The sequence below is a fragment of the Eptesicus fuscus genome, chromosome 4, assembly GCF_027574615.1.
Source record: "Eptesicus fuscus isolate TK198812 chromosome 4, DD_ASM_mEF_20220401, whole genome shotgun sequence".
NCBI classification, from domain to species: domain Eukaryota; kingdom Metazoa; phylum Chordata; class Mammalia; order Chiroptera; family Vespertilionidae; genus Eptesicus; species Eptesicus fuscus.
Window position 1 is genome coordinate 7,343,206 of NC_072476.1, and position 70,210 is coordinate 7,413,415.

The 70,210-nt window shown below is 48.1% G+C and overlaps 3 protein-coding genes across 4 annotated transcripts in view; 1 reads left to right on the forward strand and 2 right to left on the reverse strand.

The window, feature by feature from the left end:
• Positions 1-15,820: 15,820 nt before the first annotated feature.
• Positions 15,821-27,834, reverse strand: FBRS (fibrosin). The gene is made up of 18 exons (XM_054714475.1): positions 26,613-27,834; positions 26,115-26,294; positions 25,351-25,386; positions 25,206-25,235; positions 24,074-24,122; positions 23,690-23,984; positions 22,055-22,356; positions 21,664-21,851; positions 21,506-21,550; positions 21,209-21,304; positions 20,908-20,976; positions 20,089-20,118; positions 19,635-19,706; positions 19,227-19,347; positions 19,042-19,122; positions 18,026-18,109; positions 17,692-17,899; positions 15,821-17,589 (listed from the first exon to the last, which is right to left on the reverse strand). Exons 1-18 carry the CDS (start codon positions 27,057-27,059, stop codon positions 17,046-17,048), a joined length of 2,877 nt encoding a protein of 958 aa, XP_054570450.1. The 5' UTR covers positions 27,060-27,834; the 3' UTR covers positions 15,821-17,045.
• A 1,566-nt stretch (positions 27,835-29,400) lies between these two features.
• Positions 29,401-34,587, reverse strand: PRR14 (proline rich 14). 2 transcript variants are annotated; one of them, XM_008152819.3, is made up of 12 exons: positions 34,510-34,587; positions 33,630-33,701; positions 33,337-33,505; positions 32,363-32,481; positions 32,105-32,291; positions 31,795-31,838; positions 31,483-31,592; positions 30,624-31,212; positions 30,421-30,490; positions 30,248-30,339; positions 29,925-29,996; positions 29,401-29,835 (listed from the first exon to the last, which is right to left on the reverse strand). In XM_008152819.3, exons 2-12 carry the CDS (start codon positions 33,650-33,652, stop codon positions 29,577-29,579), a joined length of 1,734 nt encoding a protein of 577 aa, XP_008151041.1. In that variant the 5' UTR covers positions 33,653-33,701; positions 34,510-34,587; the 3' UTR covers positions 29,401-29,576. The 2 variants fall into 2 exon arrangements, with proteins under 2 accessions (XP_008151041.1, XP_027983289.1); XM_028127488.2 differs by having other exon boundaries at positions 32,090-32,291.
• A 32,791-nt stretch (positions 34,588-67,378) lies between these two features.
• The window catches only part of ZNF689 (zinc finger protein 689), a 5,801-nt gene continuing 2,969 nt past the window's right edge, over positions 67,379-70,210 (forward strand). The window contains exons 1-2 of the mRNA XM_008152821.3: positions 67,379-67,908; positions 68,126-68,239. Of these exons, the coding sequence (XP_008151043.2) occupies positions 67,704-67,908; positions 68,126-68,239 (319 nt within the window). The 5' untranslated portion in view covers positions 67,379-67,703. The remainder of the gene's footprint in view (positions 67,909-68,125; positions 68,240-70,210) is intronic.

Here is a 70,210-nt window from a genome sequence, read left to right on the forward strand (position 1 = left end):
TAAGGGGCACGTGGCCTCACCCGGATCTAGGGACACATGGTCTCACCCGTACCCAGGGACGCTTGGGCTCTCTAAAATATATTTTTATTGATTTCAGAGAGGAAGGGAGAGGGAGAGAGAGATAGAAACATAATGATGAGAGAGAACCATTGATCGCCTGCCTCCTGCATGCCCCCTACTGGGGATTGAGCCAGCAAACCCCGTCATTTGCCCTTGACCGGAATTTACCCGGGACCCTTCAGTCCACAGGTTGATGCTCTATCCACTGAGCCAAACCGGCTAGCGCATTGTGTTGTTGTTGTTTTTTTTTTAAATGAGATGATACGGTACATATTGTTCTACAATTTGCATTTCTTATTCAGCAATAGCTATAGAAATATAGTATTTTCGTTGTGAATCACACTTGTATAATCAGAAAAAAAGTACAATTCTTTATAGTTTTGGAAACAAATGATGCCATATACATATATATATATATATATATATATATATATATATATTTTTATTTTTTATTGATTTCATGAGGAAGGGAAAGGGAGAGAGAGAGAGAGAGAGAGAGAGAGAGAGAGAGAGAGAGAGAGAGGGAGAGAGAAACATCAATGATGAGAGAGAATCATTAATTGGCTGCCTCCTGCATGCCCCCCACTGGGGATGGAGCCCTAAACCCGGGCATGTGCCCTGACCGGGATTCAAACCACGACCTCCTGGTTCATGAGTCAATGCTCAGCCACTGAGCCACACTGGCTGGGCTAGATATATATTATTGACATGATATGTAAAAAAAACTAACAATTGTAATGCTATTCTATTTAAAACAATAAGTATATCTAAATAAGCAAGCTAAAAAATAGACAAAAAGATTAAAAGAATATACCCCAAACTGTCAAATGTGATCATCTTGTTGAGGATGAGAAGACAACACTGTGATCTTTTCTTTTTTATTTTCTTCTATATATTTTTTAAGTTTTTATTTATTGAATTTGAGAGAGAGAGAGGAGAGAGGGAGAGAGGGAGAGAGAGAGAGAGAGAGAGAGAGATTATTTGTTGTTCCACTTCTTTATGCACTCATTGGTTGTTTCTTGTATGTGCCCTGAGAGAGAGAGAGAGAGAGAGAGAGAGAGAGAGAGAGAGAGAGAGATTATTTGTTGTTCCACTTCTTTATGCACTCATTGGTTGTTTCTTGTATGTGCCCTGACCGGGGATCGAACCTGCAACCTTGGCGTATCAGGGCCATGCTGCTATCAACTGAGCTACCCGGCCAGGGCCACTTCCATGCTTTTTTAAAACATGTTTTTTTGCAGTGAGCATACATTGCTTTTCTAATTTTTGAACTTTACCCGCAGATTTATTGGTATATAATTGACATATGGCATTGTGTTTGAACTTCTAAAATAGACTTTTAATTATAGAGGCACTCTGTTTTCTCTTCGTAAAAAATGAAACCCAATATTGTAAAGTGTAAACCAAAAAGTATGTCCTTCACTTTGCCTTCTCAATTCTACTCCCAGAAGTAACCAGTGTTAACAGCTGATTATGTGTCCTTTATGCCTACCAATGGTATACTATATATTGCTCTACATCTTGCCTTTTTACATTTAATATATGTGTAAAATGGCTCCAGGTCAATACATATGGATTTATGTCTTACTTTTAAATAGCTGCCGAGTAGTCGGTTGTGTGGCTCTGCCATGATGTGTAGCTAACTTGGTACCACGCTGTGATGAACACCCTTGTACATTTACTAGTGTATCTTGAGTTGTGCAAGCAAATCTCTGAGGTAAATTCTGGAAGCGGGAGAGAATTGCTGGGTCAAAGAATGTGTGCATTTAAGATTTCAGAGGTGCTACTAACATTGCCCTCCAAAGGGGCTCAGCAATTTCTAGTGCCATCTACAAGGTGTGAAGAGTGCCCGTTTGCCACTCCTTTGTCAAAATTAGCAAGTTCTTAAAACACCTGCTGTAAAAATCAACTGTACTGAGTTAAAGTTTTATTTTATTTTACCTTGACACAAACTCATATTGAAGAGATATTCTATCTATGCAGGAGGTCAAACCAAATAAGATAAAAATTTCAAGCAGTGCACAACGGTATACAGTAAAAGCAATGTCTCCCTATTCATGATGTCCCATCCCATCCAGCCCCCAGTGAAAAGCTGTTTTATATAGAGAGAATTTTATATGTGTGGGTAAGGGGTATTTCCTCCACGAATGTTTCCTCTTTGTTTTGTTTAATCCTCACCCAATGATATGTTTTTTTATTGATTTGAGAGAGAGAAAGAGAGAGGCAGAGAGAGAGAGAGAGAGAGAGAGAGAGACATCAATTAGTTGCCCCCGAGCCCTGCCTGGGGATTGGACCCACAACCTGAGTATGTGCCCTGACTGGAATCAAACCTGCTACCTTCCTTTCAGTGTGTGGGACGACGCTCCAACCCACTGAGCCACACTGCCAGGAGTCCTCCGCTAATATTTTTTTACCCCAATAGTAGCATATGGTAGGTGCTCTTTTTTTTCCCCAGATGGAACCTCCAGTACAAAGACCTGGATTAATTAAAATCCTTACTCTGTGACATATTGCTATTTTCTGTTCATGGCCCCCTTTTATTTACTTGTTCTTTTATGCTTTTATTTATTTACATATTTACTTACTAATATTATAATACTGTTGGTTATATTCACATCCATCCATTCAAGCTGTTTCCTTCCTCCCCAAACCAGGAAACCCACTATCTTCAACTTTGTGTTTATTATTTTCCTGCCTTTAGTTTCGTGGTCTTCGTCTCCGTAAGATGATTAAGCAGCATATTGTTCAGTGTCAGTGCTTTCTGAATTTGAGAAAAAGGGCGTTAGGATGCAGGTCGTCCTTGGGTCCTTGCTTTCTTTTTGACACTCGATATTATATTAATCAAAGTCACCCATTCTGTAAGTACGGCTATGGTTCATTCAAGTTTCACCCTGTGAAATATTTCATTTTGTCAAGGTGCCCCAGGGGGGTTATCCAGTCTCCTGTTCCAGGGCAGTCCAGGCTCTTTCTGTTTCGTTTTGTGTGTTTTTTTCACTTGTTGTTTTGGTTGTTTTGGTTGTTTTTGTTTTGCCAGTTGTTGACCGCTGTGATGAAGACTCATGTCCGTGTCTCCTAGAGCTCTTGTGCAAGACTTGCTCCCGAAGCCCTGACTGCTAGCTCAGTTAGAGATCATCCCATACGCCAAGGTCGCAGGTTTGATCCCAGGTCAGGACACACACAAGAAGCAACCAATGAATGTATAAATAAGTGGAACAACAAATCGATGTTTCTCTCTCTCTCCCCCCCTTCCTTCTCCCTCTAAAATTAACAAATATTAAAAAATACTTGCTCCTGGGTATTTGCCCAACAGCCGAACTGTTGGATTTTAATGTCAGTAAATGTTCAATTTTACAGGAAAATGATATATTATTTTCAAAAATGCTGTACGGCCCTAACCGGTTTGGCTCAGTGGATAGAGCATTGGCCTGAGGAGCAAAGGGTCTTGGGTTCAATTGGTTGCAGGCTCCTCCCCTGCCCGGGCCCTGGTCAGGGCGCACGCAGGAGGCAACCAGTTGATGTGTTTCTCTCACATCGATGTTTCTCTCTGTCTTTTTCTCTCTTTCCCACTGTCCCTAAAAATCAATAGAAAAATATCCTCGGGCGAGGATGGACAAAAAAGAATAAAAACAGTGGCTGTATGGATATATTCTTTTCCACCGGCCGTGTGTAGAAGACATTTGCTCTTCTTCAATACTTGGCATTATTTGACTTCTTAATTTTTGCATTAGACTTTGTATAAACCGGAATCTTATTGTGATCTTGATTTGTATTTCCTTGATTACTAATGACGTTGAGTATTCCTTCATGAGCTTTTTAACCATGTTTCCTCTTCTTTGAAACGCATGTTCAAGTCTTTTGCCCATTTTTTACTGGTTTATTGTCCTTCATTGATTTGTAGGTCTTTAGATGATCTCGATATATATCCTTAAATGGTTACATGTGTTTGCACATATCTTCAAATTTGTAGCTTACAATTTAATTTTAATATAGTTTCATTTATTAATATTTTCTTTTATAATTAACCGTTTGTGTTAAGAGATTCTTTTTTAAAAAATATTTTTATTGATTTCAGAGAGGAAGGGAGAGGGAGAGAGAGATAGAAACATCAATGATGAGAGAGAATCACCGATTGGCTGCCTCCTGTATGCCCCACACTGGGCATGTGCCCTTGACCGGAATTGAACTTGGGACCCTTCAGTCTGCAGGCCAACGCTCTATCCACTGAGCCAAACCAGCTAGAGCAAAAGATTCTTTGTTACCCCGAGTTCAGGAAGAAATACCCTTATATTTTCTCCTAAAAGTTTTAAAGTTTTGCTTTTGATAATTAAGTCCTTACATATCTGAAGTTGATTTGTGTGTATAATGTGAAGCAATGATCTAATTTCATTCCCCCCCATATGGATGATCATTTCCCCCCCCCAGCTCCATTGATTGAATAGTCCCCACTTGACTATTTGCCATGCCACCTGTCATTTATCAATGCCCGGTCGGTGTGGCTCAGTGGTTGAGCATTGACCCATGAACCAGGAGGTCATGATTCAATTCCCTGCCAGGGCACATGCCAGGGTTGCAGGCTCGATCCCCAGTGGGGGGCTTTCTCTCTCTATGAAATCAATAAAAAAGTATTTAAAAAAAGATTTATAATTCCTCTTGCTACCAACACCACCTTCCTTTTGTTGCTCTAGTTTGTTAACAATTCTGGTAGAGCAAGTCTTCTCTTTTCCTGTTCTTAGCCCTTTAGTTCTCCCTAGTTACTTTTTTTTATTTTAAAAAATATATTTTATTGATTTATTACAGAGAGGAAAGGAGAGGGAGAGAGAGTCAGAAACATCGATGAGAGAGAAACATCGATCAGCTGCCTCCTGCACACCCCCTCCTGGGGATGTGCCCGCAACCAAGGTACATGCCCTTGACGGGAATCGAACCTGGGACCCTTGAGTCTGCAGGCCGACGCTCTACCCACTGAGCCAAACCGGTCAGGGTCCTAGTTACTTTTTAAAAAAATATATATTTTATTGATTTATTACAGAGAGGAAAGGAGAGGGAGAGAGAGAGTCAGAAACATCGATCAGCTGCCTCTTGCACACCCCCTACTGGGGATGCGCCCTCAACCAAGGCACATGCCCTTGACCGGAATCGAACCCGGGACCCTTGAGTCCGCAGGCCGACGCTTTATCCACTGAGCCAAACCGGTTCCGGCGCCCTAGTTACTTTTTTTTTTTTTTTAAATATATTTTATTGATTTTTCACAGAGAGGAAGGGAGAGGGATAGAGAGCTAGAAACATCGATGAGAGAGAGACATCGACCAGCTGCCTCTGCACACTTCCCACTGGGGGATGTGCCCGCAACCAATGTACATGCCCTTGACCGGAATCGAACCCGGGACCTTCCAGTCCGCAGACCGACGCTCTATCCACTGAGCCAAACCGGTTTCGGCCCTAGTTACTTTTTAATTGGCTTGTTGAGTTTCATGAAAAACCGCATTGGTAAGTTTTATTAGCATTGCATTGACTCTTACAGATCAATATGGAGAGAGTTATCTTTACAATATTGAGTCTTCCTATATCCATGCACACAAGCTATCTCCACTTACGTATTAATAATAAATTTTAAAGATCTGAACATTGGGTTCTACCTCATATTTTTAAAGGCCCTAGTATTCCATTGTGTGAATGTCAAACCCCTATTTTGGACACTTGAATTGTTCCTGTTCTCTAGCTCAGAAACAATACTTTGGTGGCTACACACACAGTGTATATGAAAAATAATCGTTTTTTAAAGAAGATTTTTCTTAACAATTTTATTGATCTTGAGAGAGAGCGAAACATCAGTTTGTTGTTCCACTTATTTATGCATTCATTGCTTGATTCTTGCATGTGCCCTGACCAGGGATCGAACCCACAACCTTAGCATATCAGCATATTGGTACAACACTCTAACCAACTGAGCTCCTGGGCCAGGGCCAGTTTTGCTTTGTTTTCCCGTTGTTGTTGGTTTTTTTTCCCCAAACAATCTCTCTACTGCTCACTTAACTAGCTGTTCTGCACCCAGTACCATGGCCTCAGGCCTGGGCCTCTGTATTCCTCACCCCCTCCACTCGAGCTGGCAGGAGCTCTGTGATACCCCATGCTGGGGTCAGGGTCTCCTAGGGAGTCTACAATCGCTTCTCTTGGAAGTAGGAGTGGAGAGGTTTGCGCTAAAATAAACTGATCGCCTTAGATAAGAAAATCTGCTTTGTTCTAAGGGAGCCAAGCTCTTCATAGACATTGCATCAAAGCCACCACCAGCCCTAAGAGGTTAGTTAGCATCTTTACCTGACTATTATTCCCGCTTTGGCTGGAGACACTGTGAGGCCCTCGTTCACACAGCCTTTTAGAGACCTCGGCTGGCTTCCTGCAGGTTGTCCCAGCAGGCTTTAGGAAATGTTTATTGGTAAGTAGAGTGGGGGTGTGTGTATATCAACAAACACTTGCTAGCTGATTTTTCTCCTTTCCAAGTTCTAAACGGGCTCATTGTTTTGTTAATGAAAGTCAACATTCATTTGCATCACGGAGGGCCGCCTCTCCTCTGCCCCAAGCGAGGGCAAAAGCTGGGACTGGGGAGCGAGTGAAGTGGCCAGGAGACGAGAAAACCGGGTTCTTGTCCATCTGCTCTCCGTGCCCAACAAAGGGTCTGACACCTCATTCTATAAATGTGATTATCTTCAGTACAATTGCCCTAATAGGTGCTACCTCCTGGACATCTACCGTGCTCCAAGCACTGCGGGAGGCCTTTTTCTGTCGCAGCCGCTTTTAATCCCCAACGTCCAGTGAAGTCCAAGGCCTGTCCCTTTTCCTTAGGTGTGATTAACGCTCAAGCTCACACAGGCAACTCGCCTAACGTCACAAAACAGTTAGCTGGCAAAGCAGGGATTCAAACCCCTATTTGTCTGACCCTTCACTCTGCCCATCTTGAATTTTTCACCAAGTTTGGATGAGCCCTGCTCTCTTTGTGCCTGGGTTTGCTTATGTATAAAATGGGGATAGTCCTACCGGTTTCTCCAGTCTCGCTGTATAATTGTATTGTGTTTTCATTAGTAGTGCTGAAGGCAAACTAATATTAGTAATAATTCTAACCATTTTTAGAACATCAATAATTCTCATAATAACTCCATTGAGATAAGTTTTGTTTTTATGCTCGTTTTGCAGATGAGGAAAGTAAGGTTCAGAAAAGCGAAGTCATGTGCCCATGGTCCATTGCCTACTCTGGATTTGATAGGTCCTGGCAATAAGCTGGGAGTGGGCGAAGAAAGGCAGGAGAGGACTCCCTCCAAGACTCAGGGCGGGGCCTCCCACCTGGAGGAGGAGTTGGGAGGAACTTAGAGCTTTGGGTCAGCCTTATCCACCAGTGTCACCAACCACGCCAGAGCCTAACAAAATGCCTGGCATTTAGAAAGTGCTCCACAAGCACTCTTCATAGTCTGTTTCCCACGCAATAGCCAGCAGCAGCCACGTGGACCTCCTGTCCTGGCTGGTCCCCCAGCTCCCCCAGCACTGCTGATGCTTCTGCCTAAAGCATCCCTCTCCCCGATATTTTTATTTTTGTTATGATAATTAAACATTATGTTTTAATAAAAATTATACCTATAAATATTTGTGTTTTAAAAGTATGTCCACTCCATAGAAGTTCCTGTTAAGAAAATTTCAGATATATTTCTAGACATATTCTATGTGCATGTATATATTCCTTCAATACAAATGGTGGCACACTCTACACACACAGTTCTGCACCGTAACTTTTTAACTTAACACTGCATCGCAGAGCTTCTTCTGGCTTCACATCTGCAAATGCAGATGCACCTCATTCTTTTAAACGGCTCCATGTGTTTAGGCATTGATGATTGTACAAAGTTTATTTAATGGATCCCTGTGGATAGACATTTGGGTTCTCCCCAGTTTTGTGCTATGACAAACAGGGTTTCTGGAGACATTCATTATTATTGTTACTATTATTATTGATTTATGATTAATGTTCCAAAATTCACACTTCTAATAAATATAATTCAGGGCGTTCAAGTGTATTCACAAAGTTGTACAACTATTACCACTATTAATTCTGGGAACATGCTTTTTAAAAAATATATTTTTATTGATTTTAGAGAGGAAGGGAGAGATAGAAACATCAATGATGAGAATCATTGATCAGTTGCCTCCTGCATGCCTCCCACTGGGGATTGAGCCCACAACCTGGGCATGTGCCCCCGACTGAAATCGAACCCAGGACCCTTCGGTCTGCAGGCTGATGCTCTACCCACTGAGCAAACTGGCTAGGGCCTGGGAACATTCTTGAACACACATTTTCTGGCCTTGTATGGCTTTGGCAACAGGTGGCACTCCCAGAGGTGTGGTGGATAAGCTTTGGGGAGATGATTCTTTCCATCGCCCACAGCCCAAAGCCCTGACCTAGAGGCTGGAGTCACCACATTCCTCATGCTACACTGAGCACATGCCCATGGCACTGACTGTCCCCCAGAGAAAATTAGATCCATCTGGATTTTCACACATTTAGATTTGCTTAAATCGGGCCAAGCCCCTAACTATTCCAATTAGAACATGCTAAAGGGGGGGAATGCCCCAACAACGGGTACTGTAACGTCTCACTCCACAGATCGTGCTGTTGTGTGGTCCTTTACAAAACTAAATCAAGGAATGTCATTCCTCTGCTTCAAAACGCTGCAAAAAAACTGTAAAAGTACAGCCAAAATAAATAAAGTCTGCAATGGCCAGCATCTCACTCACAGTAGAAGCCAAAGTCTTTTCAAAGGCCTGCACGGCCCTATCTGATCTGGTCCCTGCTCACCTCTCCCACCCCATCTCCCATCCCTCTCCCTCTCCCTCTCTGCGCCAGCCTCATGGCCCCACTGGCTGGTCCATGGCCCACCCAGCGAGTTCCCACCTTAAGGACTGCACACTGCTCTCACTCTGCCTAAAGCATTCCTTTCCCAGGTAACTGCATGGTTCCTTTCCTCATCCCATTCCCATCTCTGCTCCCTTTCATCCATCAGAGAACCCTTCTTTAATGCCCCTATATAAAATAGCACCCCGGAACTTTCTAGCCCATACCCTATTTTCTTCAGTCGATGTATATTTATTTCTTCACTTTCTGTCTGAATTTTAATCTCTAGAGAAAAATACCATTGTCCTTTCTGTTCACTGACATGTTGTTAAAACAGTCTGGTACACAGTAGGCGATCAATAATATTTGTGGATGGAGTAAATGAATAAATAACTTTCATTGAGGCACGAAACAAAAATTATTATTATTTTTTAAATATATTTTATTGATTTTTTACAGAGAGGAAGGGAGAGGGACAGAGAGCTAGAAACATCGATGAGAGAGAAACATCGACCAGCTGCCTCCTGCACACCCCCTACCGGGGATGTGCCTGCAACCAAGGTACATGCCCTTGACCGGAATCGAACCTGGGACCTTTCAGTCCACAGATCGACGCTCTATCCATTGAGCCAAACCGGTTTCGGCAAAAACAAAAATTATTAATAAATCCAAAGACTGGGGGAAGGGCGAATGGACAAAGGATCTGCATAGACAATTCACAGAAAATGAAACACAAATGATTTGTAAAATCCGGCCAGATGTCCAGCATCACTCATTATAATAGAAGAAGTGCGAATGAGAACTCCTATGAGTAACCGTCTTTCACCCATCGCATTGGCAAACATCCCAAAGCCGTCACTTCTCCATGTCAGCAAGGACGTGGAGAAATAGGTCCTCTCCTACAACGTTGGTGAGAGTGAACATGGTGAAAGGTTTGCCGAAGACAATTGAGCAGCATCTAAATTTTATTTTATTTTTTAAAGAATAGTTTATTGATTTATTAGAGAGAAGATAGAAACATTGATGTGAGAGCGCAACATCAACCAGCTGCCTCCTGCATGCCCCCCACCGGAGATGGAGCCCAAAACCCTGGCATGTGCCCTGAACTGAAATCGAATCAACCGAGCCACACTCAAGGGCTAGCAGCACCTAAATTTTAAAAGCATACTCTTTGGCTCAGCAATTCCATGTGTATAAATTTATCCTGCAGATTTATGTGCTCAAGTGTACAAATATGTGGGTATTCACTGCAGCACTCCTTGTTCCAGTAAAAGATGGGAAAGGCTGTGAACACCCCCTGATGAAGGTTGGTTAAATATATGATAGTATAACTTCACAGTGGAATTTTATGCAGAGGCTAGGAAGGAAGTAGATCTCTACTACTAAAATGGAATTACCCATGTCCTAGCCGGTTTGGCTCAGGGGATATAGAGTCGGCCTGCAGACTGAAAGGTCCCGAGTTCAATTCCGGTCAGGGCACATGCCCAGGTTGCAGGTTCCATCCCCAGTGGGAAGCGTGCAGGAGGCAGCCAATCAATGATTCTCTGTCATCACTGATGTTTCTGTCTCTCTCTGCCTCGCCCTTCCTCTCTGAAATCAATAAAAATATATTAAAAAAATAAAATGCTATTACCCACAAGAGATAGTGACATGAAAAAGCAATACACAGAACAGTGTGCATCATATGTAAACATTTGTTTAAAAGAAGGAAAAGAGGGAATTGCTCTGGAGAAACAAACAAGAAATCAATATGGTTTCTGGGAAGGGGGAATGCAGCAGGGGAGGCGTGATCAGGGAAAAGGAGACTTTACCTTTCTTAAGCTAGGAACTTTTTTTAAACAATATATTTTCATTGATTTCAGAGAGGAAGGGAGAGGGAGAGAGAGACAGAAACATCAATGATGACAGAGAATCAGAGAAACATTCATCAGTTGCCTCCTACACACCCCACACTAGGGATTGTGTCCACAACTCAGGCATGTGCCCTGACGGGGAATTGAACTGTGACCTCCTGGTTCATAAGCTGACACTCAACCACTGAGCCACACCAGCCAGAAAAGCTAGGAACTTTTACTGTTACTAGTAATTACATTAGCTGCTGCTTTTAACTTTTAAAAACAGCACATAAGCCCTAGCTGGTTTGGCTCATTAGATAGAGCGTTGGCCTGGGGACTGAAGGGTCCAGGTTCGATTCCGGTCAAGGGAATGTACCTTGGTTGCAGGCACATCCCCAGTAGGGGGTGGGGGTGTGCAGGAGGCAGCTGATCGATGCTTCTCTCTCATCGATGTTTCTAAATCTCTATCCCTCTCCCTTCCTCTCTGTAAAAAAAAAATCAATAAAAAAAATTAAAAACAGCACATAAGAAAAAAACCCAGAGCTATCCTATATAATAAAAGCCTAATATGCAAATTGTCCCCTCGACTGGGAGTTCAACCATTTGCTATGATATGTGCTGACCACCAGAGGGCAATGCAGAACATGGCAGGCATTGGCGACATGGTGCTGACAGTAGTGGAGGTGCTGCTGGCCCGGATAGGCCCCAATGACAGTGGGACCATGGCAGGATGGTGGAGCAGGTGAGCGGGCAGTGCCAGGCCAAGGCAGGTATGAGTGGAGCCCAATTGCCCCACTGATTGCCCAGCAGATGGCGACCAGCAGTGGCGATGGGGGGCAGGGCTACCACCCGGCTCCCAGGGGCTGAGGGAGCTGGGCGGGGGCCCGATGACTCAGGCGGAGGGGGGTGCACGGGGGGCCCGGGAGCCCAGGTGCTGCCCAGCTGGGACCTGCCCTTCCACAGCAGACTCTCACGCTTCAATCACCAGCCAGGCCTCGGGACCGCACCCGTGCACGAATTTCATGCGCTGGGCCTCTAGTAAAAGGATAAGCAGTAAAAAGTAAGTCTCTGCTAAAAAAAATAAAAAACAAAAACCAACCCACAATGATGGGGTATGTCAAAGGGACACAGGAACTACCTGAAAACAAGAGAGTAATAAAGTAGTACTGGGGTTTAACCTAAAGTATAAAATAAATATCCATGAATATTCATAACATAAATAAGTGACAGAATAAGTAAATGGAGGAGACAGATTTCTCATGCAGAAGAATTTCAAATAATTTATGCAGATACTCCGCTCTCAACAAGGTGGAGCATAATTTCCCAACTCCTGTAGTGTGGGCTGTGCATGGTGACTGCCTTCCAAAGAACAGGATATGGAAAGAAGGGGGAAAGAGCAATTCTGCGGTAGAATCTGACAAGCACTACCTCAGCCAGGTGATTGAGGTCAACATCAACAGTGATAAATTGTCTTGAAGGTACATACCCTTGATTTGATGTAATGAAAATGGCACTTTACCTTTGCTTCCTCCCCAAATCCATAACTTGTCTAATCCTAAGAAAAACATACAAATCCTAATTAAAGGATATTTTATAAAATATTTGACCAGGCACCAGAAAGAGACTTTGCTTGGGGTGATGGGCACACAAGGCAGTGAGCAGATGATGTTTCATTGAGTTGTACACTCGAAACCTGTATGATTTTGTGAACCAACGTCACCTCCAATAAATTCAATAAAAAAATATTTGACCAGTACTCCTCCAAACTGGCAAGATAATAAAAAACAAAGGAAGTCTGGAAAACTCAGTTAAAAGGAGCCTAAAGAGACATGACGATGAAATGTAATGTGGTGTCCTTGCAGGTCCTGGGACAGACAAAGGACATTAGGTAAAAACTAAGGAAGTCAAGATGAAGTATGGACTTACAGGAGTAACAATGCATAAATACTGACTCACTAGTCGTAACATATGCAAGATGTTGATGGAAAAAAACTGAGTGTGGGGCATACAGTAAATCTTATAATATCCTTGTAATTTTTCTAGAAATCTAAAACTGTTCTAAATAATAAAGCTTATTTTTAACTTCCTCCCCAATTGTCTCCTTTATTCTCCTGACTCCGTCAGTCACTTAACTTCTCTTAATCTCAATGTGCTTATTTTGAAATAGGGCGATTATTTCTAATCTTTGCAACCACAATCAATAACAACACTCCAAGTTAGTGATTTTCTCTGGGTCCTGAATTCTGTGCTAAGCACCCTTTCCATGCATTCTCCCATGTAACCATCACAATGACCCTGTGGGCTGGGATTGTCCTTTTCCCTGTTGGCCCACCATGGAAACAGGCTGCAACTAGACCCAAGTCACAGAGCTGGTTAGTGAAGGCGAAATTCAAACTCTGGCCTGTCTGATGTAAAAGGCTATAACCTCTGTTTTTCACTGGCTGAGGCTCCTCCTTCCTTCTTCTATGCCCATGGACAGATGCTGCCCACCTCAAAGTCTGTTTTGAAAGATGCACACCGCCCCGCCCCCACAACTGCTCGTAAGTAAGCATTCTCCCTAATCGAGCTCTTAAGATCTGCTCCTTCGACTTTCTGATGAGGAAGGCATCACCAGTAATGACAGCAATAATTCCATGAGCACTTAGTCTGTGCAAGGCACTGTTCTAAGAACTTTGTGCTTATTAACTTAGTGAATTCATACAGTAATACTAGGAGAAATCATTAAAACTCCATCTTCATACATTTTGGAGGGAATGCAGCCACTTTGGAAATAAGTTTGGCAGCTCCTCAAAATGTTAAACATATGACCCAGCAATTCCATTCCAAGGTACATACCTAAGAGAATTAAGAACATGCATTTGTATAAAAACTCACACATAGTCACAGTAGCATTATTCTTAATAGTCTAAACAACCCAGTGTCCATCGACTGAAGAATGGATAAACACAATGTGGTCTTATCCATACAATGGAACATTTAGCAATAAAAATAAATTAAGTACCACCCCGGCCGGTGCTGCTAAATGGTTAGAGCATTGGCCCTCACACAAAGGGTCGTGGGCTCGATTCCTGATCAAGGACATGTACCTGGGTTGCAGGTTCAACCCCTGGCCCCGGTCAGGGAGAGTACCAGAGGCAACCTATGTGTCTCTCACATCAATGTTTCTCTCACACCCTCCCTCCCTCTCACTCTCTCTAAAAACCAATGGAAAAATATCCTCAGGTGAGGATTAACAAAAATAAAACAAATAAACAAAAAAAATTAAGTACTGATACAAGCTACAACATGGATGAACCCTGAAACAAAAAGCTAAGTGAAAGAAGCCAGTCAGAAAAGATTGGGTGAATTGTATGGTATATGAATGAACGATCTCAATAAAGTTGTTTTTTAAAAACCCATTTTACAAATAAACCATGGCGCAGAAATAAGCACATCGCTTAAGATTACATAGCTACTCTGCTGAGCTCATTCAAAGCAAAGAAACACATTTCCAAATCGCAGCCTCTCGATGGTGGATGATTTGGGTTTGATTTTGCTTTCCCCAGGATGGAAGTCATTTCCAGACTTTTCTTTGACCTCTGCCTGAGGAGCTGCCTGCATTATGATCAGAACACGTGGAGATGAACCAATGGAACATACTGGCTACAAGGACAGGCCCTAAGAAGGCAGCCCTTAGGATTCTTTCCTTCTCCCTCTCCCTCTTTTTCTTCTCACAGTATGTCTTTGTTGCTCTTCTCATAGTAGCTTGTAGGCTCCAGGAAAGCTGGAATTTTGTTTTACCTCTGTATCCCAGCCACTAGTTCAGTTCCTGGCACGATGGATGAAGTGAACAATGGTTGAAATAATAAAGGGCAGTTCAGCCAGTGAATAGGTGAGTGAATAGGGAAGTTTCTGACTTGGGTGCTGGTAACACTTGCAGAGATGGAAGTGGGGTGGGGGAGCACAGTACCAGGTCTAGGGGATATCTGAGGTACGTGGGAGAGATCTAGGAGAGGGCGGGTGGGTACACACAGGCAGATGTTTCACTGAGAGTGCTTGTAGGGACCAGGGTAGTACCCTGAATAGGGACAATGGCCCATTCCTAAACAATGGAGTGGATGGGACAGTGGCCATCTGGAGAGATCATGCCCCATTAACAGGGACAGTCATAAGGAAGGCAGGCGAACTGATTTTTCAGAAACTGAAAACAAGGGTTGCCATGTGAAACCTTGTCTGAAGGCCAAGTTTCTCCTGGTCGCCTGTTTCTGGTTTCTGTTGGAACAATCTAGGCTTGAGTCAACCCTAGAAGTCGTGGGTATGTGTAGTGGATCAGAAAATGTTGCACAGATGCATCTTTTCTACGGAGAGGAGTTCACTTGGAGCAAGCCGATTCTGGGTGGCCTGAATGGGAGCCAGCCTCTCGGCTTAGTTTAGTAGTTACTTGTTTTAATGATTACATCAAAGAATAATGTTAAGAGTAAAAAGGTAGTTGCAAAACAGTACCTTTCACAGGATTCCATTTTAAGCAAATTATTAGAGAACTAGAGGAATATACCCAACAATTAACAGTGGTATCTCTGAGGGACTATGAGGCACTTTCCCTTGGTACTATGTATTTCTGGGTTTGAATTAATAATGATCATGTATAAAAAAATTTTTTAAATATAGGTATTTTCTAACATAACCATGTATGCATATGTATGTGCAGGTAAACACATAGTAAAGGTACCTAAAGAACATATACCAAATGGTTGACAGTGGTTACCGCTGCATGTGTGGGCTTGTGTGGGTTGGAAGATATATAGGAAATTGTTTTGTCTCTTTCTGTAGTGTTTGAAACTTATTTAACATGTACTCCTGGGTTGTAAAAAAAAAAAAAAGTGACAAACTCCAGTGCCCAACGCCCCCAATCCATCCATCCAGAAGTAGAACTCTCCCAGGTGGGAGGGAGGGGAAAACCTTCGTCAGGACACGGATAGTATTATCTTCACCCCTCCTCCCCCGCCCCGACTCCAGGTTCCAGCCCAATCCCCAACCCCAGGTGACACACACCGAAAGAGGAGCCAGGGGCCTCATTGTAACACTCATTTTTATATAAATATCCGCCAGTCATGTTACAGAACAAGCCCCGCCTGGGAAAAAAGTCAACATTATGTTTTTGTTAAACTGACCCCTGCCTTCCAGGCTGGGCCCCAGCCTGGGGGCACCTGCTGCTTTGGGAAGGCTGAGGCTGCTGCCCAGAGGCTGCTAAAGAAGCTGCCTGTGTGGCCCACCCCAAGCTGACCCCCTTCTTTGGTGTGTGGTACATGGTGACCTTCTCTGGCCCTCCGTAGCCTGGGGCAGGGCTCTGGGAACAGGGCTCTAGAGAGCAGGGCCCAGGAGTCCTGGGGGCACTTGGAAATGGAGTAGGGGACTGAGCCACTAAGAAAAGAAGTAGACTCTGAAGCTTAAAGGTTGAGCCTCTTGGGGCTGGGGCACACAGAGGTAACAGGAACAAGTGGGGGGAACCTGGGCTGTCAGCCAAGCAGGAAGCATTTGCACTTCTTTCCAGCCTAGGTATCCAGGTCCCTTCCCCCGTTGGTCCACTTCCTGCTGGATCCCATATTCCTAGGGATAAACCTTGGGCCTGCCTGTCCCCTCCCAGCTCTTCCCCCTGCAATCTCCCCTCCCCCCACAGAGAGGCCAGAGGCTAGGAACACAGCACCAGTCTGAGGATTTAATTAACCAGGAAGGGGGATTATTGGGAGGGGCACCCCTGTAAAAATGTACAAAAGGTCTGGGGGGCTATGTGGAAGGGGAGATAAATATGTACATGGAACTCCCCTTCCTTTAGCCCCTCCTCCCCCAACCCTGAGAGGGCATGAGGACTTGGGTGGTAGGTGAAGGGGAGGGGGGCACTTTGGCCTCTGGCTTAGTGAGCCCTTGGGGAGGCAGGCCAAGGGCCTAGGGGCCCTCAGGGGGCGATGGTGCACCTCAGGAGATCTATGAGCTATGACCTCTGAAATGACCCCCACTCTCATATATGTGTACAGACACACACACACACACACACACACACACACACACACACACACACCCCTCTCTAGAGGTTTGTGACCTCTGCCCTCCCAATGACCCCAAGGTTCATCTGATGCTTGATCTCATGGGGGTTGGGGCTCTGTTCTCAGGTTCCATGACCTCAGAGATGGCTGGTGAGGTCACGACCTTTGCCCTCCAGCCCTGGCTTAAAACCTCAGCTCTAGGATCTTATCAAAAGGAAAGGGGGATGGAGCTTTGCCCCTGCCCCTCCCCTCCCCTCACCTGTCAGCCCGGGCTGGGCCAGGGGCTCTAGGTGGGGAACTAGGCCGGGGGGCGGGCACCAGTGGAGGTGGTGCCCCCAAAAGGGCTCCTGGTGGGGTCTTGCTGAGAAGGTGAGGGGTTCCTGGGGCCGCAGTAGGTGGTGGCGGAGGGGCCAAGCGGCTGTAGAGCAGGGGATGGGCAGGCTCTAGACCATACAGGCGGGCAGCAGCCACCGCCCCTGGTCCAGTCAGCTCCTCACCCGCCTCATAGAAGCGGGGTGGCCTTGCAAGGCGAGGGGGCCCTGCCAACCAGGTTGGCTCCAGAAAGCCAGCACAGCGCTCCGGAGGACCGGGGCCCAGAAAGGGGGGTGGCCGGGGCCTCTCAAACAGCAGGTGAAGGCCCTGAGGCCCGGTGGCAGCAGCGGCGGCAGCAGCAGCCTCCTCTTTCCGCTCTTCCTTTACCCGCACCGATTCCTTGGCTGGCCTGGCCCCTTCCTCACCAGCCCGGGCCTTGGGAGTAGCAGGAGATACTCGGGGCTGGGGCCGTGAGAAGGGGAGGTCCCTGGGGGCAGGTGTGGGAGAGAATAAAGGTACTCCAGAGGTCAGATGCAGGCTGAGGGGGAGGCGCGGGGGGCGGGGGGGGGGCAGTTTGCGGAAAGCATACCTATCTTTCTCCTCCTTGGTGATAGAAGTCTCCCTCCGCTCCACAGGCCGCTCCTTGTCTGAGCCTGGTGTCCGGGCGGCCTCAGGGGGCCGGACCCAGGCAGGAAAGGCCAGAGGACTGCGATGCAGGCGACCCCATGGGTCTGGGGGGGAGACGAAGGCTGGTGGGGCCCCTGGGCTTTCTTTCTGGGCAAAGACGGCGCCGGAGTCTAGACAGAGGGCAAAGTAGAGAGTGACAGGAGCCAGGAGTGGGAGGCCCCAAACAGGCACCCCCCTCCTGCTTGAGCACATTAATCCACTGCCACAGCCTCTTACCCACCCTACCCAGGACTCACTGAATGTGGGGCTGCCCAGGCCTCCAAAGGCCCCGTTGGAGAGGGCAGCCAAGGAGGCGAAGCTTGTGGGACGCCCAAAGGGATCTGTAGGAGAAGAGGGATGGTCAGAGCATTGGGCCGCCCACTCTGAGAGGTCACCGAGAACTAACAGGGAAGAGGCAGATCGGCAAGCAGGCCCCAAAGGCCTCGGCTGCTCTGCCTTAACCTTAACAACCTGGTGCTCAGCACTTGCTTGGGCCGGGCTAGGCAGTGAGCTCTGACATGCACAGTGCTGTTTCACCTCACAAGCCCCATTAGGCCGATAGGGTCATTCCCACTTACAGATGACGAAACAAGCTCTGACAGGTGAAGTGACTTGCCAACCGTCAACCCAGGGCCTCTCTGACTCCAGAGGTCAAGCGTTTACCCCGCACTCCCCCCACCAGCCACCCACACAAGCTCTACAGCAAGCCAGTTACCTGGAAACCTCTGCTGGCTTCCTCCCACTTGACATGCAGAGCCCTTCCCAGCTTGACCCTAATGTCATGCACATGTCCCATAGCCAGTCAGAACAACTAACCTATACCACCATGGGACCTCACCATTTCCTTCCAGGAACACCTTTCCCATTGCCCTCAGCTCAAATCCTCCTTGTCCACCCAAGTCCAGGTTAAATCTCCCCCAACAGCCGGCCTGAGGTGGCTAGGAACCAGTGACCATGCGCTCTCCTGGGGCTGTGCAGCCTTCCTCCACCTTCCTCTCCCAGGTGGCACAATACCCTTTCCACTGACTATTCTTTCAGAGAATATCTGGGCTGGCAGAGATTAGCAGTCACTATGCCCTTTCCTATCCCATTTTACAGGCAATGAAATCAAGGCTCAGAGAGGGTAGAGTAATTTGCCCAAGGTCACAGAGCAAGTGGAACCAGATCTACCCCCATTTCAGCTGCCTTTCAGGTCTAACTTCCATCCCCAGCTTGAGAATTCCTAGAAGTCACAGACAAGGTCTGAGTTGCCCAACATGCCCCTGGCTCTTACCAATGTGGGTGCTGGGGCTCAGAAAGGGTCCATGGGCCCCGGGAGCTGCCGTGAAAGGGTTGGCTGCAGCGTGGACGGCACCTGGGGCAGAGAGGTGGGAGATTCTGATGAGGCTGAGTGGGCGTAAGGTGGGCCTTGGGTTATATATGGGAACCTTAGGCCCCAAGAGGGCTGGCCAGACTCACCAGTTGCAGTGAAGAGGGAGGCAGCCGGGTGGGAGAGCTCCTGGCCAGTGGGCAGGGCCCCATAGGGCCCCGGAAGGCAGGGCAGGAGGTCGTTCCGAAAGTCAAGCTTGTGGGAGTCGCCCTGCATGGGACAGGGAGAGGGGCAGTGAGTGAGGAGCCAGATTTGTCCTCTTGCTCTTCTACCCCTACACCCCCTCCAAGGGCTGCCTGGCGCCAAGATGGGGAGGGAGTGCCTTCTCTGACCACCCCTCTAGTTAGCCAGAGAACCTAGTGCTAATTTTGGAATTGCTAAGGCAGTGACCAGAGATAGGATGGGATGTGTCTGGCCAAGATTCTGCCAAGCTCTACAGAAGGTAGACCCCCAGAGTTCAGGCAGGCCCGCTCTCCCCAGCCCTCCAGCCCCAGTACCTTCATCTTTTCCTGGTGTCTCAGGATCATGTAAGCCACGCGCACGTGCATGGCACACCACTTCCCTGGTTTCTGCCGCCCCAGAAGGATGACCAAAGGGAAAGGGAAGGAAAGAATGTTCACTCGTCACCCACCCCAGGCCTGGCCCTGGGCCCAGACTTGCCACACAACATCTCCTTTTATCATCCCTACAAATGAGGGATGACTAAGTCCATTTCACAGCCTAGGAAACTGAGGCTCAGAGAGATGAACTGTCTTGCCCAACGTCCCATGACCAGTTACATCTGAACCCAGGTCTCTGGCTTACAGTCCTTTCTCTTTCTGCTGTTCCACATCTGGCTGCCTCCATGTCTTGGATTTCTCACTCCTTCTCAAGCATGACCTCCCCCACCCCTCAGCCGAACACCGACACCAGCCCCCAGCCTCATGCACCTGAGGTCCTCACCACACTCACCCTCAAAGGTGGCCGGAAATGGTCAGGGATCTGAGGATGGCAAAGCAGATTGGTGGCGATTCAGACCTGTTTACTGACCTGGGCACCTCATCTCCGCAGCCCCCAAACACCTCCTTGAGACCCTGTGTGGCACCCTTAATCCTTTCCTGCTTGTGTGAGACTCCTTTCCCTACCTCTCCCACTCTGAGCCTCTCCCCTCCAGCACCAAGTTCCTGAGCCAGGCCCCAAGAAGCTTTGCTTGGAAGACTGGGAGTGGTTAGTGGGCAGGCAGAATGATTTCTCAACAGAAGAAGCTGTCCTATTAGTAGCTTTACGTGAGGGTCTGTTTAAGCTTTCTTTAGAGAAAAGCCTGTATTACTGCTGAGAGAGTGTGGAAAACCTCTGGTCTAATCTATCTTTAGGAAATACATCCTGTGCGTTTTCACAGTTCCCAGAGCCCTGGGCTCTAAGTGGGAGGGAAGGCTTGGTCTCCTTGTGCCACTTCACAAAGGGACAACTTATCTTTTCACTGTTTTATAGACAGGACTTCCTGGTATGATGTCATTTTGGGGAGAAAAAGTTTTGTATCTTAAAAAAACATATTGAAACCCCTACAAAAGCCACTGCCCTAATAATCTTATTTCTCGGGCAACTTCATGAAATTCCTATACCTCATGCCTGGGAAATCCTGTCATGTACGAAATTCTCTCACATCACATTCTCAGGAACACCCCCAACATGTGTCAACAGGAGGGATCAGTCAATGATTCATTCTCAAGTCAACCCTGCTCTACGCAACAGACCTTCCAATTCCAGTAGAACCTGCCTTGGCCCCCTCACCTGTGTCCCCTTTGGGGGAAGCCCGCTTGGCATTGGCCCCAGTCGTGGTGGCAGCTCGGGGTTCATGCTCTGGGAAAGGGGAGTGGAGGGAACAGTCAGGAGAGCTGGCACTAGGCAGAAAAGGGGTCTATCACCAAGCTGGGGACTGGGACAGGGAGGAACCATGGCTTTGGGGAAATGTGGGGCCACAGGGGAGGGCAGAATGGGCATGGTTTGGAGAATGGGAAGAAGGTATGTGGACCTGGAGGTGTCTGGGTTCTAGGGGTGGGAGGTGGTGACAGCGTCTGGATTGGGAGCTCACCTTGGGCTGGAAGGCCCCCTGCAGGGAGCCAAAGGAGACAGCCGGCGGGAGGCCCGGAGGCAGGCCGGGCACTGCGGGAGGGAAGGCCGTGTACGGCTGTGGAGAGAATGGGACTAGTCCAAACTGGGGGTGGAGGTGCAGCCCACGTCTGGTCTGCCCATCAGTCCTCTGGCCTCCACCCTAAAGCCCCCCAGGGAGCTCAAGGCTCTTGCTTTTGAAGCTGAAGATTGGATCCCCAACAGTTAGGGTCACACGCACTACTGCATCTATGCCCACACACCACACACATGCACTCACATTATGCCGGAAAAGGCCTTCCATCTTTCCTGGGTATTTCTCAAACTAGGGAAGAGAAGGGAAGAGTAAGCTGCTAGCCAGAGACCCGGGCCTTCCCCTGAAGCCAGACCCTCCCCCCAAGCCTCTGAGCCTTATCACTGGCTCAGTGAGGAGCTCACCATGTGGGGGCCGTGGGGTGGCAGCAGGCCTGGGGGATAAGGGGTGAAGTGCTGGTGGGTGTGCTGGTGGGTGTGCTGGTGCTGGTGGTTGTGCTGGTGGAACTGGAAGGCCAGGGGCCGGGCTGAGCCCCCTGCCCCCACCACCTCAGGGTAGCGAGAGTTCAGGTCCTGGCCGATCAGGTCCTGCTCTGTGGGAGGGGAGGGGAGAAGGCTTTAATATCTGTCGCCACCTGTCAGCCTCCTTGGGCCCGGGTGACTGGCCTTCCCTTCGGGCCACGAGCCACTCCCTCCTCAAGCCCTGCAGTCTGCTAAGGTCCAAATGCCCCAAAGCTGACTGGGCCCAAGCCCAGGGTCATTGCCCCCCACCCCCCGGCCAGGACCCCAAACTCACCAGAAAGGGCGTTAGCAGCTGAGGCCCCAGGGTGCCCTGGCACCTGCAGCAGGGGTGGGGGTGGGGGCAGGGTGGGGCCAGGGGAGAACAAGGAGGGGTGGTGGGGTGGTGGGGGGGGCCGCAGCCCAGGGGGAGGAAAGCTGTGGTTGGACAAAGGTAGGGGCAGTGAGGGCGTCGGGGGCCGGTGGGTGAGCTGCGCGGACGAGGAGGAGGCAGATGAGGAGGAAGAGGACGAAGAGGATGATGAGGGGGGAGGCTGAGCCACGGGAGGGGCCGGGGCCTTGGGGGGCGGCCGTGAAGAGCTGGGGAGAGAAGTGGGGAAATGAGTGAAGGGTTGGGAGGTGCCAGCTCTGACAGGAGTGGGTCAGAAGCCTGGGCGATACCTTGACCCTGGTTCTCCAACATGGAAGGTGGTAGAACCTGGCCCCCAGGATCTCCACCCCCGCCAAGGAACCCATCCTCAGACTGAGGTACCTCCCACAACCAACAACCCCCTCTCCCCTCGCTAGGTCTCATCTTCCACACAGCTGCCTCTGATGTTTTTGGCCACGTGACTTTCCCTTTTCTGATTCAACCACAGCACAAAACATATCATTCATTTTGACACTTAATTACAACAGGCCACCTGGGTCCCTACCCTCCTACGACAGTGGAAGCAGCACCCTGCTGGCCTGACCTAGGAGTTCTAGGTCCAGCTTGCCATTAACATCCTGGGTGACCTTGAGCAAGTCACTGCCCCTCTCTGAGCCTTAGTTTTCTCAATAAGAAAAAAAAAATAACATTGATGACAACAGCGATAGCATGAATAATAATAGCATCAATAACTCTTACCCTTTAGTGAGCACTTACTGTAGGCCAAGTGCTGTCGCTTGTGTTATACGCTAATCCAAGTCTCCAACATTTCCTACCACCTTCCCAATCGCTGCCGCATCCATGTAACCACCTGTACCTTTTACTTCTTTAACATAACTCAGTTTTTCTTTTTAACTTAGCTTCACCCAAGCCACAATGTGTGAAATCAAGGAGATACTAGTCATATTTTTCTAAAGCACATACAAACCGAAAAAAATGTGCTCACGTAATATCTGATTTACTTCACGTAGCACTAATGAGTGTGCACACTTTGGGAAACACTGCGTTAACTCACAATTCTCACAACAGCTTTAGGATGAGGTACTATTATTATTTCATTTTATAGAAAGAGGAAATTGAGGCTCAGAGAGGTTAAGTGACTTCTCGAACATCACATAGCCAGTAAGTGGCAGAGCAAGAATTTGAATTCAGGTCTGACACCAAAGCCAGCACTCTTAATCAGCATGACAGCATTTCCCAAAGCATGTTCTAAGAACACTATTTCTGGCAGATGTGCCTTGCAAAGAGGTCTCAGCAGCAAATAATACTGAGACACGGCACAAACTGGATTCCCCTGCGTGTGAATGTATAAAGCGATCTGATGAGCTCTGTAGTAATCTCTTTAAATTTGTTTCACCCAGTATCTTTCAAACTTTTCATTCTCGTAATCCCTTTTCAAATCATATTCCAAAGGTACTACCCCATGTCCCAGCCACAGAATGTAGGGGTTACTGCCAAAATGACCAGGCCTTTCCAGACCGGACCGAACCCCAGACCACTCACCTGCCAGTGCTGAGGTCCAGGCTGCTGCCATAGGGAGAAGTGCGGAGGCCAAAGGGCGAGACCCGAAGCTGCAGCTGGGGTGGGGGCGGCAGGCTGGGGGTGGCCGGCAGGGGTGCAGGGGGTGAGACAGGAGGCCGAGGGGCTGGTGGAGGTGGTGGTTCCTTCGGGGGAAAAGGCACTAGCAGCGGATCGGGCCCTGGGGGCTGTTCCTGGCTCCGCTCCAGGCCCGACACTTTAGGGACTATGGAGAGTTTAGCTTCACAGTTCCCATTGAAGGCGCCATGAGGGCCCGAGGCTGTGGAGGCAGGACAGCAAACATTCCATTAAGACCCATGCTCACCCTGATTCCCTCCCCTGTCTCCAGCCCCAGCCCTTGGAACCAACCTTTGCTGGTTGAAACAGTAAAGGATGGGTCGAGGTCATCATCGGAGACCTGGGGAAGAAGGGTAGGGACAGGGTCAGGTTCTGGTTAGGCCAAGCCCTTATCCAGGAAGGCCAACAACTTCTGAGCCTGCCAGCAACTGGCAGTGGTGGCAAGTCTATTCCATCACCCGAGTTGAAATCCATCAAAGACTATACTTTAGGGCGGCGGTCGCCAACCTTTCAGACCTCACGGACCACCAGTTGGCGACCGCTGCTCTAGGGTGCCTATGCTTGAGGAAAAAGGGTGGAGCAGCTGAGCCTGAGAATCTGATCGACCAGGAGGCCTAAATCGCAGCAGCACTAAAACAGCAAAGAAGCAAGGAAATAAAACCAAAAAGATATCACTAACTGCTGGCCAATAGGCCTACCTGGTCTATTTGTCTGGTTCGTAAGTTTTAGAAAAATTATAAACTAATTGCTGGTATTTAGATATCCAGATTCCTCATAAAAATTCCGACTTGCAGTCTCACATGGCAACAATGAGCTAGTATTAGATAGTGGCTGCCCGCTTTATATGGACAAGAACTCTGGTTCATCACATTCCCTGTCTAGCCAACTTTAAAAATTAAAACAAGACACATCAGGGAGTACAAATTTAGTTAGTGACAGGGGTAGAGTCCCAACTGCTAGGATCCACTATTTCAAAATAAGCAAATTAGCCAAAGCTGAAAAACACCTTTATAGCGTATGTCCTTACACTGACTACAATGGTTTAGTAGCCTCAATGCCACGAGCACAGTCTCTGCTGAGACTCTCATCTATTAAAGACTGACTAATGGCCAGCAGGAAGGACCAGCCTGTTCCGGAGCTACTCCCAATTTCGGTAGAGAACCAGGGTATCTCCAAGGGCTTTAGAAATGATGGCGCAAGGCAGGGGCCTTCTATGCTTTGGACAACTGGCTCTAGTGACCAAGGAAAAGAAGTCATTTACTCTCTCAGTCCACCCCCCTCCTCCCAATCTAATCCTGGCTCAACTAACTCATACTTCCCACTCAAGAGGAGGCTCTGTCGGCTGCACACAGGAGCCCTGTAGGCTGCAGTTCATTTTATAAGCCGTACCGCTGCCCTCCCAACAAATTCTAGCCCAACTCACCCTCTCGTCCAGATCGCTTTCCGCATCGCACTGGGGAGAAAGAAGACAGAGGTGTCACAAAAAGGAAGAGGAGTGGGGCCCAAAGTAAGTGTGGGCTTTCCGAGAGGGAGGACGGGGAGGGACCGTGCAGGTGGAGAGCACTTACTATGTATCCGGCTTCCAGAGAGTGCCGGGAGGAGACCTGAGAGAGACCAGAGTCCAGAGGTAAGGGAGGCTGACTGGCGAGGCCTTTGGATCGTGTCTAAACTCCCCAGCGAGGCACTGAGGGCCCCTCGTCACCTCCTCTCCACTTCTTTTTAGCTGCTTCTACTGCCACTGCCCAGCCCTGTTCCCAATGCTCTGCCCACTGTCCAAACAGACCGGACTCGCATATCTCTGTGCTTTTGTCCAAAACAACTTTGCCCGGTTTCTCCCCTGAGCAAAACTTATGACTATTCTTCAAGGCCTGACTAAGATATCCTAGGGGGCTTTCCCTAACCACAACCTCCTCCCATCCCCCAGGCAGAATGAGTGGCTTCCTCATGTGGGTTTCTAAGCACCTCTCCCAGACTCGGCCCAGCTCCTCTGGGTTTGGTATAGGTGTTTGCTCCAAGACTGTTTCTTTCCTACTGGACTGCCACCACCTCGAGGGGGATGGCAGAGACATATCTAACTCATTTATGACTCAACTAAGTCCCTCTGATATGCTGGAGGTGGACCTAGTGCCAGCCAGAAGCAGGCAGGTCTGTGGACATATCTCTGTCGGACTTGGATGGGGAGAAGCTCAAACTGGCTCTGCTTTTCATCTTTGTCCTAGAGATTGCGATCACTGTTTGCAATGGGTAGTGGCAGTGTTAATGGAAAATGGGTCTCCGTGAAGGATGTTCTGCCCAGTTTTAAAGGGCAGGGATCTAGGTAGGACAAACTCACCTCTTTCCTTCTCCGCTTATTGGGCCATTTTCGGGCACGATCTCCGGAGGGCCGGCCAGGCTCCCGATCAGAGCTGTCCCCTGGCTCCCCAGTGGCCCCACTGGAGCCCCCCCTCTTCCGCTTCCCCGAATGCTTTAGCCGGTGCTCCAGTCGCTCTGGGGGCTGGAGAGAGGCATCCTTCTGTGGAGGAGGAAGTGGGGCTAAAGCAGATGGAGAGAGGAAAGCTCCCGACCTTCTAGGGGTGACCAGGCTACCGAAGTGGCTCAGGCCGGGTTCGGCGGTCGCCAACCTTTCGGACCTCACGGACCACCGGCTGGTCCCCGGAGACGAGCTCTACCTCCTCCCACCCCAGGGCGGGGCAGAGGCCTGGCCAGAGGAGCCGGTTGCTCTGGTTTGGGGTGCCAACATTCCCCCCTCAACTCCACCCCCTCCAGGCACTGTACCCTTCCCTCTGCCCCAGTGAAGCCCCCCAAGGTTCCCAGCCCCGTCAGGCCCCACCTGCAAGGCCTCGAGGCTGGCGAAGCTGGCGATGGCGAAGCCATCGATCAAGTCCTCCTCCTCTTCCTCCTCCTCCTCCGGCTCTTCTTCGGCCTCCCCGTCGTCCGCACACCCCCCCTCCTCTTCCTCCTCCTCTCCGCGGCTGCCGGAGCCCGCAGGGCGCTTCCGAGCTCGGGGTCGCGGTGGCCGAGGCCTGGGACGGGGCCGCCGCCGTCTCGGGCCTCCGGGCCGCTCTCCAGACGAAGCTGACGACCAGGGCCTGGCGGGCGGCGGCGGCGATGACGATGACGAGGAGCCGCGCGGGGCTGCCAACAGGGCCCGGGGCGCGTCGCCGCCAGGACCTCGGCGGCGCCGCTGCTCCCGGTCTCGGTCTCGGCGCGAGCAGCGCCGCCGCCGCCGCTCTCCCTCAGCGGCCCAGCCCGGGCCCGGAGCCGCGGCCGTCTCCATGGCGACCGCCCTCAGTGCCGCATCCGGAGGCGGCGGGGCCCGAAGCGGCCTGTCCGCAGGCCCAGGGTCGCAGGCGCGGCGTTGGCGGCTGCACAGGGGCGAGAGGGCCACGGCTTCCTTTTGAAAGCAGGATCTGCTGGCCCTGAGCTTGCCCCAAGGCCAAGGCCTGGGGAGCCGGCGCCGCCCCCGGGGCGACAAGCCCGAGGGTCCCCACCCCCCAAGTGGGGCCGGCAGGGCCAAGACGGCGAAAACGGGGCGGCCGTTCCTTTAAGGCGAAATCTCAAGTTGTCCAGTCCCTGGCCCCTTTAAGACGACCCGACGGTGTCCGGCCGGCCTAGTGCGGTGGCCGCCCCTTGCCAGGGGGTCGAGACTAGTCTCCCCAAAGAAGAGGAAGGGCCACCCCTTTAAAAGGGACCGAAAGCTCTCCCCGAAACGCAGACCTCCCCTTTAAAAGTGTCTCAAGTCCTCCGGCTAAAAGAGGCCACCCCTTTAAGGAGTCCTGGGTCCTCAAAACAGCAGGCCGCTGCTGGAAAGGCTCGCGAGTTTGTTTCCAGTCCTCCACAAGCGGCCACTTCCCCTTCACGCAGAATTTAAAGGACTTTCTGGAGTGGGGAGGAAGAGGAGGTAAGAATCCTCACTCGCTCCAATTCTCCCAACAGCAGTTTTCAATTTGTCAGCTCCTGTTAGGCGGCTTCCCCTTTAAGGCTGGCGTTGTAGTCTGCCGAATTCGGTGGCCACCCCTTTAAGGAGATTTAAAGGGGCCTCCTCCAGTCCCAGCTCTTCCAGCCTCCGCCTCCAGTCGCCATGAAAGGCGCGAGGGGGGCGGGGCCGCGGGGGCCAGCCCTCCAAAGCCCCGGATGTGAGGCAACAGTGACGGGTAGAGCTTCTCTGTCTGCCGACATAAAAGTCTCTTCCTCCTTTCCTCGTCTCTGTGTGACTCGCTCCTTAAGGGATCCGAAACAGCCGTTGGTCAGCGGGGGAGCTTCAGCGCACCCTCTTGCTGTCTCCTTTGGAGTCTTGGGCCTCTTCTCCGCCAGGACTTCCCTACCCCCCTCCCTCTTCCTCAGCCTACGCCTCCTCCTCTCTCTGCCTCCTCCCACTCTTCGCCCCCTTCCCCTCACCCCTCCACAGGTTAGGTCGTTGATTGGTGGAAAAGTGTACGTCAGGGCGGGGGCGGAGTCAGACTCGGGGAGTGGGTAATTTGTAACCGCCCTCAAGTTCTGGATTGGACGTACGTCACATTAGTTCCGTCCTCCACCGAGTCTCGTGACTCGACTGGCTAGGAGTAGGTGCTTGGGCGGTTCTGCAGGTGATTCCGCCTTTTCCCGTCCTCCGTTCATTGGCCCACCTTCTGACGGCGTCCGGGCGAGGAGTCCAGTCGCGTTGCGCGAGGCGTGGGGGGCGGTTGGCCGCTGGGCGGCGCGCCGCTGGGGAAGCTCCCCGTCGGCAGCCAGTTACGTCGTCTCTTTCCGCCGCTGGGCTTAGCTTCACGCGCACGCGCCGCGGCGCTGACGTCCGGCGGGCAGCTCGCGCGGCAGGGTTAGCTCCGCGGCGGATGGAGTGGCCGGAACTCGCGGCGCGTGGCGACCGCCGGACGCGCAGGGAGGCGGCCGCGTCGCCTTTTCTCTTGGTCCCGTGGGAAAGCGCCGGCCTGTGCTCTGCGCGCTAACAAAAAGAAGCACCTTGCTCTTCCGGGCCGGGCACTTGCTCACGTATTGACTCATTGGGTCGTAAGAACGTTTTTAGGAAGATACTCTTCTTAGCCCCATTTTACAGAGGGATAGGGGACTGACACACAAATACTTAGTTTCCGAACCAGGATTTGTACTCAGGCCTAGCCCTCGTTCTAGTCTGTGCTCTTGGCCACTGCCCTGTGTTGCCTCTGTTGGCTGGTTATTCTTTATGTAGACACGGCACTGATGCACTCAACGTGCTTACCCCGTATAAAATGGGTACAAACGCCCTCTCACTGGGTTAGGTGCACAGCGAGCACCGCTGACAGTTTGTTGTAGGTGCCGTTTCAGTTGATTCCTCTTAGCTTTGGAACCCAGCAGCAGGTGCTGGCCTGCATGTTAAGAGGACTTCAGGGCCATCTCGATCAAGGCCGTGGGACTTTCAGTCTCCTCTTTGCTGTAAGTGAATTGGAATAACCCTGACCAGGGTCCCATATCACAGTATCTTCTGGAGCAGATTCAGAAGTATTCCTCCACACAAGAATACACAAGTACATCAAGTATCTCCAATGACCATTCCCCACTCCCTCCCTGTGTCTAACCCTCATTGCCTTCCGTGACACCATCCCTATTTCCCAGTCCTTGAGGGCCAAAGTAGACACATCAGCCAATAGTGCCAATCAATTTTAAACTCAACTTGGAACATACAAAAGCATCAGAAACATACCGAAAATTTTACTAGAAATACAGAGAAAAAAATAAAATGGGTGTCAGAGGCTTCCTTCCTTCCAGGATGGATGTACAGATAAACAGATGGAGCTCCTAGGGCACATGGGGCTGCTCCCTAATCCACGTCCTCCTCTTCCAGGAGCAAGGCATCCAGCTCCTCCAGCCGCTGCTGCAGCAGGGGTCCCACATCTGGGCTGGGGGCCAAGTTGGGAGTAAGGGTCCTGCCAGCAGCAGCTCGGACCCCACGAGATGGCCGCCGGGATCGAGGAAGGCTGCTGTCCCGAAACTCCACAGCACGCCGCAGCTTCCTCGAGCTGGTCAAAATCAGAGTCCCATTGCGCACCCGGGGTTCCTCAAAGATGGTCTCAAATGTCCTGGACCAGGCAGGGAGAGGTGCTGGTTACCAGCACGCCTCTGGTTCTAGCCTTCCCTCTATCACCCCCAAGCCTGCACAGTTTCTCACCTCCTGGTTGTAGGGGACTGATAATTCTTGTTGGTGTAAATTTCTTCCAAACTGAACTCCTTCTTGTTCAACCTGGGAGCAAAGAGCAGAGGCCACTGAAAAACCTGGGGCCAGTAGAGTCTGGAGAAGGGATAAGCAGGGCCTGGTCTGTATTTCAGTTGCTGGGACAGGTCAGATGCCAGGAGTACTGCCTGAGGCAGACAGTTCTAAGCACAAACCACCAGATTGGACTGTGCTCCCTGAGTGGAGACAAAGCCACACTTATGGGAATGTGCGTCAACATCTGTTTGGCCAAGGCAGCTCCATATACAATGAGCATTCACCTGATCGGTCGAGGCAGCCCCATTGGTGTAAGGTTTAGTTGAGGACGGGCCGGTGTCCTGCGTATTCTAAATCGAGAAACCTTTCCCAGGGTCTGCAAAAATGGGGCAGAGGGTAAGAGTGCAGTATGGGCACAGGCTCCCACTTAGCTCCTCCCCCTCATCTGTACACCTACCTTGGTCTCAGGGTCTGAAAGCACTTGGTCCTCTGAGGCCCGTGGCTCCTTGCCCTTGGTTGAGCCCAACCTACAGAGAAGATCAAGGCTCAGGGACAAAAACTATTCATAGCAGTATCCCCATCTCCTGCCCATTGGACACGAGGGCAGGAGGCTAGGCCCAGACTGTGGCCAGGGATTTAAGGGTTGATTGAGAGCACTACCTGGGTTCTGCAGGTTCAGAGAAGGAGGAAGTAGATGCAGAGGACGGACAAGATGTGACGAGGGGAGGAGAGCCTCCCACTCCTCCAAGAGGGAAGACCTCTTTCCGGAGACAGGGTCGCGGGGGTGGTGGGGGTCCGGCCATCTCTCCACCACCCACAGTGTGCCGTCGAGGCCGTGGCCGGCTTGGGTGGTGTGGGGCAGGGGGCCAGCTGCAGGTCTCGGAGCCAGGAGGCCCCAGGTCCGGGCAGGAGTGGCTTCGGCCCAGAGATGGCTTAGGGGGAGATGCTGGGGGATTGTGGGCTTGGGCTCGCCACTGGCGGATAGGGGGGCGGGGACTGACAAGTGCCGTATCCTCAGCAGCCCTGGACTGCTCAGCCTCTGAGATGGCGATCTTCAACTCCAACTTCATGGGCGGTGATGGGGGTGGGGGCTGTGGGGCTTTGACCGGAGTGAGGAAGATGTCTGCAAAGCTCTCCAGCTTGGAGCGGACAGAACGGAAGAGAGGAGCCAAGCCCCAGGGACTGAGGCGAGGGCGTAAAAGGCTGGACGGCGGTGGGGTCGATGGGGCTTCCAGAACCGGATCTGGGGCTGAGGAAAGGAGAGGGTCACAGGTGGGCATTCCTCAGCTGCAGTGTCTAAGCCCCATTTTAGTAACTTCAGCCCCTCCCCAAACACTAAACTGCCCGCAGAGGAAGCCTATTCCTAAAAAAAAACCCTAAATTTAAGAGTTGGACATCAAAATCCCTTCTTCACGCACCAAGTTCTGCCCTGGGAGGGGTGAAGCCCCTCTGCATCTGACACTGATCAGCTAGCCAGATTTCCCAGAGCCCCATCCCCTCCCTCTGTCTCAGTCCTTACTTGGTGATGGGTCCTCCAGAGGGTCTGCAGGCAGGGCAGACGGCTGGAATGGGGGTTCCAGGTCCCTGGATGGAGGCTTTGTCTGGTGAATCATCATCATGGACTCAGCTCTGGGGTGAAGGGGCAAGGTAAAAGCTAGGGAAGCTTCCAGATCCAGATCCCACCTGAGCCAGCACCTCCCCTGTCCCTTAAGGCTACTGAAGGTGCTACATGGAACTACTGAACAAGAAAATTCTAATACCCCTAGTTCTGGCTGCCTGTGTATTGGTTGTTGTCTGGTTATCTTAATAATTCCGTCCCCAGCCCTCTCACCTCCTCGCTGGGACGATGAAGTTGGGAGTCTCGTCCGCCGAGTCCTGGGTATAAACATGGGATGTTTGTGGGGAGGCAGGGAAGCCTCCTCAGCTCCCCACATCCCATCTCTCAGCCTCCAGATGCCTGCCTGGGTTTGCACTAAAGACTTTTTCATTTGGGCTTTGCTCAAGCAGTATCTTCCGCCTGAAATGCTGTCCTCTTTTCTCTGAGCAAAATCTACCCCCGACTCAGCTCTCCTGTCTTCTACCCTCACTGGACTGCCTGACCCCAGCTGCACCCCTGACATCCTTACCGGAAGTTCGCATACCTCAGCTGGGGGTCTGGGACTGACGATGTCTTCTAGCATCACCACCAGAGTAGGCTGCGGTGCCTGGTCCACCTCTTCTGAAGGGTCTTCTGGGCCAGAGGTTGTCTTTGATCGACACCTCAGGGTGGGAGAAGGCCGGTTGATGCGGCTCAAGGGCTCTCGGCATAAGTGCATTGGATAGGGAGGCCTAGAAAGGGACCACAAAGATCAGAGGGGTTCAGCTGTGTTACCAGCTTACCCCTATCCTGCCTTGCTCACCTGGCCTTCGATGACCACACAGCCTGTTGGGGTGGGGAAGCAGACAGCTGGTGAACAGAATCCCAATGGTTGCTGCGGTGTGGTGGGGTGGAGGTCTCCTCTTGGGGCACCAGGGGGACCTAAGAGAGGAGGTGTCACGAGCAAGGTGATGGCCCTAGCCAGTTTGGCTCAGTGGATAGAGCGTTGGCCTGCGGACCAAAGGGTCCTGGGTTTGATTTCGGTCAAGGGCACCTACCTTGGTTGCAGGCTCCTCCCCAGCCCCGGCCCTGGTTGGGGCTTGTGCAGGAGGCAACCAATCAATGTGTTTCACATCAATATTTCTCTTTCTCTCTCTCTTAAAAAGAAAACAAAACAAAGCAAAAAACAATGGAAAAATATCCTCAGGTGAGGATTAAAAAAACGCAAAAAGAGCAAGGTGAAGAATGAGGTTGGACTGGACAGGGCCTCCCTGTGCCTGGCCACAAAGCTGACAGGGGTTGTGGCTAATATTCACTCAAGATCTCCAGAGAGGTGAGTTAAACAGAACTGGGCCCAAATATCAGTGTTCTGAGCTGCTGGTGCGGGATCTAGGTAATCTCACCCAAGCTGTTTAAAGAAATGAAAAAGTGAGTGATCTTGGGTGAGTGACTGCCCGGTTTGGGACCTCAGGTTGTCTCTGTGCAATGGAGCAAGCGGTCTCAGTCCGCTTCCTAAGGTCTGCCTAGAAGTTGGGCTGGGAAGAAAGCGGGAGAGTAGGGATGTGGTTCCAGCCCAAGGGGGTTGGCTGGTGGTGGGGAATGGGCACTGGAGACCCTGCCCATTTTGAGGCTGGCGTTAAAGAGAGCCAAGCACACTCCAGCATTAGGGCGGCTGCTGAGCAATGTGTGTGAGAATGAGGTGTTTGTACCTCAGTTATCCTCACCAGTGATCTGGCCCGATGGGTACTGAGAAGGGACCTGGGTGGGGAAGGCAGCCTCTCCTTTCAAGGGGCTCACCATATGGGCAGCCATGACATCTTCCAGCACCACGGCTAGGACCCGCCGAGAGGCTTTTTCCAAGGGTGAAGGGACCACGGGGATCTGTAGCCTCGGCCGTTTCGGGCTTCTGGCTCCCCATAATGCTCGAGTCAGGGGCTGGCGGCACAGACGTGGCTGGCCAGGGGGGCTGCAGGATGAAAGAAGCAGAGGACAGTCGCTTGAGCCTGTCGTTGGCTTCGTGGTTTCCCCTGTATGGTCACCAGGCTCCCCGTTTCCCGAGCTCAAGGCACGCTGGCAGGGTACACTCTCACCTGGAGTCCCCGGGCAAGTCCATGGGGGAAGCGGCGGCTCCGGGGAGTCCCTGGGGGATCCCAGGCTGCAGCCTGGGGTGGGAGGTGGGGAGCGGGGGAATGGGGAGTGAGGGCCAGCCCTTTCCCTGGGGCTCCGCCCTTCATGGTAGTAAGCAGTTCTCGGTAACCGACGGGGCTGGAGACTTGGGGCGCGAAAAAGCGCCCCCAGTCGGCCGTCCGGAGCGTATGTCTTCCCACTGCCGCCGCCGCCGCCGCCGCCGCAATCAAAGGATCACTGCTGGGCACTTGCCGCAAGAACCGGAATTGTAGCGGCCCCAGATCTCCCACGGCCCGAGCCTCCCGGGGCCTTTGTCCCTGTAGATTCTGCCCTGAGAACTGCCCCCACCCCCACCCCGGGATCAGCTGGGCTCCTGTCAGGAGAGGCTCAGTTTCCGCTGGATCCCGCTGCGATCCCCATCCACAGCCGGCGAGTTGCCGAGGGCTCCGAAGCAATACTCCCACACACCGACGCTTCCCCCTCCCACCAGATCCCTCAGACTGGATCCGAGCGGAAGGAATCCTACAGCGCGTTTCCTCCAATCAGACGCCGCGGGAGGACCCTCCTCTCCCTGGGAGCTTCGGCTCTGCAAAGCTCCGCTCACGGTCGGCCCGAACTTGAGCATCACAAACTCTGTCAGGATCCCCGGGGATCCACTGTCCAGCAGATACCCCTCCACTCCAATCCCGGGAGGTCCCGCCCACAGACCCCCTCCCTCCACCCTCCCCGGATCCCCGCCCAGCTCTCTCCCCAGCCCGGGACCAGAAGGTTCAAAAGTTTCCTTCCCTCCCTCCTCCCGCCCTTTCTCCAGCCGCTCCGTGCCCTCCCCCGCTCACTGCTTACCGCCGCCTCCCGCCGAACCCGGGTCTTCGACGGCTCCCACCTGCGGCTCCTTTAAAACTAGCCTTACCCAGTGCTGCCCAATCGCCGAGGGCCTTCTTCTCGGAGCCTGCGGGCAGTGCCCAATCGGCGGCCCGCGTCTTCCTGGGTGGTGAGGCACCAAGTGAAGCCACCTGAGAGCCATCCTCTCCGGGAGGTTTGCAGCCACACGCGGCAGCGCAGCTTTTGTGTTTGAGGGCAGATGTCGTTGCTCTCGAGGAACCACAGTGAACGGGTGGCGTCACCTTCTGCTAGCCAGGCAGGGCGGAAGCCCATGCCACGTTTCTGGGACAGTGAGACCACCGTAGCGAAGCTAGCTTGCCGCCACGTTTTTTGAGGGCATCTTCCGGTTCTTTCGCTATTAGGCCAATCAATGGGAACGGAGTGCTAACGATCTGTGAAATTCCCAGTGTCCTAGAGAGGCTCATCGAGGCCGGTTTCGGTACCGTCCTGGGTACCTCAACCGGGTTCCCACGTAGCAGGGAAGCGTTTGGGAGTGGGTGGTGAGGGCCAGAGACGAGGACGGGTGCCCCTTCAGGCTCCGTTGCTCGGCGGGGTCCTGGAGAGACTGGGCTGAGCCAAAGTGGGGAGGACACTGGGGGCGTTGAGCTTAATTTCACCCGTGCACCTCTTCAGGGAAAGTGGGGTTTGCTGCGGCCCGGGCAGAGGGCTCAGAATAGGGGCGTCATTGCAGGAGACCAGTAACCAACTTGGCGTGCGCTGTGGGGTCTAGCCTCTTTCCTCTTTGAGACAGGCTCCCATGAGCCCTCTTTCAAAAGGGGCCTGGCTGATGAGGCGTGTAAGTGGCTCTTAGTAGTAAGAGATGAGGGATGGAATCCCGCTGCTTGGAGAGGCTGCATCACAGAACCTTACCAGGAGCGGGCCTGGTGATGGGAGGTAGTGGGTAAATCCTGGCTCTTGCATTGTGAAGGCGTTCTCACCGTCTAACCAAAGCCTGTGCCTCCACTAGTTCTCCTTCCCCAGGATTCTAAACATCTATTTTGTTGTTGTTGTTGTTGTTCCACTTAGTTTTGCATTCATTGGTTGCTTCTTTTTTAAAAATATACTTTATTGATTTTTTTACAGAGAGGAAGGGAAAGAGAAAGGGAGTTAGAAATATCGACGAGAGAGAAACATCGATCAGCTGCCTCTTGCACACCTCCCACTGGGGATGTGCCCGCAACCAAGGTACATGCCCTTGACCGGAATCGAACCTGGGACCTTCAGTCCGCAGACCGATGCTCTATCCACTGAGCCAAACCAGTTAGGGTGTCATTGGTGGCTTCTTGTATGTGCCCTAACCAGAGATCACACTGCAAGGTTGATGTATGGGGAGGAGGCCCTCACCAACTGAGCTACCCAATCAGATTTTCTTTATATAAGAGAGCCTGAAGCCTAGAATTCTTGGCCTGAGGTGCCTCCCCAGCTCAGCATGATTCTCTCTTATGGGATTAAATGATAAAAGTAATTACACAAAAGATTGTGCCGCATGCAGCATGGGCAGGTTCCGTGAGCCCGAGGAGGGGCGGTGAAGGATTAAAGAAAAGACAGACAAGAGAATACAGCTGGGGCCCGGTGGAACACTGCTTCCCTGATGGAGAGACAGCGCTATGGCCTGCAAGCCAAGTCTTTATTTTATAGTCCAGCACACAAAGCAAACTAAGGGTAATGGTCAACCTGTTTACAATGTTCTTGTGAGTTTCACTTGTTTTGGCAGCACTTCCCACAGCCCATTAGCTACCTAGGTAGGAGCAAGGGAGGACTATAAGGTCAAGCTTAATTATGCTAAGGATTCTGCCCTCCAAGCTGGGACTTGTTTGTGGCCCTGCCACAGGTCAGTCTGAGGCTTGACCCCATAGCCTCCTTACAAAAGATGATATAGAAAGAGCAGAATTAGCAAAAGTTGGTGTGGAAAGTGAAAGCTCTCCAACTCTATAAATAAGGACTCATCAATAGCTCTTCCAGGACTATAGCAGCGACTCTAATGGCCTGCTGGGCCCTCTGGAATTCCATTATAAGGCTTCTGGTAGAAGTAGGCAGCAGCTCTTTCAGCTAGAAGTGTTCTCTCCCCCTGGATCGGGACTGGCTGCATAGTACCTGAGGATGTTCCTTGGCTGTCTGGTAATGCTCGGAGATCCTTCTCTACCTTGGCAAGTTAAGAGACCCTCTGTAAGCTCTCACTTAATTGCTTAAACACACAGGTACTTCCCAGGCCTCAAGGCAAGACAAGTTGCCAGATCTGAGTTTTCATTCTCTAGATCAGGCGTCCTCAAACTGCGGCCCTCGGGCCACATGCAGGTGTTTTTGCCGTTTTGTTTTTTTACTTCAAAATAAGATATGTGCAGTGTGCATAGGAATTTGTTCATAGTTTTTTTGAAACTATAGTCCGGCCCTCCAACGGTCTGAGGGACAGTGAACTGGCCCCCTGTTTAAAACATTTGAGGACCCCTGCTCTAGATCTCCTGAAGAACTCAATGCCAAGGGCAAAGGAGGTAGTTTTAAAGAAAGGGCCTGGAACTGAGAAATCTGGTAGGTACAACCCTAACTGGGGTGCTGGAGTTCATCAAATTGAAGTCTAAAGTAGACTCCGGTGTCTTGGCCCCCAGCCCAGGCCAGCAACTCCCAGCCTTCATAGCTTCAAGATCTTATTTGGGCCCTCTTTGTGACTACCATTTCAAAAACTATCTTACCCATCACCTGTGTACTCACTCTACGGTGTGGCAGGAGGCCCCACACAGTCTCCAGCAAGCCAGGCGATGTGGCTGAATATTGGCTGTTAGGGCACTTCAGTGTATCATCTTCAGAAACTCTGGGCCCATTTAGACTCTGGTCTCTCACCTGCTTAACTGTTCCCTGGCTTCAATATAATGAGAACAATAAACCCTGCCAGGCCTTATCTCAAAATGGACTTGGAAGATCAAGTGAGTAGACACTCCTGAATGTGCCTGATAAATAAGCCTCAGGCTACAGGTAAAAAGGGGATGATAAAAACCGCCTATTCCTCTCAGAGAGTCCTATGCCTTGTGCTCCCAAGTCAGCTGCTCTGCTAAGTCCCTTTCTCTGCAGAAGCCTCTAGCCTGATCTCCATATCAGCCAGGGTGGGTTGGTTAGGATGTGGCTTTAGGGTGTTGAGATGAATTTGGGTTGCTGCTCTTGTTGGCATCAGCCATGCAACAAAATGTCAGTGCCACTTGTATGCTATGTCCTGGGGATAGATAAGTGCCTGTGATAACCAGAATGGTGAGCCAAGGTTTTTTCCCCCCCAGGGTCGCGTCTCACCTCTCCCAAGAATGAGCGCCCTGGGCCAGAAGATTTAAGCAAAAGTGGGAATTTTATTACAAGCAGATTCAGTCTCCCCCGCATGAGGGGGGGGGGGGAGGGCCAATAACGGGCTGCCCGTTAAAGCCTGTCTAGGGGTATATATTTGCTACAAGTCTATTCTATATCTACCCATGTCATCACCTGAGTGATTCCCTCAGTTGTTCTTGCCCAGCAACGGACCTGAACTTTGCCTGTTCTTATAAGTCAGTTCGCCTTATTGTTGCAGACCCTCCCTAGATTCCTATGCCTCCCACTTTGAGTCCAGAAAAGTTTTTTATATATATATATATATATATATATATATATATATATATATATATATATTTTTATTGATTTTTCACAGAGAGAAAGGGAGAGGGATAGAGAGCTAGAAACATCGATGAGAGAGATACATTGACCAGCTGCCTCCTGCACACTCCCCACCGGAGATGTGCCCGCAACCAATGTACATGCCCTTGACCGGAATCGAACCTGGGACCTTTCAGTCCGCAGACCGACGCTCTATCCACTGAGCCAAACCGGTTTCGGCGAGTCCAGAAAAGTTTTATTAGTTCCGCTTGCTTGGTTTTTGTGATCAGGCTTGCTCAAACTGCTGTGTCTGCCCCTGCCTATGTTTCACCTGCCTTTGTTTCCCACTGGACCTCTGCCCTGTGTGCCTGCATTTCAAGCTAACTTCTCTCACCTTTCCCTACGAGTTTGGAGTTTCTATCCCTATATACAAAAGCGCCATTGTCTCTGCTGATTACCTCAGTTTCAGTCCCCTCCATCCTCAAGCACTCAGCCTAGCCAGGTGTCAGCACATTCCTGCCCAATTTAATTCCTCTGCTGGTGAGCTTTTATTTTTAAAATATATTTTTATTGATTTCAGAGAGGAAGGGAGAGGGCGAGAAAGATAGAAACATCAATGATGAGCGAATCATTGATCGGCTGCCTCCAGCACACTCCCTAACGGGGATGGAGCCTGCAACCCAGGCATGTGCCCTTGACCGGAATCGAACCTGGGACCACAGGCTGGGACCTGATGCCCTATCCACTGAACCAAACTGGCTATGGCCTGAGGAGCTTTTTTTTTTAAAAAAAAAAAAATATTTTATTGACTTTTTAACAGAGAGGAAGGGAGAGGGAGAGAGAGTCGAAAACATCGATGAGAGAGAAACATCGATCAGCTGCCTCCTGCACACCCGCTCCTGGGGATGTGCCCGCAACCAAGGTACATGCCCTTGACCTGGAATCGAACCTGGGACCTTTCAGTCCGCAGGCCAACACTCTATCTACTGAGCCAAACCGGTTAGGGCCTGAGGAGCTTTTAAAGACCCACCTTTGGGGGCTCTTCCACTCTGGTCAGCTACTTCAAATTGTTATAATTTATCTGAGAAAGCTAGTACTACCCATGGCCTATCTATCTCTTCCCCAATCTAGAGAGCCCACCACCCGTTCCATCTTTTCCTTCACTTTTACTTTGGGGGCCGGGGCGGGGAGGGGGGGGGGACGTGATAGGCCGGGGTCAAGTTTGGAGGAACTGGTAAAGTGAAGATGGGGAAGGGGAGAAGGTTTGAAGGATTGGAGAAAAAGTCAAGAAGGGTGAAGGGAGCTGCTTATCTGAAACAGTGATATGTCACTGTGCTGGTTATCAATTTATTATCTCTCAACTCTGAATTTATTCTTTTTGCCTGCTCTGTGAAAAAATGGATCTGGGCCCTTTAAATATTTTTTTCTCTGCTAGCTGGAATCATTAAGTTTTGTCAGCTAGGGAGACATTGCAGGAAGAAAGGGTTTTGCTTCCTGGTTCCAGTGAGCCCTGTTGGCAGGGTCCTGCAGTGCACGTGGGTTCCCAGCCCCCAGCTTCTGCAGTGCAGGCAGCTTCTCCAGTACCAGGCTCCTGCAGGGCGAAGTGGCCAACAGCACCCGGTGGCTAACAGCTCCCCCTGGTATACCCCTTGGACACTTTTTAAAAATATATATATATTTTTATTGATTTTTTTTTTACAGAGAGGAAGGGAGAGAGATAGAGAGATAGAAACATCGATGAGAGAGAGAAGCATCGATCAGCTGCCTCCTGCACGCCCCCCACTGGGGATGTGCCCGCAACCAAGGCACATGCCCTTGACTGGAATTGAACCCAGGTTGACGCTCTATCCATTTCAGTCCCCAGGCTGACGCTCTATCCACTGAGCCAAACCGGCCAGGGCACCCCTTGGACACTTTTGTGGTGGGGTGCCTCTGGTGAGATACCTTTCCATGAACAGTTTTCCCTGACACCCTAGAGCAGGGTGGAGAACATCCAGGCCATGGGCCGTATATGCCCGGGAAATCATGTGGTCTGGCCCTGCCAAGACATTAGGGGTGAGTTAATTAAACGTTTGACCAAATATAGCAGGCTAATTTTTATTTTATTTTTTGCAGCAGGCTAATTTTAAAAAATATATATTTTATTGATTTTTTACAGAGAGGAAAGGAGAGGGATAGAGAGTTAGAAACATCGATGAGAGAGAAACATCAATCAGCTGCCTCCTGCACACCCCCTACTGGGGATGTGCTCTCAACCAAGGTACATGCCCTTGACTGGAATCGAACCTGGGACCTTTCAGTCCACAGGCCGATGCTCTATCCACTGAGCCAAACTGGTTAGGGCAGCAAGCTAATTTTTAAGTTGATAATTTTGTATGGCCCGAGAATGATGTTATAAATATCCAAATGGTCCTTGGCAAAAAAAAAAAAAAGGTTCCCCACCCCTGCCCTAGAGGGAAGATTTCCAGCAAGTTACACTGGAGTGGCATCTCCGTGATTTCTATCTTCTCTCCAAAAACTTCTGGATCTCTGCCCTGGCCAGGTGGCTTAGTTGGCTGGAGCATCGTCCTGTACACTAAAAAGTTGCAGGTTCGATTCCTAGTCAGGGCACATATCAAGTTGTGGGTTCAATCCCCAGTCAGGGTGTGTATGGGAGGCAACCAATTGATATTTCTCTCTCTCCCTCCCCCTTCCTCTCTCTAAAAAGTAATAAAAAACAAAACAAAACAAAACATATCCTCAGGTGAGGATTTAAAAAAAGTTCTGAATCTCAGCTCTAGGGAGGCCCAGGTAGAGGCTTTTTCTTGGGTGCTATATCTCAGCATGAGGGGTAGTGACTGCTCCTATATATGATATCACTGTATTCTTTAGAATTCTCTTTACTTCTTACTATCTGTAGTGGGCAGAATTGTGTATCCCAAAAGATATGTTCTAACCCCCAGTTCCTGTGACTGTGACGTTATTTGTAAATAAAGCTGAACTTTTCAGATGTATTCTATGAGGTCATACTGGTTTAGGGTGAGCCCTATTCCAGTAACTGGTGTTCTTATAAGAAGAAGAAAATTTGGACACAGACATGTAGAAAGTAGAATGCCATGTGAAGACAAGCAGAGACATATGGAAAGAATGCCATGTGGCAACAGAAGCAAAGATTTGAGTGATGCATCTACAAACCAAGGACTGCCAGAGGTTGCCAGCAACCAGCAGAAGTAGAAATAGGCAAGGGAGGATTCTAACCTGGATCTCAGAAGGAGCATGACCCTGCTGTTGCATCGATTTCAGATTTCTAGTCTCCAGAACAGCAAGCAAATAAATTTGTGTTGTCTTAAGCCATCACCCAACCCGTGGCAATTTGTTATAGCAGCCCTAAGAAACAAATACACAACCCAACCCCTCATTTCTCTAATTACCTATTATAGTTGATAATTCTTTGTATTAAACTTGTGCTTGTTGGAATTACTATATAGGTTCTTTCTCTTCTGACTGGACCTAGACTTATGCCATTACCAACAAAAATACTAGTGTCTCAGCATTAAATCAAATGGAATATCTGAATCTTGAAAGTCCCTACCACAATCGCTATGAAGAGCTTTAAGAAGTAAGCCATTTTTGAAAGAGGAATAATGTCTACATTGTAGACATGTTCCTTAAAGGCATTCGAATGTTCTATCGACCCGAGAAAGAATGAACAGTGAGTGCACAAGGTGCCTGTGAAGACAGCTGGCTTCACTGAAGAGGAAGAAGTTGAGCTGGACAAATGCCATGTTGTCTAAAGGCAATGCCTCACGTCTATGGTTTCAAATGGAGGCCAACTCTAGACAACACTCAGAAAACAAGTCCAGGTGGAGTTTTCTGGAAGTGACTGTCTAATGTTATAGGCTGGGAAGGCAGAGGGACAGTGGTACTCAGGGCTAGAGTGGCAATGCTGGGCAGGGAGGTCCAAGACACACACACAAAACAGATGCACCGCTGTGACCTTTTGTCCAGAGACAGAGGGCTGAATGTGGGATGGCAAAGGCTCCAGGTGGTCAGGAAGGCTCTAAATATGGGCTGAGGTGTCCATTTTTTGTTCAACACATTTGTTGAACTCCAATAATGTGACAGGCAAAATATGGTGAACAAGACAAGTGAGAGTCCTGTTTTTAGAGAGAGGCAAGTGCGTAGGGAAATAAATGCTAAACTCAACTTATATTTGGTTTCACAAAAGAGCACATAAGCAGAGCTAGAGGAGAAGACTTGCCAGAAAAAGTGATGAGTCAACTGATAATTGAAGGAAAGGGGGTCAAAAAGGGGGTGGGGGAGCTACATAGGTCATAACCATGCACAGGTTCAGAGGGCAAAGTTCAGGAGGCTTCAAATACATGTAATTTGACCATCAACCTATCAGAACTAATGGATGCTTTTTAGAATAGTAAATATTTTGAATGCTACTTTTATGAAAAAAATGATATAACCATTTACAGTCCTGCTTTAAAAAAAATCAATATAACTCTTGCCCTGGCCACTATGGCTCAATTGGTTGGAGCATCATCCTGTGCTCTGGGAGGTCCAGGGATATGTCTCTCTCCTTCTCTCTCTCTCTCTCTCTCTCTCCACCTTCCTCCCTCTCTAAAATAAATTTTAAAAAATATATAGATCTTACTATGATTTAAAGGACAAATAAAGTAATTTATTTCTTTTAAATATATTTTATTGATTTTTTTACAGAGAGGAAGGGAGAGGGAGAGTTAGAAACATCGATGAGAGAGAAACATCAATCAGCCGCCTCCTACACACCCCATACTGGGGATGTGTCCGCAACCAAGGTACATGCCCCTGATCAGAATCGAACCTGGGACCCTTGAGTCCGCAGGCTGACGCTCTATCCACTGAGCAAAACTGGTCAGGGCTAAAGTAATTTATTTAAAAGTGTGTATCCAATAGTATATTATACATAACTTAGAATAAAAACTAACTACAGGTAACAATATGAATGAATTTTAAGAAGCAAAATAGGCCAGACACAAAAGAATATGTACACACACACCCCTTAATAAAATGCAGATTCTATTTGCATTATGTTAAAAAAAGAGGCAAAACGATAACGTTAGAAATTGGACTAGTGGGCATATGAGCCTAACCAGTGATCACGGACAACAGGGGGAGGGGGGCTTGCGTGTGGGGGGGATTGGGAAGGGAATGGGGGGAGGGGATTGATGACAAATATGTGATACCTTAATCAATAAAGTAATTAAAAAAAAAAGAAATTGGACTAGTGGTTATCCTTGGGAAGGGTAGTGACTGGAAGGCACATGAGGAGAACCTAGGATACTAGAAATGTTTTGGTTTCTTGATCTGGGTACTGATCATGTGAGTGTTAATTTTGTGAAAATTCATTGAGCTAACACTTAGGATTTAAAGAATACACTCTTCTGTATCACATGTTTTTAAATTTTTTATCTCAGTATGTAAATGCTTGGGTAGGGCTTTGCCATAAGGTTTAGTGAAGTGGTCATACTGAATTAGTCATATGTTTTCACCTACATATAGGATTTCTTGAATACAGCAGCTACAAATGCAGATAATCACAGATGAGTTGTGTTGGTGATTCAAATTCAAGTGTGGCCATCTGTGTCATGCTTTGCCAGAATGACTAATAATTCTTGGTCAAGTTCCAAATAATCTTGGTGAAGTTCCAATCTTCCTTCATTATACAGGTGCTGTCTTTCTGGAAAAGTCAGGATTAAAACTGGACTTATACGTTTGTGTTCATATATAAAATGAATTTAGGTTTTGTACTCAGATAACCTGTTTTCACTTACATAAATGTCCATGGGGCATTCTAACATTGGAGGACAAGGGACAATTTTTTCTTTTTCTTTTTCAATTAGTTGGCATTCAATATTATATTAGTTTCAGATGTACAGCATAGTGGTCAGACATCCATATAATTTTCAAAATGATTCCCTGGATATGCCTAGTACCCACGAAGTATCATAAATAATTATTACAATATTATTGACTATATTACTTATGCTGTACTTTATATCCCCATGATTGTTTTGTAACTGCCAATTTGTACTTCTTGATCCCTTCCTTCATCTTTATCACCCAGCCCCCCAAACTCAAGTAAGTAACTGACAAGTAGCTTACTGGCAAGTAGCTATCAGTTTGCTCTTTATATCTGTGATTCTGTAGAGAGAGAGAAAAACATTGATTTGTTGTTCCATTTTTTAATGCATTCATTGGTTGATTCTTGTATATTCCCTGAGTGGGATTGAACCCGCAACCTTAGCTTATGAGGACGATGTTCTAACCCAGTGGTCGGCAAACTCATTAGTCAACAGAGCCAAATATCAACAGTACAATGATTGAAATTTCTTTTGAGAGCCAAATTTTTCAAACTTAAACTTCTTCTAACGCCACTTCTTCAAAATAGACTCGCCCAGGCCGTGGTATTTTGTGGAAGAGCCACACTCAAGGGGCCAAAGAGCCGCATGTGCCTCGCGAGCCGCAGTTTGCCGACCACGGTTCTAACCAACTGAGTGACCTGTCCAGGACATTCATTGATTTTTTTATATTATTTTTTAGAATTCATTTCATTTATTTCTACTCTGATCTTTATTATTTTCTTTCTTCTATTCCCTTTGTGCTTTGTTTTTTGTTCTTTTTCTAGTTCCTTCAGATGTATGTACGATTGTTTGGTATTTCTCTTGTTTCTAGAGGTAGGCCTGTGTTGCTATGAATTTCCCTCTTAGAACTGCTTTGGCTCTGTCCCATAGATTTTGGGTTACTGTGTTTTCCTTTTCATTTGTCTCAGAGTATCTTTTGATTTCATTGTTAACCCATTCTTGTTTAGTAGTATGTTATTTAGCCTCCATGTATTTGTGTTTTTTTTAGTTTTCTTTTTGAAATTTATTTCCAGTTTCATACTATTGTGATCAGAGAAGATGCTTCATATGATTTCAGTCTCCTTAAACTTATTGAGATTTGTTTTATGGCCTAATGTCTATCCTGGAAAATGTTTCATGGGTTCTTGAAAAGAATGTATATATTGCTGCTTTGTGGTAAAATTCTCTAAATATATTAATTAAATCCATCTGGTCTCATGTGTCACTTAAGGCAACTGTTTCCTTGTTGATTTGCTGTCTGGATGGTCTGTTGGTGTCAAAGGGTATTAACCCTTTGCACTCGCTTGCTTTTTTCATTGAGCTGCTACCGATGCTAATCGTATCAAGTCACACTCGACATCCGAGTGCAAAAGGTTAAAGTATCCTACAATTACTGTATTACTGTTGCTCTCTCTCTTTATGTCCATCAACATTTCCTTTATATATTTACCTGCTCCTACATTGGATGTGTACATGTTTACAAGGGTTATATCCTCTTGTTGGATTGATCCTTTTATCATTATGAAGTGTCCTTGGTCTCTTGTTATAGCCTTTATTTTAAAGTCTATTTAGTCTGATATAAGTATTGCTATCCCAGTTATTTTCTATTTGCATGAAATATCTTTTCCCATTCCTTTTCTTTTAAACTGTGTGTGTATTTCAATTGGAAATGGGTCTCTTGTAGGCAGCATATGTGTGGGTCTTATTTTCTTGTCCATTCAGCCACCCTATATCTTTTGATTGGAGCATTTAATCCATTTCCACTTAAGGTTTTTATTGGCTCTGGCTGGTGTGGCTCAATTGCTTGAGCATCATCCCATGCACCAAAAGGCCACTGGTTCGATTCCCAGTCAGGGCACGTACCTGGGTTGCAGGTTTGATCCCCTGTTGGGGTGCATATGGGGGACAACTGATCAATGTTTCTCTCTCTCTTCCTCTCCTTTCCTCTTTCTCTCTCTCTAAAAAAAAAAAAAAAAATTAAAAAATAAAGTTTTTGTTGATAGGCATGTAACTATTTTGTTATTCATACTTACAATCTTTTCCCCCTTCTTCTTAAAAAGTTCCTTTTTAAACATTTTTTTGTAGTGCTGGTTTGGTGGTGATGAACTCCTTTATCAAGGAGTTGCTTGTCTGGGAAGCTCTTTATCTCTTCTTCAATTCTTTTTTTTAAAAAGATATTTTTTTTATTGTTTTCAGAGAGGAAGGGAGGAGAGAGAGACAGAAACATCTTACCTAATAATAGACAAACATGTAAATTGACTGTACCTCCAATATACCTGCAGCCAATCAGAGTGAGTATGCAAATTAACACAACAAAGATAGTGGGTTAATTTGCATATACAGGTGGAGTGGCTGGGAGGGGCAGGACGCCTTCTATGAGCAGGTGAGGGGGTGGGGGTGGGGCAGCAGAGGGAGCTACAGGAGCGGTGCTCCAGACAGAAGCGAGGACGTGCCGGCTCCTGGGCGGCTGGGAGTAAAGCCAGAGGAAGAAAGGCCTATTCTTGCATGAATATCATGCAACGGGCCTCTAGTTAATAATGAGAGAGTATCATTGGTCGGCTGCCTCCTGCACACCCCCTACTGGGGATCAAATCCACAACCTGGGCATGTGCCCTGACCAGGACCCTGACCAGGAATCGAACTGTGACCTCTGGTTCATAGGTTGATACTTAACCACTGAACCACACTGGCTGAGCTCTTCTTCATTTGTTTTTTTAAAATATATTTTTATTTCAGAGAAGAAGGGAGAGGGAGAGAGAGAAACATCAATGATAAGAGAGAATCATTGATCAGCGGCCTTCTGCATGCCCCCCACTGGGGATCGAGCCTGCAACCCAGGCATGTGCCCTGACTGGGAATGGAACCGCAACTTCCTGGTTCATAGGTTGATGCTCAACCACTGAGCAACACCAGCCTGGCACTTCTTCAATTCTTAACGATAGCCTTTCTGGGTAGAGTAGTATTGGTTGTAGGTCCTTGCTTTTCATTACTTTGAATACCTTGTATCAATCCCTTCTGGCCTGTAAAGTTTCTGTTGAAAAATCAGCTGACAGTCTTATGGGAGCTCCCTGGTAGGTAACTCACTGCTTTTCCCTTGCTGCTTTTAAGATTGTCTCTTAGTCTTTAATCTTTTGTATTTTAAATATGATGTATCTTGTTGTGGGCCTCTTCGGTTCATCTTGTTTGGGACTCTGCACTTCCTGGACTTGTATGTCTATTTCCTTCATCAGGTTAGTTTTCAGTCATTTTTTCAAATAGGTTTTCAATCCCTTGAAGATCTCTCTCTCTCTTCTCCTTCCAGTACTCCAATAATGCAAATGTCGGTGCACTTGATGCTGTCCCAGAGGTTCCTTAAATTATCCTCATTTCAATTTTTTTGGGTTGATCCTCACATGAGGATATTTTTTCCATTGCTTTTCAGAGAGAGTGAGAGGGAGGAGGGAAAGAGAGAGAGAGAGAGAGAGAAACATCAATGTGAGAGAGACACATTGACTGGTTTCCTCCTGTACATGCCCAATGAAGGGCAGGAATCAAGCCAGTGACCCTTTGGTGCATATGCCAACACTAACCACTGATCCACACCGACCAAGGCTATCCTTAGTCTTAAAACAATGTTTTAGCCCACCAGTGTGGCTTAGTGGTTGAATGTCTACCTATGAACTGGGAGGTCATGGTTTGATTCCAGGTCAGGACATGTGCCCGGGTTGCGGGCCCAGTCTCAAGGGGCGGCATGCAGGAGGCAGCCAATTAATGATTCTCTTTCATCATTGTTGTTTCTTTTTCTTTTTAATATATATTTTTATTGATTTCAGAGAGGAAAAGAAAGAGATAGAAACATCAATGATGAGAGAGAATTATTGATTAGCTGCTTTCTGCATGCTCCCCACTGGGGATGGAGCCCACAATCAGGGCATGTGCCCTTGGCCGAAATTGGACCTGGGACCCTTCAGTCCACAAGCTGATGCTTTATCGACTGAGCGAAACCAGCTAGGGCATCATTGATGTTTCTTTTATTTTTATTTATTTTATTTTATTTTATTTTGTGTGTGTGTATGTGTGAGAATTGTCATTTGTATTTTACTATACTTTTACTTTTTTAATTACAGTAGACATTTAATATTATTTGATATTAGTTTCAGGTGTATAGCATAATGGTTAGACCTTTATATAATTTACAAAGTCATTCCCAGACACCATACATAGTTATTACAATATTATTCACTGTATTCCCTAGGCTGTACTTTACATATGATTATTTTGTAACTACCAATTTGGTTGTTTTTTTTTTTTGTACTTTTATTTTTTTTTTAATTTCTTTATTGATTAAGGTGTCACATATTTGTCCTCATCCCCCCATTCCCATCGCGCACCCCTCCCCACGGATGCCCCAACCCCCTGTTGAACTTAACCATTGGTTAGGCTCATATGCATGCACACAAATCCTTTGGTTGATCTCTCCGCCCCTCCCCCCACCCTCCCCTATCCTCCCTCTGAGGCCCAATAGTCCGATCGATGCCTCCTTGTTTCTGGTTCTGCTCTTGTTCATCAGTCTATGTTGTTCATCATTTCCCCTAGATGAGCGAGATCATGTGTCCCTAGAGATATACTTATAAGAACTGAATGTGAGACGAGTAATAATAGTTATGCTGACAGGCAAATGAATCAGTCTGTAGTGAGTTTCTTTCTGGACCAACAGTTCTTTTGAGACCCAATATCAATGTCCACCAGTCCCTTATGTGTACATGTTGGCACTGACCCCTCAGCTCTGGATGGTGGACAAATGGAGGTAATGCAGGTCCGACTCCCTCTGGTTTGGTCTCGGCCGGACCCAGGGGTACGGCTTCACCCGGACTCAGGGGCACGTGGCCTCACCCGGACCCAGGGGGCGCGTGGCCTCACCTGGACCCAGGATCCAGCTTCACCCAGACCCAGGGGCACGTGGCCTCACCCGGACCCAGGGGCGCGTGGCCTCACCCGGACCCAGGGGCGCGTGGCCTCTCCCAGACCCAGGGGCGCGTGGCCTCACCCGGACCCGGGACCCAGCCTCACCCGGATCCAGGGGCTCACGGCCTCACCCGGACCCAGGATCCAGCTTCACCCGGACCCAGGGGCGCGTGGCCTCATCCGGACCCAGGGGTGCGTGGCCTCACCCGGACCCGGGGGCGCGTGGCCTCTCCCAGACCCAGGGGCGCGTGGCCTCACCCGGGCCCGGGACCCAGCCTCATCCAGATCCAGGGGCACACGGCCTCACCCGGACCTGGGATCTAGCTTCACCCGGCCCCAGGGGCGGTAACTACCAATTTGTATTTCATTTTTAAAAAATTCTTTATTGATTAATAAAGAATTTATTAATATGTCTCTTCTTTCCCCCATTGACTTCTCCCCAGCCATTCCCACCCCCCAGCAGAGGGCATCATTTATGTTTCTGTTTCTGTTTCTCTCTCCCTCTCCCTTCCTCTCTGAAATTAAAAAAAACATATTTAGAAAAATATAAATAAGTAAAAATTTAAAATATGTTTTATTGATTTTGTTTTTTTTAGTATGTTTATTGATTTCAGAAAGATCACCCTTTGGTTGTGTCATTTCTGGAGCTAATTGGGTGGTGCTCTGTTATGGTCTGAAGCTGGCCAGGTATGTTGTTTCTGGGGCCCATTGGGAGAGACTCCAGTGCAGGCCAAGGTCAGCTGTTGCTTGTGCCCACCCGGGGCCACCTGGTAGGAGCTACAAAGGTATCCACAGTTAGTAACTGCCTGTGTGGGCCCAGAAGTGCGTGGGAGAGGCCATGCTGCAAACTGAGGCCAGCTGCCTGTGAGGATCCGCTGCTGAAAGAGCCTTGGACAGTGCATGAGTTGGGTGGAGTTGGGGTCTCAGGGAGACCAGGGTGGGATAAGTGGTATTTACCATATAAATGCAGATTCAGATTTGGTGCTCACCTGCACCTGCACATGCAAGCTGTGTGGGAGGAGGACTCAACATAGGAACAACAGCTGCTCCTTCAGTCCTAGCTCTGAAGCCATAGGATTCCATTTCTCCCCATATGTCCCTCGTACCTTTCAAGCTGCTGAGGGACAGTTTTTCATTGAACAGGACTGTCTGATACTGTGTAAGATAACTGATACTTCTGGATCCATTCATTAAATGTCAGTAGGTCCTCCATCACTGTGACCAAAGAAATGCTCCCACAAAAATCACAAAACATTTAGTTGTTGAGAGCCATAGGGATGGGACCATAGATTTAGGGCATGAAGTTCAGTTTAGCAACTGGGAAGTTATCATCAAAGAAATGGGAGTCCTAGCTGGTTTGGCTCAGTGGATAGACAGTCTAGAGAGTCGGCCTGCAGACTAAAGAGTCCCAGGTTTGATTCCGGTCAAGGGCACATGCCCAGGTTGCAGGCTTAATCCCCAGTAGGGGGCGTGCAGGAGGTAGTCAATCAATGATTATCATCATTGATATTTCTATCCCTCTCTCCCCTCTCCCTTCCTCTCTGAAATCAATAAAAATATATTTTTAAAAAAATAAATGGGAGGTGAAAAGATTATTCAGGCTCAGTGAAGGTCAGCTAACATAGAGGAAAAAAGTACTATAGTGGGGAAAAGTGGGGGCTTGATTCCATAAAGATTTGTTAAATAAATAAATGAGTGAATGGATGCTGCAGGAAATAAGAAACTATACTGGCTTTTAAAATTTACTTTTTATTAAGTAATAAAGTTATATGGTTTACATTTTAGAAACAATTTTTTATTCAGTCCTGGCCCTATATAGGAAATCATATTATTAGATTAATACCTATCCTCTAGAGTTTCTTTGTGCATAGAAAAGCAAATATCCATATCTCTTCTCCTCCCTGGCTTGTTTATGCTCAGGAGGTATACTATACTACATATAGTGCTCTGCTGTTCACTTACTGTATCTAGGAACTCGTTCCTTAGCAATGTATAGAGCACTTCTGCATTGTTTACAGCTGCCTAGGTTTTCCATTGTGTGGCTATACTACGGTTCCTTTCATTACTCTCCTATCGATGGGGATTTAAGTTGTTTTCTATCCTTCAGCATTATAAACAACTAGGGGCCCAGTGCACTAATTTGTGCACCTTGAAAGGAACTGTGGGCCGCAAGGCTGCGGTGGGCACAGGGGCGGGTCTCTGCCCATCCTCTGCTCCCCCCGCCTGGCCCCTCCTGCTGTGGCCCTGGTCCCCTGTCTCCTGGCAGTCCCGTTCCCACTGCTGCCACTGCTGCAGCTCCCACACGCTGACAGCGCCGCCCCGCTTGCACCTGATGACGGTGTGGAACGATTGGGGCCGGTGCCATCAGTGGGTGCGAGCAGCAGCTGCTGCACTGATAGCCCCTCAGGAGCAGGGGGAGGTGGAGAATCCCTCGGGGGCGATCAGAGCTGGCAGCTGCCACTTGTACCCACTGACGGCACCGAGCAATCGGGGCAGCGGGTGCGAGTGGGGGCAGCACCGGCAGCAGGTGCGAGGGCTGGGCAGGACCACGGTGTGCGAGAGCAAAGAATTTTCAGTAACCACCAGAGGCTCGCCCCATGACAGCGACCAGCGCCCCCACCTTAGTCTGGCGCCCCTGCTTACCTCCACCATCCCGCTGTGACCGATGTCCGCCATGTTCCACTCTCTGCTGCCTGCTGCCAACACCTGCCATGGTCCCCGCACGCTCCCTGGTGGTCAGCACACATCATAGTGACCGGTTGTTCCGTTGTTCCTGTTCTGCCATTCATTATATTTGCATATTAGCCTTTTATTATATAGGATGCCTCAATGGTAACCTTTATATACATGTCACTTAGCCCACGTGAGGTTTTTTTTGTTGTTGGTGGTTTTTTTAAAATATATTTTATTGATTTTTTTACAGAGAGGAAGGGAGAGGGATAGAGAGTTAGAAACATCGATCAGCTGCCTCCTGCACACCCCCTACTGGGGATGTGCCCACAACCAAGGTACATGCCTTGACCGGAATCGAACCTGGGACCCTTCAGTCCGCAGGCCGACGCTCCATCCACTGAGCCAAACCGGTTTCGGCTAGCCCACGTGTTTTATAGTGAATGTTTTTGAGGAAAGACAAGGCAAAATTAAAATGATCCTTTGTGAAGATTTAGCAACTCCTGGGTAAGATGGATTTGGGAGCGGGTATATATGATGGGGAGGAGTTGGTGAGGGCCACACTGAGCTGACCACCAAGGAACTTCATGACCTTCAGAGGGAGCAGCAACAGACGGCAGCTGAGGAGCTCTCCTCAGAGGAGGAAGAGGAGAGGGAGGATATTCCTACTTCACTAATCAAGGGAATGCTTGGGAAATGGGGAGAAATGCAAAGTTTTATTGAGAAATATCACCCTGACAAAGAAGTAGCAAACCTTACAATAAACTTCTTCAATAACAATGCAGTGTTTCACTTCAGGCAGGTGTCAAAATGCAGGCAAAAACAAACATTGTTAGATAGGTGTTTAGTGAGACAGAGGCCCAGTGAGCCTGAAGCAAATGGACCAAAGAGACAAAAGAAAGAAAGAACCCCAGAAGAACAGCTGCCTGACATGTTTTTAAAAAATATATATTTTTATTGATTTCAGAGAGAAGTGGGGAGAGAGAGAGAGAAGCATTAATAATGAGAGAGAATCATTGATCGGCTGCCTCCTGCATACCCCTTATCGGGGCTTGAGCCCACAACCCGGGCATGTGCCTGACCAGGAATCGAACCGTGACCTCCTGGTTCATAGGTCAGCACTCAACCACTGAGCCACACCGGCTGGGCTATCTGATGTGTTTATAGAAGGGTACTCCCCTTCCAAACGGTAACATCCCTCCATCTCTCCTCTCCATATTCAGTCATCAATAGTTCTCAACATTAAAGGTCAGTTCTGTGTTTACATACATTTTCATTTTTTACTGTACATTTGATATCCTTTTGGTTAAATTTTCATTTACATTTCATGTCCTTTTTGTTTTTAAAATGTTTATTTATAGATTAAACAGTACGTTAGTACTGTATATAAGAAAGGTTAAAACAGAATCATTTGTGTGGAGTGGATTAATTCAACTTACATTATTTCTAATGGAGAAAAAAATGAATCAGTTTTTGAATAAATCTCTTCATAAACAGCCTTTCAGAATGCATTAAATTTGAGAACTAAGGTTTCACTGTATCTATGATTATTAGAAATTGTTCATTCTTCCCCTTCGGAATGTAAGCTTCTTGAGAAGAGGATCTTTGCCTGTTTTTTGTTTGTTGTTTGTTTGTTTGTTTGTTTGTTTGTTTTTAGCTGACTTATCCTAAGCTACTAGTACATGGGTGACTGTTGGGATTGGCAGGGAAAAGCCAGGAAAAGGAAGGACTCAGATAACAGACATTATGTCTGATAAGCCAGTAACAGGAGTGAAATGTAAACAGTCATATGTAGGGGAAAATATGTAGGGGAAAAAAACAAAAAACAAGCTTGCAGTTCAACAACCATGTGAAAATATTAGCAGCCAGTTAGATGTGTAGGCCCGGAGGAGGATTTCAGTACTATTGATATTTTGAACCAGACAATTCTTCGTTGTGAGGAGTTGCCTTATGCATTGTAGGATGTTTATTAGAAGTATCCCCAGCTTATACCCCATGATGTCGATAGCACACACACATCCCCACCCTGTCCCCCTTCCCTGCCCACTCCTTGTGTCAACCAAAGAACGTCTCTAGACATTGCCAGTTGGGAATACTGGCCTAGGGGATATAATGACCATTGAAACCAAGGGAAAGAGGTTGAATGTCTGAACTTTTGGGAAATGCACTTTAAAAAATGAGGGATGTGTCAAGGCCGGTTTGGCTCAGTGGATAGAGCGTCGGCCTGCAGACTCAAGGGTCCCGGGTTCGGTTCCGGTCAAGGGCGTGTACCTTGGTTGTGGGCGCATCCCCAGTGGGGGGTGTGCAGGAGGCAGCTGACCGATGTTTCTCTCTCATCGATGTTTCTAGCTCTCTATCCCTCTCTCTTCCTCTCTGTAAAAAATCAATAAAATATATTTTAAAAAAATAATAAAAAATAAATAAATAAAATAAATAAATAAAAAATGAGGGATGTAATAAAGAAGACAAAAACCAAACAACAAAACGAAGATTCAGGAGCCATCGGAAGAAAGCAGCAGTGTTTTAATGAGGTCAGCAGGACGCGGAGAGAATTGTTTTAGTGGAGTGTAGGCCAGAAGCCTGGTTGCAGTGTGTTTGTGTGAGCAGGGGCACGTAGCTGCGTTCTAGGTGGGACAGGTGATGAAAAAGCAGATGCAGTCAAGTAGCCAGTGACAGACACGGAAGGAAGCACAGACAGAACAACGAAGTCAAGGCCGTGAGGAAGAATCAAAGCCGAGGGTGAGGGTGTAGGAGGAATGAGGGAGCAATGTACATTCCACTGCATTCTCCAGCCCTAGAGTCTTGGAAAAGACAAAGTATCAATCATCCTCCCATCTTGAGAAGGAAGTTAGTTGAAGGAATGAAAGGAACAGAGATTTATTTATTTATTTGTTAATTTATATTGATTTTTAGAGAGAGAGGAAGGGGGAGAGACTTAGCTACCTGGCCAGGGCAGAGTGCAAATGAAGTGGGAGAAAACCATGAAATAGGATCTAGGACCCAACTCTTGGTTTCCCCAGACTAATTTCAAGAGTGGCTTACTGGGTTGAGATGTATAAGAATTTTCTCAGACCGTGTCATTCCTTTAGAACACAGTAGGCTACAGAAGGTTCTGGAAAGGACCTTCCTGTGCATTTCTACTACTTACTCTGAGATAAAACCCCTGTTTACTCTCAAGTGGATGAACTTAAGCAAAATCATATTCTTTTTATTTATTGATTTTTCTTGAGGTGGCGGGGGGGGGGGGGGGCGATAGGGAGAGAGAGAGATTTGCTGTTCCACTTGTGTATTCACTGGTTGATTCTTGTAGGTGCCCTGACCGGAGATCAAACTCACAACCTTGGCGTATTGGGATGATGCTCTCCAATTGATCTACCCGCCCAGGGCCAAAACCCTATGTTTACCTATAGATTCTCCTCTTCCAAATCTTAAAATCATATAACTCCCTTGCTCAAGAACACCTACTATCTCCCTGCTGCCTACAGTATGAAGACCAAAATGCTAAGGGAAACATGTATCAGTGCCTACCATTTGCTAAGTGTATTTGTTTCTTAGGGCTACCATGACAAAGCACACAAGCTGGGTTACTTAAGACAGCAGACATGTATTCTCTCGTAATTCTGGAAGTCCAAAATCAAGGTGTCGGCAGGGGTTCCCTCTGAGACCCGGAATAGAATCCTTCCTTGCCTCTTCCTAGTTTTCGGTGGTAGCCAACAGTCCCCGGCATTCCTTGGCTACATCATTCTCCTCCTGTGGAGTCACTGGTGTTCTCCTTGTGTCTGTCTTTGTGTGTCTGCTTTTCTTTCTTACAAAGACACTGCTCGGATTAGATTAGCGGCCGCCCTAATTGAGTGTGATCTCACCTTAACGCGATTAAATCTATGAAGACTTACTTCCAAATAAGGTCACATTCAGAGAGTACTAGGGGTTAGGACTTGAACATGTCTTTATGGGGACACAGGTTAACCCCTAACAGTGCTATCTAAGTATCACGACAACTTTGCAAGGTAGGAACTATAATTAAACTGAGGCTCAGAGATGTTAGTGATTTACTAATGCTAATTAATATCAGAGTTGGATTGTCAGATATCATGTTCATTTTGTATAGCATGACCTTACCCAAACAGACAATTGTGAAAATTCTTCCTCACATACTCCATGCTAGAGTCAAACATCTAATTATTATGGTGATATATATCCGATGCTTTCCCATCTTCTAGGACATCATTGTGTCTCCATTTGTCCAGTTTCTACCATCCCTGAAGGCCCAGCTCAAGTGGAATCTCCTCCTGAAGCATCCCTCAGTCTCTTCTCCTAATCTTCTAGCCCAGTGGTCGGCAAACTCATTAGTCAACAGAGCCAAATATCGACAGTACAACGATTGAAATTTCTTTTGAGAGCCAAAAACCGACTTCTGCGCATGGGCCACGAAGTTTCAATCGCACTGTACGTGCGCACTGGCACGTGGTATTTTGTGGAAGAGCCACACTCAAGGGGTCAAAGAGCCGCATGTGGTTCAAGAGCCGCAGTTTGCCGACCACTGTTCTAGGGCATTTCTCACTGACCCTTCTGCCCTGCAATTATGTGTGTTTCTTTCTAATGCTGATCACCTCAAAGGAGTGGATGGAGGACAATTTCGGGGAAATTTTATGATATGTAGAATCCCCCAAATTTTTAGTGAGGTTACAAAGAACTTTCACACATTTAAAAACAGTTTTATTGAGATAGAGCTCACATAGGGCATAATTCACCTATTTGAAAAGTATAATTCAAAGGCTTTTTGTATGTTATCACCTCTACAATCTAATTTTAGAACGTTTTCATCACCCCCATAACAAATCCCACATCCATCAGCAGTCACTCCCCAGGGGGCCCTTTCCCTGGCCCTACTTCTACAGGTTTGTTTATTCTGGACATTCCATATAAACTTCCACACATTTTCATTTGACTTCCCAAGGATTAGTCTTTGTAGGTATTTTTCACAATGCTCTTGTGGGATCAACACCCCTATTTTACAGGAGAAGATGGACTGTTATCGAGGATCTGTACATGCCAAACTCGCACACGGAGCCCTGCAGGCTCCCTCAGCCATCTTCCTCCTTAGGCTTTTCCTCCAGGCACCCAGGTCACTTGCCCCATGAGAATCACTTAGGGCTCGGTTGCAGGTTACACCCACGCAGGCGCCATTCAAACCTCTTCACCCTTCACCCTTTGAGACCCAATCACCGCGCCTGGCTTAGGCGATTGACTGGAAATGTCCTATCCACCAGCGCATTTATGGGGACCAGCACCCACCTCACAAAGAGAGGGTCTGGGTGCGGAGGAGAGGAGCTCCATTGTGCCTGGTTTAGTAAGGCACATGCGACATAATTCACCACTGCCCAAGGCCGACATGGGCCTTTTATCAAGTTGGGAGAGGGCCTAGCTATTACTTTTTTTTTTTTTTTTTTTAATATTTTATTGATTTTTTACAGAGAGAAAGGAAGAGGGATTGAGAGCTAGAAACATCGATGAGAGAGAGAAACATCGATTAGCTGCCTCCTGCACATCCCCCACTGGGGATGTGCCCGCAACCAAGATACATGCCCTTGACCGGGAATCGAACCCGGGACCCTTCCGTCCGCAGGCCGACACTCTATCCACTGAGCCACACCAGTCAGGGCTGTTTTGTTTTTTTTAAGCTGCCATCATATTTTTTAAAAATGAAAAAACAGAACCCTAAAACAATGTTATGTTTTAACATGCGTTTAGCAAGCTGATACTTTTTAAAAATATATATTTTATTGATTTTTTACAGAGAGGAAGGGAGAGGGATAGAGAGTTAGAAACATTGATGAGAGAGAAACATCGATCAGCTGCCTCCTGCACACCCCCCACTGGGGATGTGCCCGAAACCAAGGTACATGCCCTTGACCAAAATCGAACCCGGGACCCTTCAGTCCCCAGGCCGACGCTCTAGCTCTATCCACTGAGCCAAACCGGTTTCGGCAGCAAGCTACTTTTAACACAAAAGGCATTGCAATATAATTGTGTTATTCACAAAATAATTACAAAAGTAATACATAAAGCCAAGGTGAGGTGAGGTCTGGTAATGGTCGCTGGGTCCAGACTAAGTGCTTAGGGATTGATGTCAGGCAGACTTGGATTCTGATTCTGACTCTATCCCTTCCATGTGGTGTGGACTTGGCCAAACCATTTAATTTCTCTGAGCCTCGGTTTCCTTAACATAAAATGCTTCTACTAACACCTTGTTGAGTTGCACTCTGCCCCGCTTTCTGGACTCCTACACCATCTCTGACTCATTGCTTCTTCCCCAGAATATGAAAGCACCTTTGTTTCTTGGATAAAACAAAAAGTTGAGGTGAGTGATCCTCTGGAGCTGGGGATCCCACAGAGAAGGCAGGTCCCAGAAGAGCCTGTTGAGATGCGGCAGCTTGTGTCTGCCTAAAGTCGGACTATTTTGAAAGGCCTCAAGGGCCCATCACTTACAAAGATCTCTCTCTGGAGGAACTATCTAGTGCAATTTCAGTATCTTTTCTAGGTCAGGTCCATTCTCTCAGCTACCAGGCTACTTCCAGGTTTGGGGAGTATAATACCACAGGTTTCTAAAAATAACCCTTGACCATTCTTTCTCTTGTGAATGCTTCGGAGAGAGAGTGTAATTTGAGGGGGTAGAGAAGGAAAGTAAATTTTGTTCAACACATACTGTACCTCATTGCTTCTACAGCGGACTTTTAATCACGTTATCTCATTTAATCTTCACAAAATCCCTAAGAGGAAGAAATTATTTTCCCCATTTAACATGTAAGAAATTTAAGGCAGAGAGATTGAGTCCCTTGCTAAGGAGGGGCAAAGGATCAAAGTGCTTTGTCAATGGGAATTCTCAACAAAACATGAACTCTTTGAAGAGAGGCCCAAAGATGACTTAAGTGTGGAGCTCGGGGTACATATCCTTTGGTTGGAGTGGGAGAGTGCAAAATCAGTTGACATTCACAATCATTTCAAGGTGAAGATCAGAGTTTTAATGTGCCATTCATTAAAAAGAGCTTCAAGCCCTAACCGGTTTGGCTCAGTGGATAGAGCGTCTGCCTTCGGACTGAAGGGTCCCAGGTTCAATTCTGGTCAAGGGTATGTACCTTGGTTGTAGGCACATCCCCAGCAGGGGGTGTTGCAGGAGGCAGCTGATCAATGTTTCCCTCTCATCGATGTTTCTAACTCTTTATCCCTCTCCCTTACTCTCTGTAAAAAAAAAAGAAAGAAAAATCAATAAAATATTTTTTAAGAAGAGCTTCAAGCCCGGCTGCTGTGGCTCGATGGTTGAGCATCGACCTATGAACCAGGAGGTCACGGTTCAATTCCCTGTCAGGGCACATGCTCGGGTTGTGGGCTCAACCCCCAGTGGGGAGCTTTGCAGGAGGCGGCCCATCAATAATTCTCTGTTGCCCTAACCGGTTTGGCTCAGTGGATAGAGTGTCGGCCTGCGAACTGAAAGGTCCCAGGTTCAATTCCGGTCAACAGCATGTACCTTGGTTGCAGGCACATCCCCAGTAGGAGGTGTGCAAGAGGCAGCTGATCGATGTTTCTCTCTTATCGATGTTTCTGACTCTCTATCCCTCTCCCTTCCTCTCTGTAAAAAATCAATAAATATATATATATTTATTTAAAAAGTAATAATAATTCTCTCTCATCATTGATGTTTCTATCTTCTCTTCCTCTCCTTTACTGGCTCTATGAAATCAATAAAAACATTTTTTAAAAAGAGCTTCAAATCTAGTGGGCTCTTCTTTTTTTCTTAGCTTTTTAGGTACACTCTTCTGAATACTCATGTGTTACTGATCTTGGACCTTTATAAACTTGAAATATAAAGAATGTCAGAGTAGCTTCTCTACAGGTTGAAGATATTAAGGTCCTGTCCCCCCCCTACCACCACCACCACACACTGAGCTGATCCTAGGGGAGTTCCTAGAGGGTTCCTGTTGTTTGCCAGGAGTATGAGGAGAGGACTTTCACAGGTGAGGAACAATGCCCCTGACCGAGGCGTTCTCTCAGACTCCACGCACAAGATGGGCTCTTGGTGAGGGGTCAGTGTTCCCAGGATGCTATAGGACTATGAGCCAGCTGTGGGGACTTGAGGGCCTCTCTTAATCAACTATCCAGGGGAACTCTGACTCATGCCTTTGAATTTTCCCACTGCCCTTATCCTCACCCTCTAAAAACCTTGAAAAGCCTCATGGACTAAAACTGCTTACAGCCCAAGTCCTGAGATTCTCCCTCTTCTAGCAGAAAACAAGGGGAAGAGATGCAGAAGGAAGGGACCAAAAGTCAAGAAACATTGGGAAAGGGGGAAGGTTAGTGGGGGGGGGGGGAGGGGAGACATATGTACTACTGTGTAATACCTTAATAAAATTAAAAAAAGGAAACATTGGGATATAGAGATACCAGTGCCACAGCCTGAGACAAAGAACCATGGCCTGGCACCCACTGCAATTTCAGTCCCTTTTCTAGGTCAGTTCCATTCTCTCAGCTACCAGGCCACTTCCAGGCTTGAGTCTTAGTTCTTAGATCCAGAAATTAAGCATTACCCAGATACCTCCCATAAGTCTAGATTAGCCTGGGAGAGTGAGGGGCCCCGGCACCAGGGATTTGGAAGAGGAAGATACTTGATTAGCCAAGGGACAGGATCAGAAGAAGGTGGGGTTGAAAACCATACCCCAACCTTCAAGACTTCTCCAAGAATAAAAATTATGTACTTATGGTGTTTTATCACTGCTTCAAGATAGTAGAACATGCTAGGAAGCATCTGTTGGAGGAGGTCATCAAGAGAACATGACTATTGGTTGATCTGTGAGCCCAACTTGGGCAATTGGGAGGCTCCTCCCCCTCCCCTATCCTTGAAATGTATGTTCTGCCCACTGGTCCCACAATGGGAGCCATATTCAAGGATGAAGACTTGAGAGAGCAACATGTTGTTGAGACCATCTGGACACATACATGACTGAACCCTATTAAGGCCTCTATATAAACTTTTAAGAGTCTGGTGGGCATGGGAGGAGATCTGCTTGTGGCTGCCCAAGACAAGACATATGTAAGTTCCCTGGCTTGTTAAACCTGCCACCTACCAGTCTAGAGTAGTCTGCCTCTTTCTTTGGTCTCTCCTTGCCCTCGGTGTATGGGAACCAGTTTCAGATTCCCCAGGTTTCAAACCAACAGCACCCCTCTTGTTAGCTAAGTTCCATCTCTCTCAGACAATAACCCTTAAATTAACTACCATAGGCCCCACACTTTACAGTTAACTCTTTTAAACGTCAATGACATGTCTGTGAGGTAGATAATATGACCTCAATTTTACAAAAGAAGAAACCTACAATGGCAAGGTGAAGAACCATGCTTACATTAGACAGGTACCATGAAGTAGAGTTTCCCCTGACTTCAAGGCTGAGCTCACAGGTCCTGTACCTCATAACTGTAAAGGAAGTTAATTATGGAATGAGGGGCTCTTACTTGGGGGTTAGGATTGGGACACAGGGGCAAGGGGAAAGCAAAGAAAAAATTTTTTTCATTACTTCCTTATTTTTGAACAATAATTGTGCCGAGGAGAAGCTGTGTAGTATGATGGTTAGGATAATTTGAGCTTCGAAGTCAGATACATTGGATTCCATTGCCGGCTCAATTAAGCTGTTACTGCAAGAGTTTCTTATTGGACTGAGCTTGAGCGCCCCCATTTGGAAAGTGAGACGATCAGCCTCATGGGTCTGGCTCAAGCATTAAAATTAAATTAACGATAATGTATTTGGAGCGTTTTGCACAATTTCCAGCACATTGTGTGGGTTGTTTTTCTTATCACTACAGTTATTAGATGCTTGGGAGCAACAAAGAATCAGATTCTGACTGTGTACTCAGCCCTTAAAACGAGGGAGAAAAGGGAACAGGGCGCTTCAGTGAATCAGGGAAGTCCTGCGGGTGGCCAGGGACTTTTATCCGGGAGTGTTTGTGAGCTCCTCCCAGGCCGGGCGGCTCAGAAGGGGGATTCTAGTGATTAATTAGGTCAGTAGAAAGGGCACTGGACTTGAAACCAGAGAGGCTGGGCACCAGTCAGCCAGTCTCAATTTTCTTAATCTCAAATAGGGACCACACTGCCTACCCTCACGTGGAGCGTTGCTCAGCGTTAGAGGGTTCTATAATGTAAAAATGCCATAAACGTGCTCAGCTTCCCAGAAATGCCTTCTCTAAGGACATGAACCAGTTCATTTTGTGTCCAGGACGCGCTTTGGGGGGCCTTGTGGGTCAGCGGATCAGGAGCCGAGGTGGAATCGCGCCAAGGCCGGCTCAGTACCCGGTAAGCCCCTCGGAACGCCTAGTCCGTCTCTACGAACCCGGCCCCCTGTCAAGCGTTCCCTAGCAACAGCGTCCGGAGTCTGGCCCAAGAGGCCAATCAGCGCAGACACAGTTGTTTCGGCGACGAGAGCGATCCAATCAGTGGGCGCTGTCAGAAGCCACGCCCTCGCGAGCACCAACTGAGGGGTAAGAATGGTCACTGCCGGGGCCAAGGTTCGGAGCGGACTCTCATTTGACAAGAGCAGCTGGAGGGAACGAGTGACCGGGGTCGGGAAGGCAGGTGGCCGCCCTGTTCTGTGAGGGCGTTTTCCGGTACCGTTGTTCCACTCAGTATCAGAGTGACCCACGCCGCGACGCCGCGATTCCTGGGTTCTGGCCGCAGCGTGGCCCCACGCGGAGCCAGCTCCGGGCCGGCTCAGACACCGGGTCCAGCGGAGCAGTGTCTCCTCAGCCCGTAAGAGACAGTGGCCTGGGGTTGTGACATCGAGGACTGGGGACTGAGAGAGCCAAAGCGTTGCCCCCGCCCCCGCCCCGCCCCCGCTCCATCCGAGCCCGGAGCTTGGGCCTGAGCGGAGGAGAAAGGGGCTGCAAAGCTCCGCGGCCGTGGGCGAGTGTTGGAGCCTAAGGCGCAGAAGGCCCTGCACCGGGACGGGACGCAAGAGACCTACGGCCACCTGGGGGCGCTCGGTGAAGCCCTTTAGGGGCTCGCGCTGCCCATTTTTGCTCATTTATTCATTTATTCGTAACCTACTCAAACCGATTCTTGGGCGAGAGCTGCAGACGCGGAGACTACCCACAGAGCGCAAAATGCCTAGGGGTTGGGGAAAGGAGGAGCTAAGATGGCTGGTATCAGGCCCAGGCTTGGGAAGGCCTGTGTTTTATAGTGTGGGAATAATTCACCATGACCATCTTTCCATGTCTACGGCTACAATGCAGTGACTCGAACAGCTTTATTGCAATGTCATTCACAAACCATATAATTCACCCATTTAAAGAGTACAATTCAATGCTCTTAGTATATTCAGTTATGAAAAACCATGCCACAATCAATTTTAGCACATCACCTCAGAAAGAAACCCCTTAGCCATCACTCCCTCATTCTCCCCTCCTTCAGCCCCTGGCAACCACTAACCTACTTTCTGTCTCTACAGATTTGCCTATTTGGGACATTTCATATAAATGGAATAAAAAGATATGCACCTTTAAAAATCTGGCTCCTTTCACTCAACATAATGTTTTTGTGTGTATTTTTTTAAATATATTTTTATTTCAGAGTGGAAGGAGAGGGAGAGATAGAAACATCAATGATGAAGAGAATCATTGATCTCCTCCTGCACACCCCACACTGGGGATCCAGCCCGAAACCCAGGCATATGCCCCAACCGGGAATCAATCCTGACCTCCTGGTTCATAGGTCAATGCTCAACCACTGGTAGCCATGCCGGCCAGGCATCCCTCAGTCGTTTGTTCAATAAAGTCACTATCCTTAGATAGAGTAAAACTCAATGTAAGGATTACTGCAGTTTATTTTCTGCCCTCCAAGTTATCCTCAGAATGTCTTACTGCTTTGGTTATTCCAGTCACATTGTCTTCACTCCCTGTAGGCTTTGGAGAATTCTTTTGCCCATAGTAGGTGCTTTAAAATATTAATGGGTTGGACATTTTAATGATGTTAATTCTTTCAATCCACGAACACGGTATATGCTTCCACTTGTTTGTATCTTCTTCTATTTCTTTTTTCAATGTCCTGTAGTTTTCCAAGTACAGGTCTTTTACTTGGTTAAGTTTATTCGTAGGTATCTTAATTTATTTTTGTTGCAATGGTAAATAGATTTTTACAAATAATTCTTTATTGCCCTAGCTGGTTTGGCTCAGTGGATAGAGCATCAGCCTATGGACTGAAGGGTCCCAGGTTCGATTCCGGCCAAGGGCACATGCCCAGGGTTGCCAGCTCGATCCCCACTAGGGGGCGTGCAGAAGGCAGCCAATCAATGATTCTCTTTCATCGTTGATGTTTCTATCTCTCTCCCCTCTCCCTTCCTCTCTGAAATCAATAATAAATATATATAATATATATATAATATATCTTTATTGTTGAAAGTATTACAGAAAAGATATATGCACCCCTATATTCATAGCAGCATTATTTACAATAGCTAAGATCTGGAAACAGCCTGAAATGCCCATCAGATGAGTGGATAAAAAAGCTGTGGCATATTTACACGGTGGAATACTATGCAGCTATAAAAAAGAAGCATCTCTTACTCTTTGAGATAACATGGAGGGACCTGGAGATTATTATGCTAAGTGAAGTAAGCCAAGCAGAGAAAGACAAATATCACATGATCTCACTTATATGTGGAATCTAATGAACAAAATAAACTGACAAACAAAATAAATCTAGAGACATGGCAGCATGGAACAGAGTGAAGAATCTCAAAGGGAAGAGGGGAGGGGAGGAAGAGATTAACCAAAGAACTTATATGGATACTAGTGACCCGGTGCACGGATTCATGCACGTTGAAATGAAATTAATTAGAAGGTGGCCAGTGGGGTGGGACTGGGCAAGACGGGCTGGACACGCCCTGGAGCCAACCTCCCTTGGTCCCTTCCCGGCCACTGCACCTGGGGTAGTGCTGTGGCTAGAAGGGCGTCTGAGGAGTGAGCGGGGTCCCTCCGGCAGGTGAGGTCTCTTGGCCTGGCCTGCAGGGATCGGCCCAAAACCGGCTCTCCAGCATCCCCCAAGGGGTCCCGGAGTGTGAGAGGTCACTCTGCAAAGTTGCTGTTGTACAGAGTGTGGAACACAAACGCAAGTGTGCAGTAAACCAGATTCGGGCTGACAGTGCCCCAGCAACAACATAACCCACGGCCGAAGGTGGAATCACATGCCCCACAAGGAATCAGGCTCCCTCCTCTCTGGTTTTGGGGTACATCACCCGAGAACCACTGCTGCCAAATCACTGCAGCTCAGCAGCTCCTGCATTGAGCATCTGCCGCCTGGTGGTCAGTGTGCATCATAGCTACCAGTCAGATGGACACTTAGCATAACAGCCTTTTAAATATATTTTATTGATTTTTTACAGAGAGGAAGGGTAAGGGATATAGAGTTAGAAACATCGATGAGAGAGAAACATCGATCAGCTGCTTCCTGCATACTCCCTACTGGGGATGTGCCCACAACCAAGGTACATGCCCTTGACCAGAATCGAACCTGGGACCCTTGAGTCTGTAGGCCGACGCTCTATCCACTGAGCCAAACCGATTAGGGCCAGCCTTTAATATATAGAGATATGCATTGATAGAGATATATCCATGGACACAGACAATAGGGTGGTGAAGGCCTGGGGTGGGGTGGGAGCTGGGTAGAGGGGGGCAAGGAGGGGGAAAAAGGGGGACATTTGTAATACTCTCAACAATAAAGATAACTTTTTAAAAAATCATTAAAATATTAATGGGTTGGAAAGATAAATGTGTATGTTATCAGCTGATGTAAGAGATACAGTGAAGTCCTGGCCAGTTTTAAAAGGGTCACCAGTTGGATTCCTGGTCAAGGGCGTGTGCGGGAGGCAACCAATCCGTGTGTCTCTTTCATCTCCATGTTTCTCTTTCTCTCTCTCTACCCCCATCCTCCTTCCCTCCCACTCTAGAAATCAATGGAAAAAGTTGATTCTTGGGTGAGGATTATAAAAGAAAAAGATACAGTGAAACCTAAGTTCTAGAACTTAGTTCTGGAAGTTTGTTCGAGAAGCGATTTGTTAGAAAACAATCATTTTTACCATTAAAAATAATGTAGCCCTAACCAGTTTCGCTCAGTAGATAGAGCGTCGGCCTGCGGACACAAGGGTCCCAGGTTTGATTCCGGTCAAGGGCATGTACCTAGGTTTCGGACACATCCCCAGTAGGGGGTGTGCAGGAGGCAGCTGGTCGATGTAATAATAATAATAATGTAAATTGAATTAGTCTGTTTCAGATCCCCAAATGATTCCCTGTTTTAACCTTTCTTATATACAGTACATGTCTAATGTATTGTTTAATCTATAAATAAACACTTCTTTTCTTAAATTTATTGAACTATCCCCTACTAGCCTTAAAGGAATTTTTCATACATCACTGCCTCTGAACTGCTATCACCAGCTTTTTGTTTATCCAATCAACATAGTTTTCCTACCTCTTCAATTGCCTGTGATTGTTGTTTTGTGAGCACCTTCACACCCTTCGCAACATTAGCACTCTTGATGGCCTCTTTATGTTTTAATTGTGCTAACAGTAGGTTTATCCTCTCCTTTGTTGCCTGAGAGATGCTTTTTGTCATGCTGAGGTATCTGCATGAAAGGGCTGTCAGGTCGAAATTGAAGTTTTGGTCAACAACCAAGACATTTTTCAGTGAACAGCTTGGCCGAGAACTTAGAACTGAATTGTTTGAGATGGGAGACGTTGGAGAACCAATGTTTGACTGTATACAAATGGTATATTCTCCTGTCCCCAGTCCCCCTGGGCAATGATGAGCTGGCGAAACCTTGCACCACAACACTTACACAGAAGTGGGGACAGACCGATGGGAGCAGGCGCTGACTGGTCCCAGCAGCAATTTTCTTTTCCAATATACCTTGCCCATACATGCTTGTATCATTGTTATTATTAGTTGTGACTTTCTATGCCTCACTGGACTGTAAACTTCATTCAGGGCACAGCCCATGACTTATTTTTGCAACCCAGCCTCTCTTCTCACTATCTACCACTATGCTTTGTACATGGAACAAATGTCACGTAAAAATAAAGGATGGATACACAAAAGATTGAACCTGAGAAGAGACCAGGCGCTCAGGAGGATTCTTGAGTTACCAAGCAAATTAAGGTAGTGGGAGGGAAGAGTGCCTCCCATCTGCTCCCCCACCCTCCGCCCCCGTTTAAATCCCTCCCTCTATTTTGCTAGCAGTATCTTCCCTCATCAGTGGAACTGGAATGACAACCATCACCTCACACAGTGGTGGCAAAGAATAAATAAGACAGAATGTGTAGTATGTTGGGTATGTTGCCAGCACAGATGAAACTCTTAACAGCAATTCCCTTCCCAAAAGGGCAACAAGGAAGTTCCCCATTGTCCAAAGAGGAGGATCCTCTTAGAAAGACACGAAAAGGAACCCAGTGGCGCCCTCGCTCAGGTAGGCAGCGCTCTGACTACCGGTGGCTAATCCCGGCCACTTCGAGGCTTTCCCGCCTCAAAACTCCGTCACCCGACACCAGGGGGCCAGTTTCCTGCCCTTAAACTTCCGTTGGCTTCGTTCAAACAGGCCGCTTTCGTCAGCATCCAATCAGAACGCTCGATCTTCGACCGCCGTCCAATGAGCGCGTGGGATAGGAGGAAAAAGGGCGTGAAGCCCAATCGCAGCGCCATTACACTTGAGGGCAAAGAGGGTAGGAAGCCGTCATGGCGCTCTGGTCAATAAAATCGATAGCTGGAAGCTGCCTGTGTTCCAGGCAAAGGCGGTGCAGTAGCAGCGCCGCCATTTTCGCCGAAGGCATCTTCCGGTGCCTTTCCCCCAAGTTCGGGCAGGAGTTTCCTGAATAACAACGAGAGGCTTCCGTCAGCCCCGCAGGCGGCTGGTTCCGATTTCCTCCCGGCCAGCCCTAGGACCCTCAGTCCCGGTACCCCGAGGGCTCCCAAGTCCCGGGGTCCGCTAGGGGCCGAGGCCGGGGACGGGAGGTCGTGGCGCCGGCTTCTCTGGCCCAATGGCACCGCCTTCCGCTCCACTCTCCGCTCGGGGACCGGGAGAGGCCGGACCCGGCCGGAGAAGGGGAAGGAAGCCAAGGGCGGTGAAGTTCGCGGACGTGGCCGTGTACTTCTCCCCGGAGGAGTGGGGGTGTCTGCGGCCCGCGCAGAGGGCCCTGTACCGGGACGTGATGCGGGAGAACTACGGCCACCTGGGCGCGCTCGGTGAGGCCCGGTCCAATCCGCTCCCGCGGGGCAGAAGGGATGGAGGAGCTTGGCTGGGGCGGGGGGTGGGGTGGTAGGGAGGGCAGAATATCCAGGGTCCTGGACTGCGACCAGGATGTGTCAGTGGAGGAGAATGGGGGCTTGGCAAGAGATGCCACCGGGAACATATTTACCCAGTTATTTACGACTGGACCTCTACCTGGTTCTCCTTTCCCAGGGTGCGCAGGTGCCAAACCAGCCCTCATCTCCTGGTTGGAACGAAATACCGAAGATTGGGAACCAGCTGCCCTGGATCCACAGGAGTGCCCAAGGGGATTCATGGTCCAAAGAAGTGAGTGAAAAAATGCCCGTGGAGGCGTGCAGCTTGTGGTGACTCGGTCCAGAGTTCCGGTGGCTATGACCCATGTTGCAGTTCAGTTTCAGGGTACCATGGATGATGGCGTTGGTTTGGTCCACCACACAAAGATTCACATATCAGCTTGAAGACCAACTACAGTGGAACCTCGGTTCTCGAACTTAATTCATTCCGTAAGGCTGTTCGAAAACCGAATCATATTTTTCCATTAGGAATAATGTAAATTGAATTAATTCATTCCAGACTCCCAAATGATTCTGTTTTAGCCTTTCTTATATCTAGTACATGTCTAATGTACTGTTTAATCTATAAATATTTATAGATACTTTAAAAGCAAAAAAAGATATGAAATTTAAATTTAATAAAAAGGAAATGAAATGTACAGTAAAATGTGAAGATTTAATAATAATAAGCAGCAACAAAAACAAAACAAGACATGAAAATATTCACAGCACAATATCCTGAAATTTTAAAAGTGATAAACTGACTCCTACTTTCACAGTCACGACCGTACAGTTATCAGCTTGAAAGGGTTGTCAGGTTGAGAAGCAAATTGTTCATGATAGGAAACTTTCCAGAACCGAGGTTTGACTGTGTGTGTAGTTCTCTATTATGTAAATAGAGAAGCTACTACCCTCTTGCCTCCTTCCCAGGATCCCTGCCCCACCCTCCCTGGAGAGAGAATTCTGTGTTTTGGCTGAAGGGATTTCATGGAGAACAGCTGCCTGGGGTGCAGGGGCCTCTTTCTGTCCTCTGGCAGGACCCTGATCAGTGCAAGACATACAGCACTCTCCTCAGGATCAAGCAAGGCTCTGATTAATGCCATTCAGATAGAATGGCCCCAGATCCACCTACAGGGGCAGATGGAACTGTCTGAGCTGGAGTTTCTATGTCAGATTCTCTAAGACCAGGGCTATCTTTCTAAGATTCAGATCTGACCATGATATTTCCTTGCTTAAAACCATTCAGCCAGGCCCGGCCAGTGTGACTCAGTGGTTGAACTTCAACCCATGAACCAGGAGGTCATGGTTTGATTCTCAGTCAGGGCTCATGCCTGGGTTTTGGGCTTGATCCTCAGTAGGAGGCATGCAGGAGGCAGCCAATTGATGATTTTCTCTCACCATTGATGTTTCTATCTCTCCCTCTGTGCCTCTTTCTGAATCAATAAAAAAACATTTACGGTAAAAAACAAAACAAAAACCATTCAGCCTGTAAATGGTGATGGGAAAAAAAATAAAGGGGAAAAAGAAAACCATTTAGTCCACTCCACCTGGAGTGGCTCAGTTGAGTGTTGTCCTGTGCAGGGAAAGGTTGTCAGTTTGATTCCTAGTCAGGGCACATACCTGGATTGAGGGTTTGATCCCTAGGGAATGTAGGGAAGGCAACCTATTGATGTTTCTCACATCGATGTTTTCCCCGCACCTCACCCCTTCCTCTCTCTAAGCATGTCCTTGGGTGAGTATTAAAAAACACTATTCATTTTTTACCAAGAAGGGTTGTCAAATGGCCAGTTATACTAGTCACTCGGGGGACCCTATCCCAGAACTATTTATTTACCTTTATAGATGTCTAGGAATGTGTGTGTTTTAATAGCCCCAATTGATTTGATGTATGTTTAGGTTTGAGAGCCATTGGGTAAAATAGAGTTCACGGTCCTTACAGCAGTGGTTCTAAGAGTGTGGTCCTCAGACCAGTATGGGCATCACTCCTGATCATGTTACAAATGCAGACCGGCTGAATAAAAAACTGGGAGTAGGGCCCTGCAGTCTGTTCCAGCAGCCCTCCAATGATTGTGATCACTATACAATCTGAGAACCGTTGGCTTAGAGGGCCTATGACCTAGTCTCTGCTAGCCCATACCTTGTTTCCACTTCCTACCTTATACTGACCTCTTCAAAAACTTTTAATTTTTAAAGTCAACTTAATCTCCAAGAAACCTTCCCCAAC

Bases quoted from the DNA above. Each gene is read 5' to 3' on its own strand.
- FBRS (XM_054714475.1), bottom strand. From the start codon at position 27,059: ATGGAGACGGCCGCGGCTCCGGGCCCGGGCTGGGCCGCTGAGGGAGAG. The intron at 22,357-23,689 runs GTGAGTGGTCTG...TTCTCTCCCCAG, and splicing joins CTGGACCTCAGCACTGGCAG to CTCTTCACGGCCGCCCCCCA. The intron at 20,977-21,208 runs GTGAGCTCCCAA...CCCCTTTCCCAG, and splicing joins AGGGGGCCTTCCAGCCCAAG to AGCATGAACCCCGAGCTGCC.
- PRR14 (XM_028127488.2), bottom strand. From the start codon at position 33,652: ATGGACTTGCCCGGGGACTCCAG. The intron at 32,292-32,362 runs GTGAGCAAGGCA...GTCCCTTTCTAG, and splicing joins GTGTGGTCATCGAAGGCCAG to GCCTCCCTATCCAATGCACT. The intron at 30,340-30,420 runs GTAGGTGTACAG...CCATTTTTGCAG, and splicing joins TTTCAGACCCTGAGACCAAG to ACCCTGGGAAAGGTTTCTCG.